Source organism: Amblyraja radiata, chromosome 20, assembly GCF_010909765.2.
Source record: "Amblyraja radiata isolate CabotCenter1 chromosome 20, sAmbRad1.1.pri, whole genome shotgun sequence".
In the NCBI taxonomy this organism is placed as follows: Eukaryota; Metazoa; Chordata; class Chondrichthyes; order Rajiformes; family Rajidae; genus Amblyraja; species Amblyraja radiata.
In genome coordinates this window covers 17,154,529-17,226,617 of record NC_045975.1, presented here as the reverse complement: position 1 = coordinate 17,226,617, position 72,089 = coordinate 17,154,529, and positions in this window count along the sequence as shown.

Below are 72,089 nucleotides of genomic sequence, written 5' to 3'. Positions count from 1 at the left end.
ACACTCCTAATTTCTTATTTAAGTTAATTCCTGTTTCCTTCAAGGTCCTTGTTTGATTTTAGCTTCTTAAACCATAAATGTGGTTCTTTTCCCTTTAATGCTAAACTTATGATATCTCTTGCCATCTTATCTTTCATTCTCATAGGAACAAATCACCTTCATCTCCCAAGCTAACATCACCAGCATCGAGGCTGAGCTACACTCATTCGCCTATATTGGGTTTGCTTGCCTGACACTAGATTACTGAATACTCTGTTCTGAGTTCTGTCATTGGAGGCCAGAGAAAAAGATTCAGGGATGCGATGAAAGCTTCCTCGAGGAAGTGCAACATTCTGACTGCTCGTCCTGTGAAACTCTGGCTCATGACCACTCAAAGGTGGGAAGATACAATGGGATTACACAGGGAACTGCGAGACCATGCATCAGGAATATATGGAAGACCTGCCTAAGTAGTGGAAGGAGTGCACCATCTCACAATCTACCCACCACCTGATCCTTCTGCGGATCATCTCTCCGCTGCCATCAGGTAGAAGGTACAGAAGCCTGAAATCTGCAACATCCAGGTTCAGGAACAGCTACTGCCCCACAGCCATCAGACTATTAAACACAACCTCAAACAAACTATGAACTATAACAGCCCATTGCACCTTATCTGTGTATTTATGTGTGTATATATATATATATATATATATTCTATGGTATATGGTCACACTGATCTGATCTGATCTGTATTTATGCCTAAAATATTCTGTCGTGCTCCAGCAAGCAAGAATTTCATTATCCTATCTGGGACATATGACAATAAACTCTCTTGACTTGACTTGACATGAAGAGTCTGCAGTTCCCATTATGGTTTGATTGTCTACCCCAGAATAAACCAAGCCAAAGTGGAAGCAAGTTTCCTCAATTCTGAACAACTGCTTAAGAGGAAGGATGATACCTTGGTGCTGGAATTGATAGGCTGTACATGTCAAACTAATATGATAACATATAGAATGTTTGCATACTCATTCTACTGTTGTCAGTCAGAGAATATACTGCAGGTTTAAAATTGCCTCTTACATAAATAACTCTGTAGGATTGCATAGATGACACTAGAGATGGCACAGAAACAGACCACTTGACAATTAATGGCAGTGCTTCACTCGAGCTCCTCTATTTTTATTTAATCTAAATCTGGCAGCATAACCCTCTGTTCTTTGTCCCTGACTTGTCAGCTTCCACTTGATGTATCTACGCTTTTCACTTCACCTATTCTCAACAATAGCAGATTCTGCTTTTCAACAGTGTTTGGGTAAAGGAGTTTCCTCCAAATATATTGGTTAATGGTACTGAATTTCTATGTTCAATTATTATAAAATCAATCTGTTGTTTTTATTGATTAGTAAAAAATTGCAATTCCCTACCACTTGAAACCAAATAACTAGGTGGATTGATTAAGATGTAATAGTAAACCGTAAAGTAATTAAAAGAAAATTGAAAGCAATAACACTATAGTTTTGCTAAGAATAGACATCAACATTTTAGCTGCAACCACAGAAATATTAAATTGTTACAAATGGCATTATTAGATGCTTCTTGGAACTTGGATAATATTTTTAGAATAGTTAACTTTGTAATTACTATTCTATATGAGCATAAGGATTCTGGCCAGTGAAAAGGGAAGATAGGCGAACGCTATCTCTCTAAAGAAGAGTTCACTTAATTAACAGATAATCAAAGCAATGAACTAGACATATAATTTGGAGATAGCATCTTTGACAAAGGTATACTGCTCCTAACACTGCAACTTTAATTTAATTTAGTAGTGTACCAGGTAAAGTAAATTGGCTGTTAAAACATTAAGAAAACTAATGGAGTAATTAAAAACTACAAACCATTATATCACTTGAAACTTTAAGTGGTTATTAAAGCACTCATAACCATACTTGGGTCTCCATATTTATGAAGACATCACATGACAGAAATTGGTTTCAGCAGTTTTGAACAGATTAATGGGAGGCCTGGGACTGGCCCAAAATTGGGCTCTGTGCCTCATTTGGATTATTTAACCTGCACCTTGACAGCTCGCCTGCTCACATTAAGATTTTACAATTACTGGCAATGCTCCAAGTTAAGCAGTAGGAGGGGGAGGATGGTGGAGCCATGGTGTGACTAGGGGGGTGGGGAAGTAACTAATATTTTGAAGATGAGGGAGTAATTGTGTTCCCCTAGCAGTCAATAACAGCTTATTTCAAAATGAGAACACTTCATGATGGTTTCTACTTAGGCCATATATCCAATAATTAATTTGAAGCGGAGTAGGATCCATGTCCTTTATCAGAATCCAGCTAAGCAAATAAGGACCTGAAGTAATTAATGTTGATCTGATTTATATTCATAATTAACGTTATGTCTACTTCAGGCAGTATCAATGGATGGCTGAATTTTGATTTCTATCAAGTGGCTGTCCAAGTGCCTCCTCCAAGATCCTGCATGGTCGGCTAGTCTGGAAAGTTAGATCACGTGGAATCCAAGGTGAGCCTTCTAATCACATTCAAAATTGGCTTGGAGAAAGGAGTCAAAAGGTAATTGTGGAGGTAGTTTTTTCCTGATTGGAGGCTTGTGACCATATCTATTAGTCTGTGTCTGAAGTTCTTTATTATCTACATTAGTGATTTAGATGACAATGTAGTCAGCATAATTAGTAAATTTGCATATCTAAGTTAACATCACAATCTCGACCAGTTGGGAAGATAGGGCAAGGTATGGGAAATGGCATTTAACTCTGTCCAGTGTTGCATTGTGTGTATAAAGGAACTGCAGATGCTGGTTTAAACCAAAGATAGACACAAAATGCTGGAGTAACTCAGCGGGACAGACAGCATCTCTGGAGAGAAGGAATGGGTGATTTTGGGTTGAGTCTGAAGAAGGGTCTCAACCCGAAACGTCACCCATTCCTTCTCTCCGGTGTTGCATTTCGCTATGTTAAACCTGGACAGGACTCACACGGTATATGGTAGAGTCCTGGAAAGTGGTGTCGAACAGATGCACCTGGGAGTACATATGCATGGATGTTTGAAAGTGGGTGTCTGGTGGACAGGGTGGTGAAGAAGGCATTTGGCAGACTTGCCTTCAATGGGAAGGGCATTGAGTACAAAATTGGGACATTGTGGTGCAGCTGTAAAAGTGGTTGGTCAGATTGTGTGAGGTTCTGGTCACCCAAGGAGTTTAGTTGGAAAGGATGCAGAAAAGATTTGCCAGCATTCTACCTGGATATGTGCTAAAGTTATAGGGAGAGGCTAATTTGGAGCATAGGAGGCTGAGATGTGACCTTACCGAAATAAACAAACTCATGAGGGATCCGAAGGCAAGCAGCAACTCTGGCACTATCTCATCTTGCCATGGACCCAGATCACCTCCTCCATCAGGCTAACGGCAGAGAGCAGAGGCCACCCCGACTGAAGTCCTGTCACCCCTTTGCTCCACATGGAAAACAACTCCTAGCATCCATTAAGCCAACTGAGCCAAAAGCACACTGGATAGCCACCAAGTGGTCACAGGTGGAAAGCAACCTCAACTCCATTACACAGCTACATCTCTTCACCAGATAAAAGCTGTCCAGGGTCTGACCTCCCGAGAGAAGCATGGGTGATGCTCAACACACCTCGTACTGGAGTTGGGCGTTTCAATGCCAGCATGTGGAGATGGGGACTCCGCCAGAGCCCAGCCTGTGAATGCAGAGCAAAACAACAGACAGCCAACCATGTCATCTCTGAGTGCCCGCTGTACCACCCACCAAATGGAGCTCAGGGCCTGGCAGACATTGACGCAGAGGCAACAACCTGGCTGCTCAACACCCGGCTTGAGATCTAACGATTCCTTTGGTTTATTTATGTTTCATTCGCAAGAAGAAGGTGAGGGGCACAGATAAAGTGAAACTAATAGTCTTATCCCAGGGTAGAGGATTCTAAAACTAGATGTCATAGGCTTAAGGCGAGAGGGGAGATATTTAAGAGTAACATCAGGGGCACATTTTCACTCAAAGGGTAGTCCACATCTGGATGAAGTTGCCAGAGGAAGCTGTAGAAGCAGATACTCTGCAACTCTCAGAAGACATTTGGACAGAGAAATGGATTGGAAAGGTTTGGAGGAACATCCGTGAAATACAGACAAATAGCACTATCCCAAAATGCTAACTTGCTTGGCATGAACAAGGTGGGCTGAAGGGCTTATTCAATGCTGTGTATCTCTAGGATATGGCCAGTAAGTTCCTTTTAAGTAAACCAGACCACCAACATTTAAAATGGTCCAGTCAAAATCATAACATTGCATCTAAAGGTTCCTGGTTGTTTATGTTAATGAAAAAGACTGTAATAATGTATCAAATCTTTTCTTTGACTAGATAGCATGCAAACAAAAGTATTTTCACTGTACCTTGATACATGTGACAATAATAAACAACACTAAATTAATTCCTTTACATTTAGCAACATTTTCCTGGCTCTCACTCGTTGCCCAAGGCAAGCACCATTGGAAATTTCACCCAGAGTTTTGGTTATTTGTGCCTAGAATTTGGATTCCACCCTATTTAAATACACTAAAACAGCACGGTGTATAGCATTACAGCCATTCTGTTTCCATTCTGTAAAATTGGTCAGAAAGGTAATTGAAATTGTGTTATTATGGTTTATGCTCAATATGTGGACAGGAAGGTGATATATATGAAGGGTTTCGACCCAAACGTTGCCTATTTCCTTCGCTCCATAGATGCTGCCTCACCCGCTGAGTTTCTCCAGCATTTTTGTCTACCAGGGTGATATACACAGTTGCTGGCAGAATCTCTGTCGTGTTAGCAGAATAACAAGTACTTAGCTTCCCCCCATTCACTAGAGGTTGTTAGATCTGAAGGCACACCCCCAATGTCAGCCAAATAGGCAGCAACACACAATTAGCAGTACATTGAGGAGTACGTAGCCTCAGGCAAGGTGGAGAGAACTCCTGGATTCACAGCATGATGAAAGGTCTAAGCTTGCAATAGAAGCCAGGAAGTATGTCTTTTGTGCTGAGGGGACAGGAGCAATTCAAACAACTAAGGAAGTGAAAACAGTTAAAGTACAGGTCAAGGACAGGCAGACTTGACTCAGAACTGCTGTAGCTTTGGGAGCAACAACAGCAGCAGGAGCTTAGCAAGAGATATGACTGATTGGCTCTAGCCCAAGTGGGAGGAGAGAAGTGAAAACAGTTAAAGTACAGGTCAAGGACAGGCAGACTTGACTCCGAACTGCTGTAGCTTTGGGAGCAACAACAGCAGCAGGAGCTTAGCAAGAGATACGACTGATTGGCTCTAGCCCAAGTGGGAGGAGAGAAGTGAGTCAGTGCTGGGAAAACAGTTGAAAACTGAGGAATTTGGTTTGTAAATTGGTAAATCAGGCAATTTATCAGTCAATTTAAGCAAGACTGCTCTTAGCGAGCGGCAGTGAGTGAGCGGCCTTGTGAGGGAAGTGTGAGTCTTTGGCTCGAGAGTCTTCGGAGAGGAGACGAAAGAAGGAGATGTCAGGCAAGCTGATTCAGTGCGATGCTTGCAGTATGTGGGAGGTCAAGGACACCGCCGGTGCCTCTGGCTGCTACAAATGCGAGAGGTGCATCCAGGTAGAGCTCCTGAAGGGCCGTGTTGGGGAACTGGAGAAGCAAGTGGATGACCTCCGGTTCGTTCCTCGACAAGTCCTATAGTACGATTGTTACACCTAAGGTACTGGAAGAGAGAAGGTGGGAGACAGTGAGAACGGGAGGGAAGCATGGAATGCCAACGTCCCCGGGTGTTGTACCTCTTGTGAACAGGTTCACCCACTTAGAAGCTGTCGGGACAGAAGAGGTGTTTACACTGGGTGGCGGACTGGCTTGTGATGCGAATAGGGCTGTTGAGCCAAAACCAAAAAGGCCTAAGGCAGGCAACGCCATTGTAGTGGGAGACTCCATTGTGAGAGGTACGGACAGGGGTTTCTGCGGCAACAGACGGGATGCGAGGATGGTGTGCTGCCTTCCTGGTGCCAGGATCCAGGATGTCACGGACAGAGTTCAGAAAATCCTCAAGGGCGAAGGTGAACATCCGGAAGTGGTAGTGCATGTCGGCACAAACGATGTCGGAAAGAAGGGGATGAATATTCTGCAGCGTGACTTTAGAGAGCTCGGAAAAATGCTGAAAAGCAGGACCTCCAGGGTTGTTATCTCCGGTTTGCTTCCAGTTCCTCGTGCTGGCGAGAGCAGGAACAGGGAGATATGGGACCTGAACGTGTGGCTGAGGAACTGGTGCACGGGGCAGGGATTTAGATTCTTAGATCACTGGGATCTGTTTTGGGGTAAGGGGGAAGTGTACAAAAGGGACGGATTGCATCTTAACAGGTGTGGGACCAGCATTCTGGCAGGCCGGTTTGCCACTGCTACACGGGTGGTTTTAAACTGAATAAGGGGGGTGGGGTGTCGAATGGGCTAGTGGAGGATGGAGTTAAAGGGAAAGGTTTTCTTAAATGTGTGAGCGTAGAGACAGAGGGGTGTAAAATTAGGGTAGAAGCAATAGGTAGCAAGGTGAAAAGTAAAAGTGGCAGGCCGGAAAATCCAAGGCAAAAATCAAAAAGGGCCACTTTTCAACAAAATTGCATAAGGGGTAAGAGTGTTGTAAAAACAAGCCTGAAGGCTTTGTGTCTCAATGCAAGGAGCATTCGTAATAAGGTGGATGAGTTGAATGTGCAGATAGCTATTAATGACTATGATATAGTTGGGATCACGGAGACATGGCTCCAGGGTGACCAAGGCTGGGAGCTGAACATCCAGGGATATTCAATATTCAGGAGGGATAGAGAGAAAGGAAAAGGAGGTGGGGTAGCGTTGCTGATTAGAGAGGAGATTAACGCAATGGAAAGGAAGGACATTAGTTTGCAGGATGTGGAATCGGTATGGGTAGAGCTGCGAAACATTAAGGGGCAGAAAACGCTGGTGGGTGTTGTGTACAGGCCACCTAACAGTAGTAGTGAAGTTGGAGATGGTATCAAACAGGAAATTAGAAATGCGTGCGACAAAGGCAAAACCGTTATAATGGGTGACTTCAATCTACATATAGATTGGGTGAATCAAATTGGCAGGGGTGCTGAGGAAGAGGATTTTTTGGAATGTATGCGGGATAGTTATCTAAATCAACATGTAGAGGAACCAACGAGAGAGCAGGCTATTTTAGACTGGGTATTGAGTAATGAGGAAGGGTTGGTTAGCAGTCTTGTTGTACGTGCCCCCTTGGGCAAGAGTGACCATAATATGGTTGAGTTCTTCATTAGGATGGAGAGTGACATTGTTAATTCAGAAACAATGGTTCTGAACTTAAAGAAAGGTAACTTTGAGGGTATGAGACGTGAATTGGCCAAGATTGACTGGCAATTAATTTTAAAAGGGTTGACGGTGGATATGCAATGGAAGACATTTAAAGACTGCATGGATGAACTACAAAAATTGTTCATCCCAGTTTGGCAAAATAATAAATCAGGGAAGGTAGTGCATCCGTGGATAACAAGGGAAATCAGGGATAGTATCAAAGCGAAGGATGATGCGTACAAATTAGCCAGAAAAAGCAGCATACCGGAGGACTGGGAGAAATTCAGAGACCAGCAGAGGAGGACAAAGGGCTTAATTAGGAAAGGAAAAATAGATTATGAAAGAAAACTGGCAGGGAACATAAAAACTGACTGCAAAAGTTTTTATAGATATGTGAAAAGAAAGAGATTAGTTAAAACAAATGTAGGTCCCTTGCAGTCAGAAACAGGTGAGTTGATCATGGGGAACAAGGATATGGCGGACCAATTGAATAACTACTTTGGTTCCGTCTTCACTAAGGAAGACATAAATAATCTGCCGGAAATAGCAGGGGACCGCGGGTCAAAGGAGTTGGAGGAATTGAGTGAAATCCAGGTTAGCCGGGAAGTGGTGTTGGATAAATTGAATGGATTAAAGGCCGATAAATTCCCAGGGCCAGATAGGCTGCATCCCAGAGTACTTAAGGAAGTAGCTCCAGAAATAGTGGATGCATTAGTAATAATCTTTCAAAACTCTTTAGATTCTGGAGTAGTTCCTGAGGATTGGCGGGTAGCAAACGTAACCCCACTTTTTAAGAAGGGAGGGATAGAGAAAACGGGGAATTACAGACCAGTTAGTCTAACATCGGTAGTGGGGAAACTGCTAGAGTCAGTTATTAAAGATGGGATAGCAGCACATTTGGAAAGTGGTGAAATCATTGGACAAAGTCAGCATGGATTTACAAAAGGTAAATCATGTCTGACAAATCTTATAGAATTTTTCGAGGATGTAACTAGTAGCGTGGATAGGGGAGAACCAGTGGATGTGGTGTATCTGGACTTCCAGAAGGCTTTCGACAAGGTCCCACATAAGAGATTAGTTTACAAACTTAAAGCACACGGCATTGGGGGTTCAGTATTGATGTGGATAGAGAACTGGCTGGCAAACAGGAAGCAAAGAGTAGGAGTAAACGGGTCCTTTTCACAATGGCAGGCAGTGACTAGTGGGGTACCGCAAGGCTCAGTGCTGGGACCCCAGCTATTTACAATATATATTAATGATCTGGATGAGGGAATTGAAGGCAATATCTCCAAGTTTGCGGATGACACTAAGCTGGGGGGCAGTGTTAGCTGTGAGGAGGATGCTAGGAGACTGCAAGGTGACTTGGATAGGCTGGGTGAGTGGGCAAATGTTTGGCAGATGCAGTATAATGTGGATAAATGTGAGGTTATCCATTTTGGTGGCAAAAACAGGAAAGCAGACTATTATCTAAATGGTGGCCGACTAGGAAAAGGGGAGATGCAGCGAGACCTGGGTGTCATGGTACACCAGTCATTGAAAGTGGGCATGCAGGTGCAGCAGGCAGTGAAGAAAGCGAATGGTATGTTAGCTTTCATAGCAAAAGGATTTGAGTATAGGAGCAGGGAGGTTCTACTGCAGTTGTACAGGGTCTTGGTGAGACCACACCTGGAGTATTGCGTACAGTTTTGGTCTCCAAATCTGAGGAAGGACATTATTGCCATAGAGGGAGTGCAGAGAAGGTTCACCAGACTGATTCCTGGGATGTCAGGACTGTCTTATGAAGAAAGACTGGATAGACTTGGTTTATACTCTCTAGAATTTAGGAGATTGAGAGGGGATCTTATAGAAACTTACAAAATTCTTAAGGGGTTGGACAGGCTAGATGCAGGAAGATTGCTCCCGATGTTGGGGAAGTCCAGGACAAGGGGTCACAGCTTAAGGATAAGGGGGAAATCCTTTAAAACCGAGATGAGAAGAACTTTTTTCACAGAGAGTGGTGAATCTCTGGAACTCCCTGCCACAGAGGGTAGTCAAGGCCAGTTCATTGGCTATATTTAAGAGGGAGTTAGATGTGGCCCTTGTGGCTAAGGGGATCAGAGGTTATGGAGAGAAGGCAGGTACGGGATACTGAGTTGGATGATCAGCCATGATCATATTGAATGGCGGTGCAGGCTCGAAGGGCCGAATGGCCTACTCCTGCACCTAATTTCTATGTTTCTATGTTTCTATTCCATCAATTCCACTGAAAGTAAATGAATGTTAATGGAAATAAGTACTAATTTCTTTTTTTCTTTGCTTTAGGTTAAGGTAGCAAGGCGTAGGATGGAATCACTCTCAAATTCAGAGTCATAGAGTGATACAGCTTGTAAACTGGTCCTTTGGCCCAATTTGCCCACACCAGCCAACATTTCCCAGCTACACTAATCACACCTGCCCACATTTGGTCCATATCCCTCCAAACCTGTCCTATCCATGTACCTATCTAACGGTTTCTTAAATGTCGGGATATCTGCCTCAACTACCTCCTCTGGCAGCTTGTTCCATACACCTACCACTCTTTGTATGAAAAGGTTACCCCTCAGATTCCTATATATCTTTTTTCCTTCACCTTAAACCTATGTCCTCTGGACTTCGGTCTTCACATTTGTAGAAGATTGTCAATTTTACTGTAATAAGTTTTGATATCTATTAATGCATCATACTGTATCAGCGTGGCATTGTTATAAAGTATTCTCAAGTTTAAAAAAAAAAGCATTCTCATTTAGTTCCAATACATGCTTAATGGAGCAGAGATCAATCCCAGTTGTGCAGACGCTATTGGCATTGCCGCACACCCTGTGGTATCTCACCTAGATAGTTGACTAATGGATTGCTGCCAGCAATGTCACTGCCGAGGAAGTTATGCAATGAATTTGTCTGCAGCTAAAGAGCACTTAGTTTCAGCACATCCACTGAGCTTATGGAAAGGTTCCTGAGCTGCCTGCAGTGAGTTCTAAAGCTACCAAATTCACCAAAGGTTATCTCAGTGAACCTGTAAATAGACACTAAAGCATCAAGTAGCAAAATGTACTTCAAATTACTATTCAACAATATTCCACACACAACATTTCAATTTGTATTTGCATGAGAAAGAATGTGTAATGTCATACTAATGTCTAGATTTGAGTGTACTACTAAAATTGGATTGTTTTCTCTGGGGAGGCTGAGGGGCGATCTGTGGAAATATATGTTTAAGAAGGAAATGCAGATGCTGGAAAATCGAAGGTACACAAAACTGCTGGAGAAACTCAGCGGGTGCAGCAGCATCTATGGAGCGAAGGAAATAGGCAACGTTTCGGGCCAAAACCCTTCTTCAGACTGATAAGGGGTGGGGTGAGGGCGGGGAGAAGAAAGGAAAAAGGAGGAGGAGGAGCCCGAGGGCTGAGGGAGAACTGGAAAGGGGAGGAGACAGCAAGGGCTAACAGAATTGTGAGAATTCAATGTTCATGCCCCCAGGATGCAGACTCCCCAAGCGGAATATGAGGTGCTGTTCCTCCAATTTCCAGTGGTGCTCACTCCGGCCATGGAGGAGGCCCAGGACAGAGAGGTCGGATACGGAATGGGAGGGGGAGTTGAAGTGCTGGGCCACCGGGAGGTCAGGTTGGTTAACGCGGACCAAGCGGAGGTGTTCGGCGAAACGATCGCCCAGCCTACGTTTGGTCTCACCGATGTAGATCAGCTGACACTACAGCAGCGGATGCAATAGATGAGGTTGGAGGAGATGCAGTTGAACCTCTGTCGCACCTGGAACGACTGTTTGGGTCCTTGAATGGAGTCGAGGGGGAGGTAAAATGACAAGTGTAGCATCTCTTGCGGTTGCAAGGCAAAGTGCCCGGGGAGGGGGTGGTGCAGGAGGGAAGGGAAGAATTGACAAGGGAGTTACGGAGGATTGACTGAATATATTCAAAGTGGAGATTGATAAACATTTAGTTTAGTTTAGAGATACAGCGTGGAAACAGTCCCACCGAGTCCACGCTGACCAGTGATCACCCGCACACTAAACCACACACAATAGGGACAATTTACAATTTTATCAAAGCCTATTATCCTACAATCTGCACCTCTTTGGAGTGTGGGAGGAAATCAGAGCACCTGGAGAAATCCCATTCAGTCATGGGGAGAATGTACAAACTCCACACAGGCAGCACCCATAGTTAGGATCAAACCCGAGTGTCTGTCGCTGTAAGGCAGCAACTATAACGCTGCGCCACCTTGTCACCCTTGTAAACTACGTAATTCCGGGAATATAGGGAGAGAGAGGGAATGTGGTGTGAGGCCAACGTTTGATCAGTCATGATCTTATTGAATGTTGGAGCAGATTCCTGTAGCTGATCGCCCTATGTCAGCTTTTGCTTCTTATGTTCTTGTAATCTCCATTTCAGCTGTTAGGGTATGAAACAGAACAATTATGAGAGGATTAAGAAAGGTAGCAAAATTATTTACATTGTGGTTGTTTATATGAGATTTGAGAAGTATTTTCAAGGAAAGATATAAAGGCAAGATGGTGTTAGAAGCAAGAATATTTTTGTTGGTTCTGTACCAAGGGGCATAACTGGTATTTCCTAGTAGCAATGTTAGAACATTTTGAGATTTTAAAAATCAAGTCTGTAATTTATCCCATCAGATAAAGCATAAAAATACGTTTAATTTGTCACCTAATTCACTTTCATATCTTCAGTATTAAAAAAGTTATGGCTATTTTCATTCTCGGAAATTAGCATCTTGTTCTCTATTGCTTTTCCATTGACTTAACACAAAAGCTGTGATCGAGGACAGTCAAATGGCCATAGCTTTATTAAAAATTAAGAGAACTAAAAGAAAATTTCAGTTATTATAGATTGAAGCACTGAAACAAATATGAAACAGCCTTACTTAGATGACTACAATTAGTTAGTTACCTAATTGTAGCTAATTACAAAATTCAATTACTAGATCTAAACATCTATCAATTTCTTAAGAATAGATTAACATTTTTAAATAGCTTAAGTGTCCAAATAACATTCACACAATAATTCACAATATAACATAATTTTAAAATCTCATTGTCATGGATTTATAGGCCAAATGGAAGGAATTTAATGTTTAATACCTGTAAATTAATGGCCATTTAAATCAGCTTGCCTGGGGGTTTTTCTGGAACACGACCATTTGGAACGTTGCGGTTTGCACTGATTTAGATCCCCATATCTGTATGGAAAACATTGCCCGTTGGTATGGGGACTAAATCACCGTTTCGCAACATAAAATGTGAACTAAAGGTATCTTAAGGACCACTTTTATACATAAAAATAAACCGCTTTCTTTTACCTGTCACCTACATGAAATCCGTCCCCGTTGTCGGCATTGATGGCTTTAGAAGCTGATTTTAAAATTAATCCAGCGCTGAACAAGTCGGACGATTTAAAAAAAAAAAAAATAGACAGAACGCCCATCGGAACGATTCTTTAACAAAATCTTGCACTCCAACCAAATATAATCCAGGACAAGGTAAGAAAAAAAACGCGTTTTAACCCCGCCCCCCCTGAAAGGCGCCAAAATCGCGCACACGACCAGTGGCAGAATTGCAGCGCCGCTGAAGGTAAGTATTGTAACATACCTATTCCTAGATCTCCAAATACAACTCGGACTGTGTTGAGTGTACCAATGTCATAAATATTTTGTTGAAAATACAGTAATGTTTTCCCTAAATGGGCTGCACACAGGAAAGATTAGTACATTAGTAATATTGCTGAGAAAACCACGATTCTGCTGTTTACAACATTTTGTGGTTTGCTCACACAAATGGGTTTTATCAGTGAACCAGATGGCCGGCAATGCACTTGCTGATAATTATAAACATTTACACTCATTCCATTTACCTGCGCTACTTCCATTGCTTGCGCGCTTTGATAATTGAAGTGCTTGTCTAGATATTTCTTAAATGTTCTGAGAGTACGTGCCTCCATGGCCCATCCTGCCAGTGCTTTCCAGACTTCAACTCTCCTCCTTTATATCCCTCTTCCCCCTTACCCTAAACATAGGTCCTCTTGATTTTTGAAATTGTGGAAAAAATGTCTTACAATGAACCATGCATACTCATAATTTTGTATATCTCTTGAAAGGGTTCAGAAAAGATTTACGAGGATGTTGCCAGGACTAGAGGGTGTGAGCTATAGGGAGAGGTTGAGTAGGCTGGGTCTCTATTCCATGGAGCATAGGAGGATGAGGGGAGATCTTATATAGATATACAAAATCATGACAGGAACAGATTGGTTCCGTCTTTTACCCAGAGTAGGGGAATTGAGGACCAAAGGACATAGGTTCAAGGTGAAGGGGAAAAAGTTTAATAGGAAACCAAAGGTAACCTTTTCACACAGAGGGTGGTGGGTGTATGGAACAAGCTGCCAGAGGAGGTAGTTGAGGCTGGGACTATCCCATCGCTCAATGGATAGGCCAGGTTTGGAGGGTTATGGACCAAGCGCAGGCAAGTGGGACTAGGGTAGCTGGGACATTGTTGGCTGGTGTAGGCGAATTGGGCCGAAGGACCTGTTTCCACACTATATCACTCTATGACTCTTTAGTTTAAATCTTTTTATTTGAATTTTGAATTTAACAGCAATTTGCATACATACAATGATAACAGACAGTGATAATCAGGACATAATTGTACAACAGTATGTAAACGACCCTCAAAACCCTTACCCTTACCCTTACCCACCCTCGCCACCCAGGAACAAACAACACTCACATACGTACACATCCACACAAATACGATAAAAAAAATAAAAATTTAAATTAAAAAAAAAAAAAAAAAACGAAAAGAAAAAAGAAATAAAATAAAAAATAAATAAAAATAAAAAAAAGAAAAAAAAATTGTGGGGAGGGAGGGGGGGGGGGAGGGGTTGAGGGGATAGCAGCTGCAATAAGACAGAGCTGTGATAGAGGACACTCAGTCCTCTTCCGAGTCTGGATACAAGTTAAGAGAGTTAACAAGTTCCAGGAAAGGGTTCCATGTATCTAGGAATGTTTTGGTAGAGCCTTTGAGAGAGAACCTAAGTTTTTCAAGCTTTAAGTTGTAGAGCACCTCCTTGATCCAGCGGGCGTGTGTCGGGGGACAGGTAAGTCTCCAGTTAAGCAAAATCAGTCTCCGGGCTAACAGGGTTGTAAAAGCCAGGACCCGCTTCAACGCAACAGAGAGGTTGGTGTTGGGGGGTCACTCTATGACTCTTTGACTCTATCTCAATCTGGTCCCACTTTAGCCTCCTCTACTCCAAGAAAAACAAATAGCATTATTCAGTCTATTCTCGTGTGAAAGTTCCAATCCCAGACAATGTGGTGGTGAATCTTTTTTGCATCTTCTCCAGTGCTATGATGTCCTCCCTGTTGGGATCAGAACTGCACACAATATTCCAGTGGTGGCCCAAACAATATTTTTACAAAAAAAGATGTATAGTAGGCTTCCTACTCATATTCTCTACCCCGACTAATCAAGTTGGCATCCTATATGAGTTCTGCACAATCTTATCTGCCTATGCTACCACCTTCAGGGTTCTTTGGACATACAATGAGATTCCTTTGTTCCTCAATACTCTCTAAGCCCCTACTATTCATTGTTCCTCCTCCCAAAGTGCATCACTACACACTTACCCAGAGTTGCATAGATTGTGACTAGCCAGTCTTTTCCCCAGGGTAGGTAAACATAAAACCAGAGGGCAGAGGTTAAGGTGAGAGGGAAAAAAATTACAAAAGACCAGAGGAGCAACCTCTTCATACAGGCAATGGTGTGTATAAGGAACAAGTTGTCAGCAGAATTATTGGATATGAGTACAATTGTGACATAGAACACACTTGAACTGAGACATGGACAGGAAAGGTTCGAATGGAAATGGACCATCTGGAGGCAAGTGGGACTAACTTGGTTTGGTAATTTGGTTGGCAAGGAAAAATTAGGCTAAAGGGTCTGTTTCTCTGCTGCCCAGCACGATGACTTGAGACTTCCACCTGTCATACTTTCCCAACTGATCAATATTTTCTTGCAATGTACGATTATCCTTTTCACAATAAACACACCAAGATGTTGTCTCATGTGTAATCTTGCTAATCTTACCTTCTAAATTTGTATCCAAATCAGCATGGGTCCCAGCACCGATCCCTATGGTACACCACTGCTCGCAGACCTCCAAATATAAAAAAAACACTGCACCATTACCCTCCGTCTCCCATTAACAGAACAATTTTGGATCAATTCGACCAATTTGCTTCAGATCCCACAAGCTCAAACCTTTTGGATCAGTCTACCATGTGAGACCTTCTCCATGTGAACCACATCAAGCCTCATCAATACATTTTGTTGCCACTTTGAAATATTCCAACAAATTAGTTAGACAGGATCTCCCGGCAAAGCCATGTTCATTCTCGTTGATTAATCCCTGCCTTTCTGAGGGTATCTTATCCCACAAGACTATTTTTCCAATAACTTCCCTACTTTGAACTCAGAGTCACTCTTCTCCCTGCCTCTTTGAAGTAAACAGAAAAATATTTGAAAAACACAAAATGAAGCAACATTTTACTATTGTAAAGAAAGATGCTAGTTATGAAATGGACGTACCTAATGAAATAGATTTGAGAATTTGTAAAGCTGTACATCAGCATGTGGTCACTGAATGATTGGCAACCCATAACGTTGTTATTGTTCCACATCAGCTAAGTGGCATGTTTTCCTTCTGTTTATCATGTTTTTCAGTCTGTTTCTTTCACTGCAATGGCACTGAAAGGATTGCGATGAAGAATGCTTTCAAATTCTTTCTTGATGCACCAGAAATAATCTATCCAGGCAATTGAACACAACAACCAGCACTATAATAATAATTCATGTGATTCTTTTATGTTCCCAACTCTGGGAAAGCTATAGAAAGCTGTACATATTTTTTTAAAGCACATAGCAGTACAGGGTGTACTAATAAAAACTGGGACAATCAAAGAAAACAATATATCAATAGATAACTGCACAATGTTGCTGAAAGATCAGACTTTCACCACCAGGGGTGCCACACGATGGCAGCCTCGCCAACAGTCTGTCTGTCTTTTCCTCTTTTTTTGTAATTTTTAGTGTGTTTTAAAAGTATGTGTTAATGTTCTTTGGTTTGTTTTATGTGGGGGGTGGGGGAGGGATTCGTGGCAAACTTTTTTTCAATCTCTTACCTTGCCAGAGATGCAATTGTTTTCCGGATCGTATCTCCGGTCGCTCTGAGGCCTAACATCATGGAGCTGGAGGCCTTGCTCAGGACTGACTGTGTGCCCCACCGAGTTACCATCGGAGCCGATCCCTTGCCTGAGATTGACGCTCCAACCACGGCCTGCGGATTTCGCCATCGAGGAGCTTGCATTCTTGGGTAGAGACCGATGTCGGGAAGCTCCAAACGACGCAGAAGGTTTCGAGCAGCCCCGACCCAGGGTCAGATCGCGGGGGAGCTGAGATTCCCTCCAAAGCAGGAGCTTGATCGCCCGGCGCAAGGGCCCAAACGCTGCAGGCTACGGGAGACAAGATTGTCCCGTCAACGGAAGGCTCGAGGCCCCGACCGCAGGGGAACAAAGAAGAGAAGAATTGAACTTTTTTCGCCTTCCATCACAGTGAGGCATGTGGAGGAGTCACTGTGGTGGATGTTTATGTTAAAACATGTATTTTGTGTGTTCTGTTGCTTTTCATTGGTATGATTGTATGGCAAATGAAATTCCTGGTATGTTGCAAGACATACTTGGCTAATAAAGTATGATGATGATTATGATGACATGGCTGAATAATAAAATATGAATTAACTGGCAATTTCCCTATTCCCAGCAGACAAAATTTAACATACTAAGCAGGTCATCTGTTTATTCGGAAACCCACCCAGGTCTCACTGAGCTAACACTGCAATGATGATGATAATAGATCCATTCAAAATACAAGGGGTGCGCGGTGGCATAGCGGTGGAGCTGCTGCCTCGTAGCGCCAGAGACCCGGTCGGGTTCGACCGGGTCTATGGGTGCTTGCCTGTACGGAGTTTGCACGTTCTCCTCGTGTCCTGCGTGGGTTTTCTCCGAGATCTTCGGCTTTTCCCACACTCCAAAGATGTACAGGTTTGTAGGTTAACTGGCTTTCTCTAAATGTAAATGTAAATGTAAAATTGTCCCTAGTTTGTGTAGGGTTGTGTTAATATACGGGGATCGCTGGTTAGCGCAGACGGTGGGCCAAAGGGCCTGTTTCCACGCTGTATCTCCAAACTAAACAAGGCAAGTTGAATTAACCATTGCTACGTCATATGTGTAACTTCACCATCCAATGCTATAACCATTAAATTATTTGCTTATTTTCCAAAGAAAAATTATTAATTTTACATTGTATTGCATTTTGAAAGTTAAGAAAACAGTTTGACTCGGGGCATTTACTTTGTAAAGATGAAGTATGTACTGCATTGGGAAAACTATTCTGTGTATCCTTCTGATAAAAAATATGTCTAGCATTCACAGACTACACTGAAGAGTCAACAGCTCTTGGAACATTGCCAGCAATGAACCAATTGTTGCAGGTACCAGGAACACAGCTGGTGCACCAATTACCTACCCTAAACTCCAATTCAAATAAATTATCAGGTGCAATGTCCCATACACTTGCGTCTTCAATAGTAGAGAAAAATTGTCAAAGCTGCAACACCTGGTAAATAATGAAGAAATCACAACTTATTTGAGTAATAATTTCCTCTTATGGGAACTGAGTTCCTATGTGGACTTTCCATAAGGTTGATTTAAATGAAAATGAAAAAAAAAAACTGCTGATGCTGAAAATCTGAAATAAATCAGACGGAACTGGAATCCTCAGCATGACAAAGAGCAGTTGCAGAAAGAGAAACAGAGTTCATGTTTCAGGTTGATGATGTTCAATCAGACGTGTTAATTCTGTATTATTTTCAATTAATTGAAATAAATCTGTTGTGGAATAAATTTTAGAACCTAGTCCAAATATACCTTTTAATCTGTAACACACAAAAACAAAACCACAGAATAACTCCCCAAACATTTTTATTTTGTTGATTTGGCTGCTCTTGGATTTTCATCCCATTTTGTGAGAAAGTTCAATAGATTTTGCAAAGATCAGATGAAGCTCACAATTATGCAGAAAATTCAATTAATTGGCAACAGTAATTGTGCATTACCATATCTTTATCTTTCTGTCTCACCATTACCTTAGTTCTAACATTTCTTTAGCGTTGATTTCATTTTTTTTAATAGATAGATTAGACCAATTAAAGTTTAGTATCTCTAAACTAAACTTCTGATCGGGCTAAAACTATCATAGTTTATTTATCAAACAAAAATTTATGATATTCGGAATTTAAATGAGATAGATAAAAAGCTTCCAGCTTTTCTTTCCGCAGTTTGACAAAGATTACCCCGTTAACATACATTGCATGGGCTTTAATACATAATTAAGAGTAATTATGCCACTGCCTGTTCACAAAAGAGTGGTTTCAAATGTGCAAAATATTAAGGTTTATTTTCATAATTTTAATCAGATGTAACAGTTTTGGCAACAGCTGATAAACATTTTGATATTCTCAGACTGTGATGAGGTTATCCGCCAGTTGCTACTGAGATATTCCCCAGCATTTAAAACAACCTGTTGAATCTACACACAAAATAAACGGCTGTGCTCATTAGCCGGTGACAATTCAAACATGTGTTTACTATGGACATTAGACTTTAGCATTGCCCTGTGCCAACATAATCCTTGGTGTGCTTATTGTATAAATGCATGCAGTGTCATTCAACTCTGCTTGATTTGCTCTTAAATTATTGTCTCCAATGATGATGTCCGATTTTTTTTTTATTGCCCAAAGCTTTTCAGTTCTATTGTAGTTTTACTGATTCTCTGTTAAGAAAGTACCAGGTAAATAACTGTGACCTGATTCGTAGTCAATAGTTAGCATTTCATTGATATAGATAAAAATGTAATCAATGTGAAATGTTTGTGCTGTGGTTTCTGTCCAATTTCCAGCAAAGATTTTCCTGGCATTAGCCACCATTGTCAATTGGTTAAGTTGCAGGCACTTTATCAATCAGCTTAGTCTCCAGAACGATATGCAGAAGGATTGTGAATAAACACAACCTGAATTTTAATCTTTGGTCGGCTTCTCCAATATTTTAGATTTGAGTGCTTGCATGCATAGATCCAGTTGGGGGAAATACAATTGCTCTTTCGGAGGTTGGAAAATAAAATAATATAACACAATAGGGTCTGAGGAGAAGGAAAATAATCAATCTAGAGCTGATGGCTGAGGACAAAGGTCCTCTTCTTATATTATTTCTCGATTCCTTTAGAATATTTCAATCTTAGTTTGTCGGATCACGTTCACAAGTTATAGGAGTAGGATTAGGCCTTTCGGCTCATTGAGTCCACTCCGCCATTCAATCATGGCTCTGCCTCCTAATCCCATTTTCCTGCCTTCTCCCCAAAACCCTTGACACCTGTTCTAATCAAGAATAGGATGTTTGACATAACACAAATTAATGAATTTTAGCAGGTTTCTTTCTTACACATTGCTTGATGAGTTTAATTGAATGATCACGTTATCTCACCAGTGGAAAGGAAGGATTTAATTAATTCAATAGGTCCTTAAACGCCCTGCCTAATCTCGAGTGTGAGGAAGGGTCTCAACCCAAAACGTCTCAACCCATTCCTTTTCTCCAGATATGGTGCCTGTCCCAGTGCGTTACTCCAGCATTTTATGTCTATCTGTGATTTAAACCAGCATCTGCAATTCTTTCCTACACACGGAGTGTGGTCTTTCAGCAATAGGCTTTGGATATAGTTTGATCACAAAAACTTCACTTTTCATGAACGGGCATTCAACAATGGTAGATGGTGTGATGGTAAAGTCTTCTAAAGTAATCTGAAAAAAAAAGATTAACTCTTCAATTAGGGTTTCTTGTGTATGGTTTCTTATGTTAGGATGAAATATATGTTACGGTAAATAATATTTTCAGATCAAGACACAAAGTGCTGGTGTAACTCAACGGGTCAGGCAGCATCTCTGGAGCACAAGGACAGGTGATGATTTTTCAGACTGATTGTAGTAAGGGGAGAAAGCTGGAAGAGAGATGGACAGGACAAAACCAGCCAAGTGATAGGTGAATGTTATCCTTGACAAGGATTGCAATATAATTGTTTAGCTCGTCTTGTATTATGGTGGTGTTTTGTTTTATTGTATTGTCAATACTATTTTAATATGTGAATAAATATTTTTGATTTAAAAAAAAAAAAAAAAAAAAAAAAAAAAAAAGTGATAGGTGAATGTGGGTGAGGGGAGAGGGAGGGTTGATGAGCAGATGAGTGGACACAGAGATGAAAAGAAGACAATAGTCTGTGCGATAAGGGGAGAATAAAGGTGCAAAATGTGAAGCCAGAGGAAGGGAAATAGGTGGAGATGGGGAGGGGAATAGGGGTAGGATCATTGGAGAAATGGGTGCTCCTCCAGGTGGGCATAGTGAAGAAAGGGGGGGGGGGGGGGGGAGCTACCCAAATGGAATAGGGAGATAAAAATGCTGGAGAAACTCAGCGGGTGTGGCAGCATCTATGGAGTGAAGGAATGGGTGACCTTTCAGGTCAAGACCCTTCTTCAGACCACCTATTCTTTCACTCCATAGATGCTGCCTCACCCGTTGAGTTTCTCCAGCATTTTTATCTACCTTTGATTTTTCCAGCATCGGCAGTTCCTTCTTAAACAAATGGAATAGGTGGTGCTTTTTCTCCCATTTGCAATCAGAATGACACTGGAGGGGGCCCAGGATGGAAAGGTCAGTATGGGAATGTGGGGGAGTTAAGATGGTTAGCAATTGAGAGATCCAGCAGGCCTCTGTGGACTGAGCACAAGTATTTGGTGAAACGGTCACCTAGGCTACACTTGGTCTCTCAAATATAAAGGAGTCCACATACATACAGATACATATATATAGTACATTATTGATGCAATTGAGGAATATTATTAATTGGAAATTATTTATTCAAAGGGATTCAGGACTAGCCAGAAGCCTGAAAGATAGTTCATGTTGACCCTGTGACAGGAAATCTTAATTCAGCCTTCCCACGATCAACTTTATTTATACTTCACGCTGCCTTGGCAAAACAGCCAGCATAACAAGAACCTTTTTCACCATGCTTATTCCCTTATCTCCCTTCTTGCATTGCGCCTGAAAGTGTGTACCACGTGATTCAGGAACAGCTTCTTCCCCGCTATAATCATACTGCCAAATGGTCCTCCCACAAGCTAGAATGCAGCCAAATCTTCCTGTAGACTTTGCCTTTTTCTCTGTAACTGCTAAAATGTTATTATAACACTATATTCTGCACTCCAGTACTTTTCTCTTTGAATTATCTGTTGCATTTGCATACAGTTTGATTGTACTCGTGTATAGTGTGATTTGACTATATCGCACGATATACAGCTTGGAAACAGGCCCTCTGGCCCACCGAGTCCACGCTGACCAGTGACCCTCATACATTAATACTACCCTCCTACACCAGGAACAAATTTTCATTTACACCAAGCCAATTAACCTACAAACCTATACGTCTTTCGAGTGTGGGAGGAAACCAAAGATCTTGGAGAAAAGCCATGAAGGTCACGGGGAGAGCGTCCAAGCACCCGTGATCAGGATTGAATCTGGGTCTTTGGTGTTGTAAGGAGGTATCTCCATTGCTATGCCACCGTGCTGCCCTTTATTAACAATTCCTATCTGACTCAGACCTAACAATCAAGAAGTCCAGAAGCAAGTTGCAGATGGGGGTCTTAATATCAAGCTTCGGAAATTTAAGAATAAGTTTATTTTTATATTACGATGTTGAAGGCTGAGCTGTAAATCAACAAATAACATCCTGTCATAGGCATTATTGTCATGCTGATCCAGGGCTGAATGGAGTGCAAGAGAGGTGACGTACTTTGTAGGCTTATTTTTCCTGTGCGTGAATTGCAGGGGTCTAAAACCTCATCTCTGGACTTTAGCAGAGAGCGGGTCTCCCTGTTCATTCTAGTTAGGATAGAACCTAATTTTGTTGGGAGATAGTCGTCAACACATTTTATGTTGTAACTGGTGATTACTGAGATATGCTCATTCAGGCTAGATGAAGTGGTGTTGATAATTATATGATCAGATTTAAACTTTGCCAATTGCTGCCAATAGCTTCCATGCTGTATCTCTCTAAACTCTATACTTATAATTTATAGTTTCTGTCAGTGGGAGGGTGATGACAGTGTAGTACTGGGGTTGGGTCAGTGGCCAGTGATGGTTTGAGAGACTGGGTACAAATCTTAAATAATTAAAAACATATTCTGGATCAGGGAGTGTTTGGATAGATGGTTTTTTTCCTGAATGGGTAGAATAGTTTTTAGACTGATGGCAGCGCTTTGTTTGCAGAAGGAATACTCTTCGTCAGCCTTTCTTATTTCATGCTTTCTTACCTTCCTTCGTTTTCCTTCAAAATTGTTGCATTTATAAAGATCCATCTCATTAATCAAGAGCTCAGCTGAGAACAGCATTTTGCAAGGGCGATTGTAAATACAATCATTGTGAATTAGTTGTTAATTAAACAAAACAGAAACACAATTAATTCCTTATTAATAGAAACTACTAATTACTTATGTAACTGCTTTCAAACAAAACATTGCATCAATGTTGTGTGGTATCATCCAGTGCAGCTGTTGTTGAACACAAAACTCAACTAACCATGGCTACAGAAAAGCTTTGAAGATGGTGACTTCTAAATGAGCTTGAAGAAGGAGGTTTCATTTCAATGACAGTTAAATTAGTTTTCTTTTATCCTCAATTTGTTTCTCTTCCCCTTGTCCTATGCTGTAATGCAATACAGTGGGCTGAATTCAATGTTGGCGTCCTTGTTGGATTTATTGATAAGTGACTTGTGGGTCATGAGCAATGACCATAATTATAGGAGGCATAATGCACAGAGGAAAGAGGGAAACACAAAAGACAACCTTCAAATGACTGGATCTTTATTTTAATTCCTTTTTAAAGAGCAGTTATTGAAGCCACTTGGGTAGAACAGGCACTTCAATGTTATACATATTCAACAAGACTTAAAGAGACAAATTATCAAGACATTTACCTCTATTATCTATCTACATTGTGAAGCCAGCTCAAAGAAATTATAACAGTAAAAAAAGGTAAAAAATGAGAGTAGCATTTGGTGCTTTAGCTCAGATCCAGAGAGTTTTAAGCTTGCATGTTGTTACTTAATAATGGCATTTTCTTAAAATTTACATTCAGAAATTCTAAACTTGTTAGTGTGCCACATTCAAGTTACTTTAATGTCTCTAAAACAATTCCCTAGGTCAGACATTTAGAAGATTTTTGGTAATGTGCGTGGATGGTTTGTAGAGCCAGGATGTTTCGGTGCTAAAAAACTCTGAAAAAGGCAGGCAAAAAGGCATAATAAAATTACAAAAAAAGGCATAAAAAAGGCATGTTTTTCCACCACCAAAATATGGTTAAAAATGATAATTTTTACATTATTCTACATTTAAGGTATTCTACATTAAATGACCAAAGTTGCCTGGTTGCACATAATTACTAGCATTTTTTTCCAAATTATCTGGTGTTAAACTATGCCGTCTGTCAGACAGAATATGCTTCAGTTGTGATAAACTTCTTTCTACCTCAGTTGAGGTCACTGGTGCATACCCGAAACAAGCTACTGATTATATTCATGTCGATATCTTGTGCATTACAACTACCTTTGAAAAGTTTAATTATGTTTTGTATTTCTTCAAGATCTTTGTTAGCTAAAATCACTCACATTTACCTTGTATATCTTTACCTACGTCGCCAGGAATTTTACGGGTATCGTCAGTTGCTATGTTGAAAACCTGCAAGTTATTCACTAATGTTTCACCACATTTCTCAAGGGAAGTGATAGCTTGTGGGAAGTTTGCAAAATTGGAAGCAATAAACACAAGATTGCGGTGGAGGGACTTTTTCTGCATGATTTCACTGACGATCCTGACTGTAGTAGATTCTTCTTCTTCAAAACAGTTGACGATTTATTTTATCTTTTCAAAATTTGCAGCATAGTAGAGTACAGCAGAGAGCCATGTACCCCACCTAGTCAAAACGGGCTGAGGAAGTAGCGGAATCTCGGATGCCATTTCCTGGAACAACTGCACACGTGATGGTGCATTGAGAAAGATTTTCTTGTCATTGGAAACTAGGCGATCAACATTTGGAAACAAGCTACGTATGTGCTTGACAATTCTATGAAGTCCTTGAGCTAAGCATGTCAAATGCAATATTTTGGGGAATAAAACTTTAAGAGCACGAACAGCTTTTTTCCATGTACGGAGTCACATATAGAAGAACATTCTCGTGTTTTATACCTTCTGGCCAAAGTACAGCAAGTGAAGATGCAAACAACTGAGCAATAGTTGAGCTGTTTGACTGCTCCAATACTTCCGATGTCAACAAATACTGCTTTGATGGTTGACGTGCCTCCAGTGTACCGATGACCACATTGGCAACATATCTCCCCACAGCTTCGGTTGTCTCGTCTATTGTGATCCATATGTTGTTGCATGCAACTTCATCTCTAATTTTCTGCACAACAATGTTGAAGTTGCTGTCAACATAATTTTTCTGTAATGATGACTCACTTGGTATATGTTCCTCTGTGTATTTCTCTAAAAAAAACCTCAGAGATTTGTTTTCCAATTTCCACAGTGGAATTCCAGCATCAATGAATGCCTTGCACCGATCACTTGAAAACTCAGATTTTCGACTAGAGCCAGCAATAAATTTAGTGAGGAGGCAAGCTTGGGTATTTTGCTTGTGTAGTCTATTCCCCAGCGGCATCAACATTGACTTCTCTAATTTTAGATAGCCCTTGTCTTCTCCCTCCTCCCCCTCACCATTCCCAGCTCTCCTTCTAGTCCTACTGTCTCTGCCTCATCCATTCTTTTTCCCACCCCCCCCCCACATCAGTCTGAAGAAGGGTCTCAACCTGAAACGTCGCCTATTCCTTCTCTCCATAGATGCTGCCTCACCCGTTGAGTTTCTCCAGCATTTTTTGTCTACTTACGATTTTCCAGCATCTGCAGTTGTTTTTTAAATAGATCTTGGAGAAGGCTGAGCCAGCGGTCAGCGGCACGAACGAATGAACGACCGGCGGACGGTTTTGTCCCGGTGGTGGAAATTTTCTTGTAAGTTATACTATGTTAACACGTTAGTAATAACATTAATATTAACGTGTTAACATAGAAAACGTCATTGTAATCACAGTACAACTAGAGAAAATAGCAGGACCTTTTAACAAAATGGCGAATAAAGGTTGACTTAGGCATTCGATCGTGAAAAAAGCTTTATCTTGGTGAAATCATCAAGAAAGGCATGAAAAGGCTCATGGCATTTCATAGAATCATAGAAAGTAGGTGCGAGAGTAGACCACCAGGTCCGTCGAGCCCGCACCGCCATTCACTCATGGCTGAACACCAAACAGACACACTTACCCACAAACAGTAGACACAAGACACAGAACACAAGACACTACCCTCCCCTTTATACCGCTATCACCCCTCTCCACCCCAAGAACCGCGTGATCTCCTGGGGGAGGCAAAAAAACGGATAAAAACCCAGGTCCAATTCGGGGAAAAAAATCCGGGAAATTCCTCTCCGACCCCAATCCAGGCGATCGACACTTGTCCAGGAGATCACTCAGGTCTACTATACTAACCATACCTAGGTCCATATCCCTGCCCTCTCCCCGTAGCCCCTTATCCCCTTGGCAGCTAAAAAACCATCTATTTTTGACTTAAATATATTTAACGTTTCTGCTTCCACTGCTCCCTGGGGCAGTGAATTCCACAAACTAACCACCCTCTGGGTGAAGAAGTTCTTCCTCATCTCAGTTTTAAAAGAGCCCCCCCTCACTCTGCAACTATGTCCCCTAGTTCTAGCCTCCCCGATCATTGGGAACAACCTCGGTGCATCCACCCGATCAAGGCCCCTCACGATCTTATACGTTTCAATGAGATCGCCTCTCATTCTTCTAAACTCCAAAGAGTAGAGTCCCAGCTTACTTAACCTTTCCTCATATGTCAATCCCCTCATTGCAGGAATTAATCCTGTAAACCTTCGCTGCACTGCCTCCAGGGCTAGTACATCCTTTCTCAAGTATGGACCCCAGAACTGTACACAGTATTCCAAATGTGGTCTCACTAATACCGTGTACAGCTGCAGCAAGACCTCCGTGTTTTTATACTCAATCCCCCTAGCAATAAAGGCCAAAACTCCATTGGCCTTCCTGATTGCTTGCTGCACCTGCATACTGACTTTTAGTGATTCATGTACTAATACCCCTAGATCCCTTTGCGTTGCATTACAACGCAGCTCCTCCTCATTTAGAAAATAACTTGCCCTATCATTTTTTTCCCCAAAGTGAATGACTTCACATTTATTAGTATTAAACTTCATCTGCCAAGTTGTTGCCCACTCACCTAGCTTATCTATATCCTTTTGCAGACTCTTCCTATCCTCCTCATCCCCTACTTTCCCTCCCATTCTCGTATCGTCCGCAAATTTTGATATATTACACTTGGTTCCCTCCTCCAAATCATTTATATAAATTGTGAACAACTGGGGTCCCAGCACCGACCCTTGCGGAACCCCGCTAGTTACCGGTTGCCATCCCGAGTATGAACCATTTATCCCCACTCTCTGCTTCCTATTCGTTAGCCAATCCTCTACCCATGCTAATATATTACCCCCAATCCCATAATTTTTTATTTTTAGCAATAGTCTCTTATGTGGCACCTTGTCAAAAGCCTTTTGGAAGTCCAAGTATACCACATCCACCGGTTCCCCTTTATCCACCCGAGTTGTTACTTCCTCAAAGAATTCGAGCAGATTCGTTAAACACGATTTCCCCTTCACAAAACCATGCTGGTTCTGTCTGATGAAGTCATGTTTATCCAAGTGGCCCGTTAGTGTTTCTTTAATAATTGTCTCCAACATTTTACCCACCACCGATGTTAGACTAACCGGTCTATAGTTACCCGCCTTCTGTTTACTTCCTTTTTTAAATATAGGTGTTACATTGGCCATTTTCCAATCCACTGGGACCGTTCCTGCCTCCAGGGAGTTTTGGAAAATTATCACCAATGCATCCACAATCCCCACTGCTATCTCCCTCAAGACCCTTGGATGTAATCCATCAGGCCCAGGGGATTTATCCTCCTTCAGTCTCATTAATTTCCCTAATACCACCTCCTTGGTGATCTTAATAGTATTTAGCTCCTCCATTCCTACCGCCTCCTGTTTATCCAGCGTTGGAATATTTTTTGTGTCTTCTATGGTGAAGACTGATACAAAATACTCGTTTAATGCCTTTGCCATTTCCATGTTCCCCACCAACAACTCTCCAGTCTCATCCTCCAATGGACCAACGTTCACCTTAGCCACCCTTTTTCTTCTTATATAGCTATAAAAACCTCTTACTATTAGTTCTTATGTTGTTCGCTAAATTCCTCTCATAGCCTATTTTCCCCGTCTTAATTAATCTCTTAGTTACTTTTTGCTGACCTTTAAATGCTTCCCAATCCTCTACCCTCCCACTACCTCTGGCTACCTTATATGCCCTTGCCTTCAGCCGAATACTATCCTTTATAGTTTTACTGAGCCATGGCTGACTGTTCTTACCCTTACCCTTTTTTTTCTTCATAGGAATAAATTTTTCTTGAAGGTTATACAGTAGATCCTTAAACGTACACCACTGCTCATGTACCGTCTTATTCTTGAGTCTGCTATCCCAGTCAACTTTGATCAGCTCAGTCCTCATACCTTCATAATCCCCCTTATTTAGACTAAGCACCCTAGTCTGAGTTTCAACCTGCTCCCCTTCTATTTGAATATGGAATTCGACCATATTGTGGTCACTTGTTCCCAACGAGTCCCTAACTATGACATTTTTAATTAATCCTGCTTCATTACACAGGACCAGATCTAAGATTGCCTCCCCCCTTGTCGGTTCCGTGACATACTGTTCTAGGAACCCGTCTCTAATACATTCTATAAACTCTTCCTCTAGTCTACCCTGCCCAGTTTGGTTTGCCCAATTAATATGAAAATTGAAGTCCCCCATGATTACAGCAGTTCCCTTTTTACATGCGTCAACTATTTGCAGATTTATGTTCTGACTAACAGCGTCACAGCTATTTGGAGGTCTATAAATTACACCCACTAGTGTTTTTTTCCCCTTGTTATTCTCTATCTGTACCCAAGCTGTTTCACTATCCTGATCCTTCAACGCAATATCCTTCCTCTCCATTGCCGTTATTCCCTCCCTTATTAAAAGGGCCACCCCTCCTCCCTTTCTTTCCTGTCTATCTTTTCTAATTGTCGAGTACCCCTCTATATTTAACTCCCAGTCCTGATCCCCTTGCAGCCATGTCTCCGTAATGGCCACGATATCATAACTATATATACTTAATTGCACCGTTAATTCATTTATCTTATTTCGAATACTCCGCGCATTTAGATAAAGCACTTTCAGATGATTATTACTACCCTTCCTTTCCGTTTTTGCCCCTTTTACATCTAGAGCTTTATCAAAATCCTGGCTCTAATGATTTGTTATACTTTACATGCACTAATGTGATCCACTTTGGGAAGTTAATCTGGACCATGAAAGATAGTGAATGGCAGAGTCCTGGGGAGTGACATTTGAACAGCAAGACTTTGGAATTGTGCATAGTTCCCTGAAAGAGCTACACAGATAGACAGAATGGTGAAGAAGGTATCTGGTATGCTTGTCCTCATCAGCCTAGACATTAAGTATAGGAGTCACACTCCAGTTGTACAAATCGTTGGTTAGCTACAGATGAAGTATAGTGTGCAGTTCTGGTCATCATGCTCTAGGAAGGAAATGAATAAGCTCGAGAGGGTTCAGAAAAGAATCACTGGAATATTACCTGGACTGGAGGGATTAAATTATAAACAGAGGTTAGATAAGCCAGAACTATTTTCTTGCAGTGATGGAGACTGAGGGGTGATTTTATAAACAATCACTATTGGACTCCCAGGATAGGAATGTTTAAAACTAGAGGGTATAGGTTTAAGTTGAGAGGGAAAACATTTAAAGGAGATCTGTGGGGCAGGTTGTTCCACACAGAATGGAGAGTGTGTGGAATGGGCTGTCAGAAGAGTTGGCTATGGCAGATAACAACTGCAATGTTTAGATGGCATTTGAACAGGTTCATCGATAAAGTATATTTAGAAGTATATGGGCCACACACAGATAAATAAGATTAATGTAGATAGGCATCTTTGTCAGCACGGACAAGTTAGGCAAGTTCTTGTTTCCGTGCTGCATAACTCTATGAATATGTTATTTTCCAAAACTCCCAATTAGCTTTGTTGTTTGGACCAAATCTTAAATGTCCATGGAGGCTCTTGTATAGATGTCCTCATGCATGGACTACGCTATTTTGCAATAAAATATTCACTAATAAGATAATTAAATATGAGTAAAAAAACCTAGATTTGCCTAAAATTCACATTTGTCACAGGTAACTGCCTATCTCAAACATATCAGCAATCAATTCTCTTTTTCATCATCAATTATAATAAAAACTACACAGAAGTTGATACACTTGTTAGTAACTTTGAAAGTGGTAATGTTCACTTTTACAAGTTGCCATCATCCCTTTCTAATGCTTTGAACTTGATTAGCTGTATAACATTAATTATCCCAATGTATTCTCGCAGAACGATCATCTGAGACTTTGACAAAAAGGACACACTTCATTATCTACAGATGAAGACTTTTAATTTTTTTAACATTTTTTCATATCCAAGGCACTGATGTTTGACTATTCACTTCTTACAAAGGAATAATTGGTTAATATTAATGTCCCTACTATAAGTGGTGGAGATAATGTTTTGAACAGCAGTAATTTGATTTTTCCAATCTAGTTTTTCATGAGTTTTACTGCCATCGGTAAGAAGGTATAGGAACCTGAAAACTGTAACGTCCAGGTTCAACTCTTCCCAACAACTGTCAGGCTATTGAACACTAAGAACTTCAACTAAATTCCAGACTATTAACTGACTTGGTTACACTGGGGTCTTCGTTTTGTTTTGCACTCTATAAGGTTTTTTATTTATTTAACTTTTTTTTGTTTGTTTATTATGTTATCTATCGAGTACTGTGTTTACAAGCCTGTTGTGCTGCTGAATTACATTGTTTGATTTTGGTACAAATGACAATAGAACACTCTTGACCCTTGAGAAAATAAGAAATAACTAGATTTGGGTATTTACGAATAATATAGATCAAAGTAATGTGGATTTGAATGTAGAAAATATAAATGCAGTTGGTTCATGTTCATAAAAGCAGCAATAAATTGTAATGGCTTATCTTGAAAACATTAACAATTTCTTACAATGTTCACAGATTGACAAGCAGTCGGTATTGTGATTCCACTTCACAAAGCAATTTTGTCCTTTCAAACAGCCTTTAATTTTGTAAATTGTCCAAAAGCAAGAACTCTATTTTTTCATTACAATATTGAGCAATACTATTCATTTGAGGAACAATAAAGAAGCTATAATAACAGAGCAAATCCATATCCACATTTAATTTACTTATCTCTTGAAGTATCTTTGGAAGCCTTAAAGATGTTTAATGGGAAGCATGAATAGTGTTTTAAAACAACAGCAATATTATCCCCAGTGAAATAAAATCAAGCTGGCAGTTCTCCAACTGTGCGAAGGACATCTTAAAACACTGAAAAATCTTCAATTGCTTCCATGTCAATTATGAGTAATATTTCTGTATCGCCAGAAAGTTGCATACATTTCTCACCTCTATTTTTCCCCAGCTTTACCTTCACCGTGTCTGATCTTAATATATTTATAATTTGTACTTTTCAGATTTTTGTTCGGCACCAGTGCCTTTAATCAGAAGTAAAGTAATTGTGTTTTGATTTGCACTTCATTTTGTCTAGTATAATATCCTTTCTTGAAGGTTGATGATGGATTTTTTTACATCCTTCTGCTCTCTCTGTTCTAGTTACTGGTGGCTTTTTTCTAATGGAAGAGATCAAGCATCTGTGTTTGTCAGAGCCATTTTTGTATATAACATAAAATATATATACATAGGTCATCATAGGACATAGGACATCATACCCCTTTGGAAGGGTGAACTGTATTGGGTTGTTACAGCTGCCCCTTTATATGATAAGTAACCATGCCTGCGATCCAAACAAATCTTTAGACTTTAGATCTGTTGGCCCACCGAGACTGCGCCAACCAACAATCCCCGTACACTAGTACTATCCCACCCACTAGAGACAATTTACAATTTTACTGAAACCAATTAACCTGCAAACCTGCAAGTCTTTGGAGGAAACTGGAGCACCTGGAGAAAACCCACATGGTCACAGGGAGAATGTACAAACTCCGTCCTAACAGCACTGTATACATTCTACGGCTGCGCCACTGTGCCCTCCCAACCTGAGGTATCTACTTTAGTCAAAAGCAAAGTCAGATATTGCTGGGATAGTGAGCTTCCAGAACTCAAATTCTATGACAATCTGTTTAAGAAGGAATTGCAGATGCTGGAAAATCGAAGGTAGACAAAAGTGCTGGAGAAACTCAGCGGGTGCAGGAGCATCTATGGGGCGAAGGAAATAGGCAACGTTTTGGGCCAAAACCTTTCTTCAGTCTGAACTGTTATATCCCGAAACGTTGCCTATTTCCTTCGCTCCATAGATGCTGCTGTACCCGCTAAGTTTCTCCAGCACTTTTGTCCACCTTCTATGACAATGTCTAAGGAAGAGAACATTGACTCGTGTATTCTCATTCCGCTATTCACATCTCAAGCAGGAATTTGCTTCATCATTTTAATGGAACAATAGTAGGTTCCAACAAAGCATTGGAACATTGCTGGATCATTATTGTGGTCGTAACATTTTATAATTAGCTATCTGCAAGCTCCAATAGCCTTTGTACTATAGGTCCACTGAAATATTAATGGGCATTCTGGCAAAACTAGCTACTTATTCCCATCAGCAGTGGAACAACTTATTTAATTATAGCCCTTAGTTACAGGTCTCAATTTTATTCAAGATCAGCAGCTGTTGTTACAATTCAGGTACTCTTTTGACATGCTTTTTCATGCCTAATGCAAAGGGTGGTTTTCCAAACCGTATAAATCAGATTGCGACTTGATGTGCAAACTGAACTGGGAGGGACTGTGCCCGTGAATAATAAGCCATAGTGATGCTGATGAGTTTAAAGGAAGGTTAATGCAATGTTGGCCTCTGTCCCTGGGGATCTGTATCCCCCGTAAGGAAATAATGCTTCATTTGTGCAGATAAATGCACAATCCTGCAGATCCCAGGCCAGATCTATCTGCAGCATAGGGACATGAGAATGAAGAACAGGAGGGCTGGAGTGCTGGAGTAACTCAATGGGTCAGACAGCATCTCTGAGACAAAGGATGGGTGACGGTTTGGATCGGGACCCTTCTTCAGCTGGGTTGGAGTTAAACATTGACTCATTTGACAAAGTATTACAGATAATAAAGCTGCCGTTCACAGCTTCAGTGACCTGAGTTCAATCTTGATCTCTGGTGGTGTCTTAGTCGATTTGCATCTTCTCCCATTGATCACCTGGGTTTCCTCTAAGTGCTCTGGTTTTGGCACACATCTTAAAGAGATGCAGGTTGGTAGGTTAATTGGCCACTATAAAGTGCCCCTAGTGTTTGCCCATGGAGCATAGAACACAGAACATAGAACAGTACAGCACAGGAACAGGCTTTGTGGCCCATAATGTCTGTGCCAAACCTAATGCCCAAACCAATTCTTATCTGCCTGCACATAATCCATATTCCTCCATTCCCTGCATATCTATATGCCTATCCAAAACCCTCTTAAATGCTACTATTGTATCTGCCTCCACTTTCTCCTCCAGCAGTAAATTCTCAGCACTCTCCACTGTGTAAAAAAACTGGCCTGTACATCTCTTTTAAACTTAGCCCTCTCACCTGAAAGCTGTGCATGGTAGGATCTGGGAGAAGTGGATGGAAATGTGACCGAATAAATTAATGGATTTTTGATGGTCAGCACAGATTTGGCAGGCCGAAGGGAATAATTCTACAAACTATGACTTTAAATAGTATGGCAGTGTTCATTAAGGTTAAAGCTGATCAGATCTTGACCCCAAATTTCATTGTCCTTCATATTACATGATTTCCCTGTGTTGCAAAAAATCCATCTACCTCGGCTTTGGCCAACTCCTTGCAATATCACTTATTTCTCCAATTTGTTTAGTTATTTCATTTACTTGTGAGTGCAGAATCTCAGACAATGGATATTGACAGGATGTAATGTCTGTTTATCACAGTTGTACTGAGGCTTGAAGTTTTACATTATGAGCACACAGTATGAGAAATGAGAAATCTCCCAGGTCTGATCAGATATATCCAAGGACACTGTGGGAAGCTGGAGCAGAAATTGCAAGAGCACTGGCTGAGATACATGAATCATTGCTGGGCATGGGCCAGATGCCAGATGACGGGATGGTGGCTAATGTTGTGCCTCTATTTAAGATTTGTTACAAGGAAAAGCCTATAGACTGGTGCTGGTTAAGGAAAGTCTGCATGGCATTTTATACGGGAGAATAGAAAACATAGAAACATAGAAAATAGGTGCAGGAGTAGGCCATTCGGCCCTTCGAGCCTGCCCCGCCATTCAATATAATCATGGCTGATCATCCAACTCAGTATCTTGTACCTGCCTTCTCTCCATACCCCCTGATACCTTTAGCCACAAGAGCCACAACTAACTCCCTCTTAAATATAGCCAATGAACTGGCCACAACTACTTTCTGTGGCAGAGAATTCCAGAGATTCACCACTCTCTGTGTGAAAAATGTTTTTCTCATCTCGGTCCTAAAAGATTTCCCCCTTATCCTTAGACTGTGACCCCTTGTTCTGGACTTCCCCAACATCGGGAACAACCTTCCTGCATCTAGCCTGTCCAACCCCTTAAGAATTTTGTAAGTTTCTATAATATCCCCCCTCAATCTTCTAAATTCTAGCGAGTACAAGCCGAGTCTATCCAATCTTTCTTCATATGAAAGTCCTGACATCCCAGGAATTAGTCTGGTGAACCTTCTCTGTACTCCCTCTATGGCAAGAATGTATTTCCTCAGATTAGGAGACCAAAACTGTACGCAATACTCCAGGTGTGGTCTCACCAAGACCCTGTACAACTTCAGTAGAACCTCCCTGCTCCTATACTCAAATCCTTTTGCTATGAATGCTAACATACCATTCGCTTTCTTCACTGCCTGCTGCACCTGCATGCCTACTTTCAATGACTGGTGTACCATGACACCCAGGTCTCGTTGCATCTCCCCTTTTCCTAATCGGCCACCATTCAGGTAATAGTCTACTTTCCTGTTTTTGCCACCAAAGTTTTGTCACCCAGCCTATCCAAGTCATCTTGCAGCCTCCCTAGCCTCCTCCTCACAGCTAACACTGCCCCCCAGCTTCGTGTCATCCGCAAACTTGGAGATGTTGCATTCAATTCCCTCTTGTGTCTGAATTTAATTGAGTTCTTTGTAGAGGTAACCTAGAAGGTTCACAAGGACAAAGCCATAGACATTGTCAATATGAACTTCAGCAAGGCCCTTGATAAGATTCTGCTTGGTTCTAGAGGTTGCTCTGGAGGTTAATTATCATCTCTGTGCATCTGCGTTCGTTTTGTCATGAAAACATCCCACTCACAGTTCTCACCTGAGTCTTCTGGGCTGGACAAATGCACGGCTCCCTCTCTGCCAAGTCACTACAGTGGGTAAGGTTCTGGATCTCAGCCCTGTTAGTGCCCGGTGTAGTTCCTGGTGAAAACCATCTCTCTGTCTGTCTCTGACATGGTGTTTTATGTTGCCAGGTGCAATCTTCATCATTGTCGCCGTCATCATCTGCCTCCCTCCAGTTTTCCCTGTTTGCTCTGAATGTGTTAGGGAAACGTGGACCTCTCCTAAAATCTGCAAGGACTAATTAGAAAATGGTTATACATGTAAATTGCACCCAAGTTATATTTATGGTGCAGCAACACAGATAGTCAGATTTTCCAGCAGCTGCAGATTTGATTGTCAGTTGGTCATGAGGGTGCAAATGGCTAATTAAAGTCAAAGGGGATGTAAGATTGTGAAACATTGCTTGTCTTGACACCCAGCAGTTTACTTTGAAAGATTTGAAGGCCTTCCTTTCATTGCAGATATAAGGACACAAGAAATTGAAATGCTGTTGAAAGCTTTAATGCTTTTGCTGTGGAATTTTGAAGAGGTCAGGGCATCTTAGACCCACATGGGAGGAAACAGAAACAAATGATTCTGAGTGAATAGTCTGGCAGCCTACGAATTGCACAGTAACCTGAATAGCTTTCAGATCTTTGTGATCTTTGCTGGAAGCTGAAGAAGGGGTGTAAAGCAATTAAGTTTGTGGCTGCAGACAGAAGTGGCAGTATGGTAGTTTGCATTCCATCAGACAGTAAGAATGTACACAAAATTGCTGGAGGAACTCAGCGGGTGCAGCAGCATCTATGGAGCGAAGGAAATAGGCGACGTTTCGGGCCGAAACCCTTCTTCAGACTGATGGGGGGTGGGGAAAGAAAGAAGGAAAAAGGGAGGAGGAGGAGCCCGAGGGCGGGCGGATGGGAGGGTGGGAGGAGACAGCTAGAGGGTGAAGGAAGGGGAGGGGACAGCACAGGCTAGCCAAATTGGGGGAATTCAATGTTGATGCCATAAGGGCGCAAGGACCCCAGACGGAATATGAGGTGCTGTTCCTCCAATTTCCTTTCAAAAGGGAACTGCAGATGCTGGAATATCGAAGGTACACAAAATTGCTGGAGGAACTCAGCGGGTGCAGCAGCATCTATGGAGCGAAGGAAGAATGGTTGGGCATGTAAAGCCATGATTATTGATTACAAGGCCATGAAAAAGTGGTGTAGGAAGGTGCTCTGTTTACCTATCAGTATAAGAGGGTCATGAACAATGGCAACAAGAGTCAATTAACGTACATGGACGTGACAGTAATGCACAAAAGGCTGAATGATCTTCCCAGGAAAGGGAAAAGTGCATGTGCAAATTTAGCACCATGTACTAATGGTACAGTGTCTTATCGAACTAAGATTGACTCACAGGTCACAAGTAACACCTGTTACAAGCAAACGGGTAAATATGGATGACCGTTTAATCAGAACTTTCATGGTAGCTGCAATTACCAGAGCGTGTAAAAAGGTAGTATGAAGTCATGATTATGTTACAGAAGTGTTTTAAGTCTCTACAGAAGTTAAACCATGGTTGCTGGATTAGTACAAAAGACACAAAGTTCTGGGTAGACAGCATCTCTGGATAACATGGATAGGCGATGCTTTGGGTCACTGAAGAAGAGTCCCAACCAGAAATAGTCAAGTTCTCCCAAGAGGCTGCCTGAGCCGCTAAGTTACTCCAGCATCTTGTGCCTTTTAAAAAAAAATTAACCAGCATCTGCAGTCTCTTGTGTCTACATGCTGCTAGATTAGTTCCTGCTCCCAAACACCAGCTGATTCATGGGGAAAGAAAATGCCAGCAATTAAATTCGAGGGACGTGGTAACATATTAAGGTTTGTGTGTCTTTCCTTTCTGAATCCAGCAATCTACCGGATAATGAAGATTCCTTAACACAATTCCGCCCTGCACCTCAAAATCCAAACACTTTCCTTACACTTTGAAACGTATTTATTACTCATCATTTCCTTCTTTTTATTTTAATTTTATTCTCTCATATAAAGACATTGGGAGAATTCTGCCAACAAACATAAGCTGAAATTAATTATGTCGCCGAAATGAAATGGTGTGGGATTTATGTTTATGGAACCAGTTATTTTGCTGTTTTTTTTGGTTCTGACATTCTGGAGTTAACATTAGCTAATATTTCCTGCAAATTAGTACACTCGGTTTTTCAGACGCTCGCGGAAGCTGCAATCAAATAATTTGGCAATGGTACAAATGGCAGCTCGGAATTCTGTGCATATGCTTCTGATCGATGACTAAATGCTGCATCGAGTCAATAAGCTGTTACAAGTGAATGTTTGCAATGATGACTGAAAAATAGGCTGATTTTAGATTCTGCTGCTTACTAAGTCCTTTAATCTTGTTATATTGCAGTCGGGTGACCTTGGTTCTTCCTGTAGTCACCACTACAATATGACGGCAAAAATTGATGTTATTTTCTTCAGCATAACAATGCAATAAGGATGCAAAATAACATGGTAAGTTGAGTCATAGGAAATGCTTTAAAATTGAAATTGATCCACTTGTTAACTTGAAGGTTTTTTTTCATTTCATAGAGTAGAATAGATATGGTTATGGAGGTCAAGTAAAGTGCCAAGTTTCATTGATGTGAAGCAAGCTGTATTGTTTAATTTGTCTATAAAAAAGAAGTGGGAAACATGACAGCCTCAATGGCAGCAGAACCAATGGGTTGTTTGACCTCCAAAAGGTATAGAATTGGAATGTGACTGGGATACGTGGTGGTTCCTCAATTATCAAACCAGGCCAAATTAAGTGAAAGCCTGTAGAAACAAGGACCTGCAGATGCTTGGTTTATACCAAAGAGAGACACAAAGTGCTGGAGCAACTTAGCGGGTCAGGCAGCATCTCTGGAGATAAAGGATGGGTGACGTTTCAGGATGGGACCCTCTTCAGACTGATTGCAAAGGAGAGGGAGGGATGAAAAGAAGCTGGAAGGGAGAGTGGTGTCAGATTGGTGCCAGACATGCTGCCTGACCCCGCTGACTTACTCCAGCACTTTATGTCTATCGCATAAAGTGAAAACCAGGTTTTTGACAATGAAAGTGTTGGAAGCAACACTTTAATGCATAATAAGATGTTAGCCTCAATCTACAATGTCTGTGCCATTAACCCAAGACCAACCCTTATCTACCTGGATGTAATCTATATTGCACCATTCCCTGCATATACACATGCTTACCCAAAAATCCTTTAAATGCCACGATTGTATCTGCCTCTACCACCACTGCTGCTAGCATGTTTCAGGCACTCACCACTCTCAGTGTAAAAAGCCTTGCCCCACACATCTCCTTTAAACTTTGCCCCTCTCACCTTATAGCTAGTATTTGATATTTCCATCCTGCGAAATAGGTTTTGACTGTCAACCCTATTTATGCCTCTCATAACTTTATATTCCGTTATCAGATCTCCCTACAACCTCTGGCATTCCAGAGAAAACAACCCAAATTTGTTCAACCACTCCCTGTAGCTAATACCCTTTAATCCAGGCATCATTCTGGTAAACCTTCTCACCACCCTTTCCAAAGCCTTCAGATCCTTCCTTTAGAATTTAGGCCTTGGACTTTAGAAATACAGTGCGCAAACGGGCCCTTCAGTCCTCTGGGTCCACGCATCCCATACACTAACACTGTCCTACACACTAGGGACAATTGTATCAAAGCCAATTAACCTACGAACCTGTATGGTTTTGGGGTATCGGAGGAAACCAGGGCATCCGGAGAAAATCCACCCGGTTACAGGGAGAACGTACAAACTCCATACAGGCAGTGCTTATAGTCAGGATCGAACCCAGGTATCTGGCACTGTAGCTGTGCCACATCTCTGTAACAGTAACAGTTGCTGCCTTACAGCAAAATGCAGCACCTGAGACCTGGGTTCGATCCCGACTACGGGTGCTGTCTGTACGGAGTTTGTACATTCTCCTCGTGACCTGCGTGGGTTTTCTCCGAGATCTTCGGTTTCCTTCCACATTCCAAAGACGTACAGGGCTGGCTTGATTAATTGGCTTCATAAATGTAACAATTGCCCAGTAAAAAACTGTCCAACTCCCAGTCCCTGGTGGACTCTTCGGAAGGTACAAGGATCCAAAGAGACTTGTGAATGTAGCCCAGTATATCTCGCACACCAACAATCCCACCATCGACTCCATCAATATTTCACACTGGCTTCGGAAAGCGGCCAATATAATCAATGACCAATTTCAGCCAGGCCATTCCCTCCCTCTCCTCTCCCATTAGGCAGAAGCTACAAAAGCTCAAAACCACGTACCACAAGATTCAGGAGCAGATTCTTTCCCACAGTTATCAGACTACTGAATGGTCCCTCCATAGGGTGCAGTCCTAATCTTCCAACCTAATTCATTGTGGACTTTGCACTTTTTTACCTGCATTCTCTTTGTAACCGTAACATTATAATACTGTAATATTCTCTTATCTTTCTATTTGCCCTACCTGTTACCATTTAATAAGCCATTTAGAACGGAGATGAGGAAACACTTTTTCTCACAGAGAGTGGTGAGTCTGTGAAATTCTCTGCCTCAGAGGGCGGTGGAGGCAGGTTCTCTGGATGCTTTCAAGAGAGAGCTAGATAGAGCTCTTAAAAATAGCAGAGTCAGGGGATATGGGGAGAAGGCAGGAACGGGGTACTGATTGTGGATGATCAGCCATGATCACATTGAATGGCTCGAAGGGCCAAATGGCCTACTCCTGCACCTATTGTTTATTGTTACACTTGTGTATGGCTTGATTGTACTCATGTATGGTGTGATTTGACAGGATAGCACACAAACAGAGCTTTTCACAATATGCCTCCTCCACTTTGAGCAATCAAGGGTCGAGGTTTTACAACAGTTAGTGAGGATGTTGCACTGTTTCAAGGAAGCTTGTGACCCAAAATACTTATGTACCAGTCACATTGGATAACTTCATTTCCCAAAATGTCTTTTGAAGCATTGCCGAGTAATGTGGACAGTGGTCTTGGAGTAACTAACATTGTGTATTCTTGGGATAATTTGAAATTTTTAGCACAGCTTCAGCCTGAAGACTGAAACATATGATATGAATTAAATATGCTGAATTTGAAGTTAACTTGAAAATCTACTTCAATTTTCTTGGTCCCTTTCTTTGTTTTCACATCTAGAGTGAGTTTAGATTGCAACCACATCAATAGATTTGTAGTCACCTATGTACTAATTCAGTTTAGGGACAATTCAGTTCAGTTCCCTGATATGCATTTATACCTTATATACTGTTGTGGAAGACAAAGTTGTTACTCTTCCTATAACTCTGGTGGCACAGCAGTAGAGTTGCAGCCTTACAAGCCAGAGACCCAGTTTGATCCTCACTGCGAGTGCTTGTCTGTACGGAGTTTGTACGTTCTCCCTGTGGCCTGCATGGGCTTTCTCCGGGATCTCCGGTTTCCTCCCACACTCCAAAGACGTACAGGTTTGTAGGTTAATTGGCATGGTATAATTGTAAATTGTCCCTCGTGTGAGCGGGATCGCTTGTCCGTGCAGACTCGGTGGGCTGAAGGGCCTGTTTCCGCGCTGTATCTCTAAACTAAACTAAACTACAATGTGCACAGTAGCAACAATATCTCTGGCCATTCCTGGTGTTGGCTTTGTTTATAATATCCCTTAAAATGGCACATTCAAGGCTTTCCCATTTCAACATGGATCATTCTGCAGCTAAACCTGATGTTGACTGGACTGTCGTGCATTTCAGAGACTATTTTGTAACCATGCCAACATCTGCAGCAGCCTCTACGATGTGTTCAAGATAATTTTTTTCTATTTTGTCTGTCCAAAGAAGGACTCTTTCAGTTACCTTTCCAAAGAAGAAAAATAGTAAGTGATAGTTGTGGGTGATTTTGGAACAAAATCGATAGATCCATTGACAAGACAGTACAAGGACAAGGACACTATTAATATCCCTGATCTTGCCACTTTCTGAAGCAGACACTTTTGTTTGCTAAAAGATTATAGCCTGGTGTCAAAATGATGTGCAATTTGGTTGTGTCTCTGATTAGAATGATGTTCTGCATATGCCTGGCTGTTAAATTATCATCCTATCTATGTCGACTTCCTCAGTGTCGTTGTAGAAATTATATGTCCATCATTCTGCATCACTTTGAAATGGAGCAAGTACATATTGCTTTTGTTTCAAACTTTCCAGCCTTCACTGAAGGCGTATCACTTCTGGAGACATCACTTAGCAAATAATCAGTTTTTTAATAAATAATCTGTTAGGTCCAGCAATGCTTTCTCTGCCCGATCCATGAGTTGCAGGCATCCTCTGAGTTACAATGTTCTGCAGGTTGTGAGGACCTTAATTCCCTCATCATTCGCTAGCACTCTCGGAGACTGATTCATTGTCGCGAGCTCAACATATTTGGTGCTTGCAGCCTCCATGTACCAACAGCTCTGCAGTCCTTTCTGTCACCTTCTTCTTGCCTTGCTGCATCCCTATTTGTGAATCACGCCATCCTTTCCCTCTAATTTGAAACATTAACATTAACCTAAACAAAAATATATCGACAATCTCATTGAGTCATAAAACCAAACAACATAAACACGATGAACTCAGTGCAAGGATAGGTACATGCAACTGGGATGTTGTAGCCATTACATAAACATTCATGTTAAGTGAGGGACAGGACTGGCAGCTTAATGCTCCAGGGTACAGATGTTACAAGAGAGATAGAGGTGGAGGTAAAAGAGGAAGGAGTGTTGCTTTATTGATTAAGGACAATGTCAAGGCTGTGATCAGAGATGTCATTACCGATGGTTTGTCCATTGAGGCTATATGGGTGGGGCTGAGAAATATGAAATGGATGATCACCTTGTTGGGAATGTACGACAGACCCCCAAATAGTCAATGGCTATTAGAACAGGCAAATATGACAAGAGGTTGCACTCAGATGCAGCACTAATAAGGCTGCCATACTATTCACACATTTACTCTTGACTCACTTGATGCTTGATATAGCTCATTTGGTAGTTCTCCCTCCTCCGAGTCAATAGGTTATTGATATGTCTCACTGCAGAAAGTTAAATACCTGAATAAAGCTGAAACCGTAGGTCACTGCTGAGGGAATGCAACATTATGGGAGGTGCCATCAACTGATGTAATTTTGAACATCCCAGACAGAAGCAAAGAGTATCCCATAGTACCATTTCAAAGAAGAACAGAATTATCTCTGGTATCTTGTATATATTTACCCTCCACTTGATATTGAAAAAGATCACATTGTCATTTGTGGGATCCAGGTGCCTGAATATTTGGATGCTACGTGTTTACATTAAAACAGTAATTACACTTCGGAAGTCTTTCTTTGGCAATAGTGCACATACCATAAAAATGAAAAGGCATCACATACAAGTCTACTTATTATAAATTTCCAGTGGAGAAAAATGAATTCTAGGCAGTGTTCAAATCTTTCTGAAAGAAATGTAGCATCCCCAATTACTTTTCTGGCCTATGATAGTTCAAAGTGGAGAAGGTGCATTTAGTTTAGTTTTAATTTAGAGAAAAAGCGCAGAAACAGGCCCTTCGGCCAACTGAGTCCTCACGGACCAGCGATCCCCACACATTAACACTATCTATGCACACTAGGGACAATTGTACCAAGTAGCCAATTAACCTACAAACCTGTACGCCTTTGGAGTGTGGGAGGAAACCGAAGATCTCGGACAAAATGCGCGTGGTCAAGGAGAGAATGTACAAACTCCATACAGACAGTTGGGATCAGACCCTTGTCTCTGGTGCTGCAAGCACTGTAATACAGCAACTCTACCGCTGAGTCACCATGCTCCCTGTAGGATTATACTGAGAACTTTGAGATCATGCATTGGAGTGCACTGCATACCCTGTTGGACACTTGCTGCCCTATCTGTGGTAGTTTCTGCACTTCTCACATTGATCTCACTGGCCACTTTAGAAATTGCAAAAACCAGAGCAATAACAGGTCATCCTTGATCCTGAGGGACCACCAAAGAAAAAAGACGGCAGCTCTAGTGAATATAAAATTACCATCTCAACTGATCTACAATGAGACTGAGATGGCCTTTCAGCTTAAACTTTTTATTTTAATTCCAATACTAATTGTAGCAATCTTACTCAAAAGAAGTGATAGAATGGCTTGTGTGGTAATTGAAAAGTTAAACTATTCTTCTGGAGGAGGGCATGCTGTGTTTGAATTGATGCTGTGTAGAAGGTTCTGTACTTTGTATATAATTTGTGTTCTGCCTCAAGCTGAAATAAAAAGAATGTCCCCTGCATTAACATCCTTCACACTGACAAGCACGATCATTTAACAGCTGGTTGAATAGCATTGAGAACTAATTGCGCAGTCTGTTACATTGACACTAACCTTTGTATTCTTCCTAATGCTGACTGAAAGATAGCTTTTATGATATTCCTAGTTTGTGCAGAGCCGCATTTATTTTTAATGTCATAGTCGTAATAGAAATTCCAAAAGAAGAATATCCAGAAGTGTATTTATTCATGGAGGTGTATTTGGGGTGTGTGGAAGTACTCAGGGAGGGGAAGCACCTCTGGTAGGTGACATGTCGTGCTCCTCTGAGGGTAGTTCATCCAACTTTGATCCCCACCCGGCACCCAGCTCTCACCTGGAGCTCCAAGAAGCTGTTAGCATGAGGCAGCGGCCACACCCTGGAAAATCACTTTGGCTGACAGGTGAGGGTAGCCGATGGTTCTCGAACCCTTGGTGAGTTTAGGGACTTGCTCAGCCCAGCATGTAAAATCTGTTCCAGAGGTAGACACAAAATGCTGGAGGAAATTGGCAGTATCTTTGGAGAGAAGGAATGGGTGACGTTTCGGGTCAATACCCTTCTTCAGACTGATGTCAGGGGAGTGGGCAGGACAGAGATAGAATGTAGTCGGAGACAGTAAGACTGGTGGGAGAGTTGGGAAGGGTGAGGGGATGGAGAAAGAGGGAAAGTGAGGGCTATTTGATGTTAGCGAAGTCAATGTTCATACTGCTAGGCTGTCAGCAACCCAAGCGAAATATGAGATGCTGTTCCTCCAATTTGAACTCTGACAATGGAGGAGGCCCAGGATAAAAAGGTCAGATTGGGAATGGGAGGGAGACTTAAAGAGCAACCGGGAGATCAGGTAGGTTAAGGCGTCCTGAGCGGAGGTATTCAACGAAACGATCGGCGAGCCTGCGCTTGGTGTTCTGGAGGAGTGTGCAGAGGAAATCCACTTGAGAGTTCAATGGCCAGGACGGCCGCTCAGCAGCACACTGAGGAATGCAGAGGGCATGACAAAGCACAATAGAAGACCTGGCCATCCAGTGCAGCTGAGAGAGTTTCCAGACGTAATGTCTATCTGTGCCACTGTAACCTAGCTCCTGTGGCCGAGAGGATGGGATTCTACACAGCAACAGCCTCTCCACCTTAATCTCTCCCACACACAGGCTTTTGTGCAAGCATGAGATTGCACAACCATGCTATCGTTGTCTACGATGGGCCACCACCATTTCTTCTTGACTTGGAATTTACTGTGAGATATGCTTCGTGTGTGGTAGGACTGAGCTAGAATTATACTGGAAAGGCTTCATACAACTGGGAATCTGGACAACTTGCTCACATTCAGATGGTTAAAAAGGGAGTTCTGATCTCAAAAAAAAATTTACATAAGTCTTGGTACTCAGAGCATTCATGTATCCACAAAAAAATGTAGGAATTAGGGAAGGCCTTTTCTTTAGCATCGGGAGTGGATCATTCATCTTGATCAATTTTTCTATTAAATTTTGGTAAACATTTGTTTTTTAAATTTTACCTAAAACGTCATCACCATCAGGGGTGGCATAATGGCACAGCGGTAGAGTTGCTGCCTTGCAGTGCCAGAGATCCGGGTTCAATCCTGACTATGGTTGCCGTCTGAATGGAGTTTGTACGGAGTTTGCACGCTCTCATTGCAACCTCGTGGGTTTTCATTGAGTGCTCCGGTTTCCTCCCACACTCCAAGGACATATAGGTTTGTAGGTTAATTTGACCAGTAAAAATTGTAAATGATCCCTAATATCTAGGACAGTGCTAGTGTACGGGATTGATTGCTGACTCGATGGGCCGAAGGGCGTTTCCGTACTGTATCTCTGAACTAAACTAAACTAAACTAAACTCTTACCTTACAAAAACCTTCTGTTTCGAAATGTTCATTTGGTTCAGTCTCCACAGCTTTTTCAGGAAAATAATTCAAGATTTCTATGAAAAAGTATTTTTCGAGCTTACTCTTTATCAGCCTACCTCTTAACTTTAAGCATGTGGCTTCTCATTCTGAATTAGTCCAACAGAAAAAAAATGTTCACATATGTACTGTCAAACTCCTTAATCATTTTGAGCATTTCAAGTTGATCATCCTTTTATCTTTGGGATTTTGAATCCTTGGAGAGTGTGCTGGGATATGGTACTTCAGCTATGCAGTTAGAAGATCACTGTTTTTCTTAGAACAAAAAAGACTGAAGGAAATTAAAATCGTGAAGTATTGCGTCAATTTGAATAAGAGAAGATTTCCGCTGGTTGGAGAGTCAGCAGCCTGAAGATACAGGATAAAGATAATTGACAGAAAAAACTGTGGAAGGATGAGAATTATGTTTTCTGGCGGTAAGTTGTTGTGCATCTGGAATACACTGGTTGAAAGGGGATGTAAACAAATTTGAAAGGGAAGCAGATATGCGCTTGAAAGAAAGAATGTCTGGGATATGGGTTAAGAGCAACAGTATGAAACTAATTGGATATATTTTACCAAGTGTCAGAACAGAAATGAAGGATAAATGGGTTCCTGCAATTTTGTCTGATTTTATTAAACTCAAACAGTTTTGTACATTAGCCTCAAGGACCTGTCCCACTGTACGAGGTAATTCAAGAGTTCTCCCGAGTTTTCCCCTGATTCGAACTCGGAGAATGTCCATTGCGGGTCCGTAGGAGTTCGTAGATGTCTCGTAGCGGCTCGTATGAGTAAAAAGTAACAATTATTTTCATCACGAGTATTTTTTTACTTGTGGACATTTTTCACAGTGTTGAAAAAATGACACGGGTTTACCGTATTTCCCGAGTACCTACCGTTACTCATACGAGCCGCTACGGGACAGTCACGAACACCTACGGACCCGCTACAGACATTCTCCGAGTTCGAATCAGGGGAAAACTCGGGAGAACTCTTGATTTACCTCGTACAGTGGGACAGGCCCTTCAAATTAAACCCAAATAATAGCTGGTGAATTTGCACATATGCCTGCTTTTATTAAAGTCATAAATTGTATAATATTTCAAGGGTTTAAGTATTCCATTATAGAAAGGGCATTTAAACCACAGACTATGCATGCAGTTTCATAAACTGTTAGGGGAACCCAATGATGCTGCCACAGATGTGGTCTGGTCAGGCAGAATCTATGGAGGGAAATGAACAGTCAACATTTTGGGTTGGGATCCTTCTTTGTCTTGACCTGAAACATCATTTTCCATTATCTCCGCAGATACTGCCTGACCTGCTGAGTTCCTCCATTAGTCTTATTTCTACTCAAAACTCCAGCATCTGCTGCCTCTTGTATCACTATATTCAGTTGCATCTTGACAGTATGCAATGGAAAACTGATTATGAACAGAGAGAAGAGGATTGAGATTGCATTTATTGGGGGACTAATTGTTTTGAGAAGAAGATTTGAAACAATGAAATAAAACCAGTAACTGTTAGAAACAGAAACATAGATAATAGGTGCAGGAGGAGGCCTTTTGGCCCTTCGAGCCTGCACCACCATTCATTGCGATCATGGCTGATCATCCACAATCAGTAATCCGTGCCCCTAGAGTTCTATCTAAATCTCTTTTGAATTCATCCAGTAAATTGGCCTCCACTGCCTTTTGTGGCAGAGAATTCCACAAATTCACAACTCTCTGGGAAAATGTTTTTCTCATCTCAGTTTTAAATGGCCTCCCCTTTATTCTCAAACTGTGGCCCCTGATTCTGGACTCACCCAACATTGGGAACATGTTTCCTGCATCTAGCTTGTCCAGTCCTTTTATAAGTTTATATGTTTTTATAAGATACCCTCCCATCCTTCTAAATTCCAGCGAATACAAGCCCAGTCTTTCCAATCTTTCCTCATATCACAGTCCTGCCATCCTGGGGATTAACCTTGTGAACCTACGCTGCACTAACTCAATAGCAAGGATGTGCTTCCTCAAATTAGGAGACCAAAACTGCACACTATACTCCAGATGTGGTCTCACCAGGGCCCTGTGCAACTGCAGAAGGGTCGCTTTACTCTTATACTCAAATCCTCTTGTTATGAAGGCCAACATGCCATTAGCTTTCTTCATTGCCTGCTGTATCTGCATGTTTACTTTCAGTAACTGGTGTACATGGACACCCTGGTCTCATTGCACTTCCCTTTTTCCTAATCTGACACCATTGAGATTGTTTGCGTCTTCCTTAGTGAAGATAGAACCAAAGTACCTGTTCAACACTTATGCCATTTTCTTGCTCCCCATAATAATTTCATCTGTTTCTGCCTTCAAGGGACCCACATTTGTCTTTTCTAATCTTTTTCTCTTAACATACCTAAATAATCTTTTACTATCCTTTATATTCTCAACACTCACCAGACCAGGCAGCATCAAAGGAAAGAGAAACATAGTTTTAAATGGAGTACTTACAGGGTCAGGAGAATGCGGGGTGATGTTATAAGAGGTGTATAAGATCATGAGAGGAATAGATTGAGTAGAAGCACAGTCTCTTGCCCAGAGTGGATGAATCGAGGACCAGAGGACATAGGTTTAAGGGGAAGGGGAAAAGATGGAACAAGCTGCCAGTGAAGGCAGTTGAGGCAAGGACGATCCCAACATTTAAGAAGCAGTTAGACAGGTACATGGATAGGACAGGTTAGGAGGGATATGAACCAAATGCTGCAGATGAGACCAGTTCTGCTGCGACATGTTGGCTGGTGTGGGCAAGTTGGGCCGAAGGGCCTTTTTCCATACTGTATCACTCTACGGCTATGACTCAATGACACCGTCAAACTTACTGAGGGTTCACGGAATTTTCTTATTTCACTCTAAATTTCCAGCCGTTTTGTGAGTTTTATTGAAATCCTGAATGCTTCGGAAATGATTCAAATATAATTGTCACCGGGGATGTGAGTAAAATATGTATGAGAAATTGCCTAATGCATGAAGTTAGAGGCAGTTGGAATTGTTTCCCAAACCTGGTACTTGAGTCAATGATTATTGTTGTTTGAATATTTAATTGCTGCATTTTACTCTGTTGCCAACTCATTTTCAAAATGTATGTTTTCTTTTGTGGCTTGCACTTTTGAGAAGAGGCTGATTTATGAGTTCGCAAACGGCAGCTGCAGCAGGTTGTCCCTCAGCCACACAAATTCTGCTTTAAATAAATCTCATTATGGTGGGCAAATGCATTGCCACGGAGATCAGGAAGATGGAGAAACATGAAGATAGACACAAAATGCTGGACTAATTCTGCGAGACAGGCAGCATCTCTGGATAGAAGGAATGGATGATATTTCGGGTCGAGACCCTTCTTCAGACCATGAAAGCAGGGAGGCAGGAGGATCGAAATCGAGGGTGAAGATAATTATTGATGATGATGGAAGGGGGGATCCTGTGAATGTGGCTTGGAATCACCAGTGCCAACCAATCTGAATGGGCATTGCCATACCTCTGCAGACTCACCATTAAATCCCTTCTCCGATCCAATTTTACCAATGCAAAACTGGGATATGGGATTTTTGAGCCAAGAGCGTAATTCCGACCAAGTTTGCATATCCCAGGAATGATGCCCTTCACTCGCCCCTCTGCAGGAACTATACATCAGGAGGTGCAACTCCAGAGCCAATAAGTTGATCTTCTCAGAGATAGATTTGTTTTTTCATCATCATCGGCGGTCACTCAAAACGAGTACGACTGTCCTCTTTTGGGAGGACACCTGTGCGTGATTTTGTTTAACGTCAAGTCAAGTCAAGTCAAGTTTATTCGTCACATACACATACGAGATGTGCAGTGAAATGAAAAGTGGCAATGCTCGCGGACTTTGTGCAAAAAGAACAAACAAACAAACAACCAACCAACCAAACTACAAACAGAATGGAACAGAATCACATATTATTTTACATATTAAATATTGTGGGCAGAAGGAAGAGAAGGAAGAAGGGAAAAAAACCCCCAAATAAAACCCCAGCAATTTTTTTGAAAAGCAGTAGAGTGGTACAGTAAAGCTAGTCCCTGGTGAGATAGAAGTTTACAGTCCTAATGGCCTCTGGGAAGAAACTCCTTCTCAACTTCTCCGTTCTCACAGCATGGCAACGGAGGCGTTTGCCTGAACGTAGCAGCTGGAACAATCCGTTGCAGGGGTGGAAGGGGTCTCCCATGATCTTATTGGCTCTGGAGTTGCACCTCCTGATGTATAGTTCCTGCAGAGGGGAGAGTAAAGTTCCCATAGTGCGTTCGGCCGAACGCACTACTCTCTGCAGAGCCTTCTTGTCCTGGGCAGAGCAATTCCCAAACCAGATTGTAACGTGGGGAGACAATTCAATAATACTCCCACCTTTCATTTTAGCTGAAATTGCAACCAATCTAGTCAGGATTAAATTTAATGAAAAATACACATGGTTATACTTCTGTGCTAGATCCACATGCTAAATGAATGTCTATTTTGGGACGTGTTGCACATTGCAGCTTAGATGAAAGGTAGTCACGCTATTGAAGCTGTTGAAAAGATCAAACTAAGAATATTATGGGATGTGCTAAATTCATCACAACTATGTTCTCATCTCACAAATCCCATATTTTGTAGATTTTCACATTGCTAGGATAGCTACCCAAGATCATATCATTTATTACCATTACCAATACTTACCTCTTAATAAAATGATACTCCGTGTGGTAATTTGATAATGCTGTCTACGTATAAAACTGCCATCTGCCTGTCAAGTAAATGCTGATCAGCTTTGACATTTCCCAGCATTTAAGTGACGCCAACAATATCTCTCTGCAGTTAAAAGGAATGACTGGAATTTGAAAATCCTTTTTCCCATTTATACCACCTTTCAGTCAAAGTAGGGCATGTAAGAGACTGAAAGGAGAGAAATACAGGCGTGAAAGAACCATGAAGAATTCATTAGTCAAATGACAATGTCTGCATTTAAATTTAAATTATTTTTCACCAGTTGCCGTCAGTGATTTATTTACAGAGGATTATTTCTAAATTGATGGAACTCAATGTAAATTAACTCTTAAGGACACATTAATATTTGGGAAATTGAGACGACATTTTTATGACATTGTATTGGGTGAATGCTACATGCATTTCAATATAGACAGCTACTTATTTTGTTTTCTTGCCAATCTTGCCAATCTCCGATCAAGATGTAACAACATTGCATGGACACTGTTAAACCTTACTGTTTTTTGAGTGTTTGATGGTTTGGGGATACAATTATGTTCCAGTCAGTTTATTAAATATCATGGTTAATGAATTCAAATTATTGATATAACACTATTGCAGAGAGTTTTCAGAGATTGAATCAAAAATGATCGCTTCAAGTGAACCAATTTATTCTCATGTTGGGGTTTGGTTATGTAAACATCACGATTTGACCAATGGAGATGACTGAATTTATGTATCATTTCAATTTTGGGGATGCTGACCTGGAAAACAAGGCTGTCATTGCCTTGCTTTTCCTATCGATGTTTTGGGAGGATTTTGCAGGTTGGTAACTCTTCTTAGCCTTCAGTTACTTTGATGTTCTGCTTCTTCTTCTTATCGAGTCCACATACAAGATTAGAAATTGTTCAGCCAGAGCTGAACGCGCTTCTCGGCATCTGCACAATGGTGTCTGTCTTGTCGCTTCTTGTGCTTCTTGTGCGTGGTGGTGGAAAGATTGGTTGAAACAGGGTCGCGACGTGAACGCTCTTTCCTTGACACCGATGTTCTGCTGTAGGTAGTTCATGTTTCTGAAACGTTCAGGAGGGGTGGGATCATGGCTAGCCAGTAGACTATGAGGTTTCTGACTGGTTTGAGATCTGGTCAACAAAGACTGTTGTTGCCTGACAACCAAAGTCTCTTAGTGCACTCAAAATTAAGTTGAAATGTCACCCTTGATATTTGCCTTGCTGATAGTTGGCTCCAAAGATATGGGAAATGCAGTGAGTAGCAGTCAATGTGATAATGTCTTACAAATGTGTTTGCACTTTACTACAGGGATAGTGGAGCATTCTCCTCTAATTTGGCTCCTCAGTAAAAGGTCATGCCCCTTTGGCTTCTTCTTCATGATATGCAAGTCACGATCATAAGTAATGTGTCCACAATAGACTTGATCTCAAACGGATTGTTTGCTGTTGAGCAAGGTAATCATCCTGACGTGATTCTTAAATGTGCAAACTGCAATGTTGCACTCGATCTCTAATAACCTTCACGCTGGAGTGAAGCTAATCTTCAGGACAAATGGGAAATTATTTCACCCTTGTTTGCTCCACTCCAGAACTAATGTCACTCCAACTACAGTCATCAGCTGCAGATCACGTGTGTGCTTGTTCAGAGGTCGAGCTACATGTTACTGTTAACTCATGCATTGAAGAATGTGAGAGGATTGACCTTACACTTTATGTCTGGAAAACAAAGGTTGTGTACACCACTGCCCTCTAAATAAGTAGAGTGGAGCGGTACATATAGAGCCTTCATGTATATACTCCTACTGAAATTTTGGAACGCTCTGGCTAATGAACAAAGGAATTTTCTGGATGGCTAGTCCATGAAGACTTCAATGAAGGAGGGATGTCCTGTACTCATGAACAAGGGGACATAAAGTTGTCGAATTTAACCTCCTGACCCTCTCGCCCAAATGTTGCATCTTTTCTTCATGCTTACCAAAGGAGGACGGGAACATGATGATTATGGACAGGCATTCCCCTTCTCCAATGATAACACGTATAAAGAGGTGTTATTATTGAGAAGAGAGAATGTTTGACAGCATACCCACTTTTCAAGTAACATCTTCAGAGAATGTCCAAAATAAGTCTTAATATGTTGTTGAAATATCCATAGAGTATCCCAGAATCTCCCCTGAAATATAGTTTTGGTCTTCTTCAAACCAGCAGATGAACAGTAAAAGTTAAGTATTAGCTTAATAAAAATACAACTTTTGCTGGTGGAACCCAGGGCATCAGGCAGCATCTGTTGAGGGAAATGGACAGGTAATGTTTTGGGTCGGTACATTTTTAAGTTGCAGGCAAAATCCCAAAATAAAACTCTTAAGATGTAAACTTTATCTACTCTGAGGAATACATAAAAGGTACTTTGCAACCAACAGAAAGTGAAAGGGATAACAATGGCATAAAGGTGACATTCAACTGCTGACTGGTTATCTCACTACTGTAAATTCAATTCGCGCAAAATAACTGCTGGTTCTGCCTGCAAAATAAATAGATTATATTCCTATTGCATTTTACATTATTAACCATACATATTACAAATGGTAGCATTATGATAGATAAAACCATAGAATCAATAAATAATGATTAAAAAAACTGCAAGTGACACTATAGGGTCAAATTGCATCTGGTGGAAAATGGATTGACAAAATGTTTTAGGTCAAGAACTTATATCAGGACTAAGAATGGATGAGGAAAGTATAAGTAGGAAAGGGGAAATGTGAGACTGGACCAGGAGGCATAAGTGGGTCAAGAAAAAGTGAAGGATGATGGGCAATGGAGCCAGGTGGGGGAGGGGTGGGGTTTGGAGACATGGGCATGTGGGTGATAGGTGGAAGCAAACAAGAAAATAAAAAGGCAGGTGGAGCCAGTTTGAGGGGGAGGAGGATGAAGGTGGAAAAGCTACATTCCTGAAAAAATAGGACATTTCAGATATCCTGCAATGGAAGGCCTCATCTTGAAAGCAAATGAGAGGGAGATGTAAAAACCTCCTCAGAGGAGTTTCTCTCAGGAGTGGCAATCATTTAAGTGACAGAGTGGGGAGAACTGGAATCAAGGTTGCTATGGTAGTTAGTTATATAGTAAATGCCAATGGATAGTTTGTGTCCTGAGGTGGAGTCAGTGAAATTCAGAATAGGGAGAGCAATGGTAGAAATGGTCCAAATGAATTTGACAGCGGGGTGGAAGTTAACAGCAATGGTGATAAAAAATAACATGAGTGAAAATAACATGAGTTCCACATGAGTGCAGGAAGCAGCACCAATGCAGTTGTTGGTGTAACAGAGGTAGAGAGAATGTTTGGTATAGCAACATAGCCACAAAAAGACATGTATAGCTAAGACCCATGTGAGTGCAAAATGATGACATCTTTGATTTGTAGGATATGAGGAGTAAAAATAAAAGTTATTCAAGGTAAGAGTAAATTGTACCTAGTGGTTGAGAGTGTTGGTGGAAAGGAACTGGTTGGAACATTGTTGAGCAAATAGGTGGAGAGCTCAAAGACCCTCTGGTGGTGGATGGAGGTGTTTAAGATGAACACTATGGTGAAGATTTGGCAGTGGGAACCCGAGAATCGGCAGTTATCAAGTCATGCAAGGTTTCGGTAGGATGGGAGTGGACAGGATATGGTCAGTGTCTGAGGAGATACGTTCAGAGTCAAGGTCCAAGGGATAAGTTCAGCATGACAGAGCAGGCAGAAACAATGGGCCTACAGGGACAGTAATATTGTGGATCTCAGTAAAGAGATACATGTGGAATGTTAGGACATTACCAAGTTAATCAAGCTCCCATGCAGACCTTTGCGTTAATTGTTCAAGGCTGGTCCTGGGCGGCCTTTATAAAGTTCCTGCACCTAAATGCACCTGGGATTCCCTTCTTCCAGCCAGTACACTCGGTCTCTGCTCAAACTGCTGCTCCTCTGCAGACATTCATATTAACTTGGGGGGAGAAATCTGATTCCTAATTAACTCCTAGTGGTGCTCGAACGTAGTGGTCCTGGCAAGATCCTGCTCCCCGGATCTGGAATATCCTATGGTGAACTGTTGTCACCACTCCCTGCCATGGGAATTCACTTTGGCTATCTAACCAGCAGTCTACACCCCACCCCGGGCAGATTCTAAGCTTTCACAAGGAACTGCACACTGTTACCAATAGCCTTGAGACGCCATATCCCGAGGTCTTGACCATAATAGCCAGGGACATCAATCAGGCCATCCTCAAGGATGTGCTAGCAAAAAACACGTCTCATGTTGAACCAGAGGCCCACTGCCCTGTCAGCCTTGGGTGCGCCTGTATCAACGGTCAACGGTCAACCCGAGAGCGAATCCACAGAAAGGAACTGGCCCTGATGGAGTCCCTGGCTGCTTCCTCAGGACCATTGTGGACCAGCTGGCAGGACTATTCACAGCCACCTTTTACTTCTCACTACTTTCTGAGTCTCCACCTGTTTAAGAATACCATTATTGTCCCAGTGCCAAAGGGAAAAGGTAGTGTACATATATGTCTACCCTAATGACTACTGGCTCTTACATCGACCATTCAAGAGACTGGTGATGGAGCGCATTAATTCAGCCTCCCAGACACTGCAGTTTACCTACAATATCACCAGGTCCTCAGCAGGTGCAATCTCGCCGGCCCTACATTAATCTGTGGAATATCTAGATAACAAGACGCGTATGTCAGAATCCTATTTTATGACTCATCCACTGCGGAGCCCGGAAGCCTGTCGTTGAGAGGGAAGCTGCCCAGCCCAGCCCCGGCTAATTCCCAAGCATCAGGAACCCGGGGAGGAGAGTAGAGAGAGATGGCAAGTTGGCAGTGGGACTCATTGTGTACTATGCTTTCCTCAGAGAAACATAAATGTATGGTCTGTGGAGCTTAGACTGGGGGAATGAGCCTTCAGAAAACTAGCCTGAATGACAGAAGTTCTCTCAAGGATCTAAATCCACTATCATTCATCCATCAACGCTAATACTCCATTCCGCAATATTCATCACTTTCCATCCCAATCCCCACATGACCGAATATCTTCTTTCAGCTTGGAGACTAAGCATGTTGCTTCAAAATCAGGTTAAAATCTAAGTGGCCATCTGAGGCCCCCGATGGCCCAATGCATGTTTGACTCAAAGATAATTTCATGAATATCTAACTCCAAAAATGCAGGACAAGACTTTGTATCAGGACTGAAGTCTTGACCAAATAACCTTTCGCCACAAACAGCCAAAGGCTTTACTGACACATTTAAGGCAGTGGTAAATTCAAACCATCAATGTTTGACTACCGAGATATACATCCTCTAATTATGGCTCTTTACACCTTAACATTCATTTCTGAAACAGTGCCTTAAACCATTTATAACTATCTCTGAGAACAGAAAGGGGATCAGCTTACATTGGATTACCCACTGTATTGAATAATAATTTTTTAATGCTTAGCACATAGAATCTGCTTTTATACTATATTCGCTGAATGTAAACATGCAGGTACAGCTGGCAGTGAAGAAAGCTAATGTCATGTTGACCTTCATAACAAGAGGATTTGAGTATAAGTGTAAAGAAGTCCTTCTGCAGTTGTACAGGGCCCTGGTGAGACCACATCTGGAGTATTGTTTTGTTCTCCTACTTTGAGGAAGCACATCCTTGCTTTTGAGGCAATGTAGCGTGGGTTCACGAGGTTAATCCCCGGGGTGGCGGGACTGTCATATGAGGAAAGATTGGAAAGACTGAGCTTATATTCAACTGAATTTAGAAGGATGATAGGAAATCTTATAGAAACATATAATATTATAAAAGGACTGGTCAAGCTAGATGCAGTAAAAATGTTCCCAATGTTGGGTGTGTCAAGAACCAGGGGCCACAGTCTGAGAATATAGGGGAGGCCATTTAAAACGGAGATGAGAACAAACTTTTTCACCCAGAGAGTTATGAATTTGTAGAATTCTCTGCCACAGAAGGCAGTGGAGGCCAATTCACTGGATGAATTTAAAAGATAGTTAGATAAAGCTCCAGAGGCTAGTGGAATCAAAAGATACGGGGAGAAGGCAGGCACGGGTTACGGATTGTGGATGATCAGCCATGATCACAATAAATGCTGGTGCTTGCTCGTAGGGCCAAATGGCCACCTCCTGCACCTATTTTCTATGTTTCTATGTATCATGATGGTATTCTGTCAGTAATGATCTACTCTGCATATGCACAGACCCGCCAGGCTTGTCACTTTTCCCCCCCATCTCTTCTGCCAAGGTGTGAATTATAATTCAAACAGACATTTTGAAGTTAATATGCCAACTGCCTCAACAAATGATTCTGGAACAAGCCCAAGACCAATACAAATAATACTGTTGTGATATCTTGTAAAATAATTAGGCAAAATGAAGGAATGCCATGCTAAATCCGTTAGGTCTGAATGAACGAATACTTTGAATGAACACGTTATTGTCACATGTGACAAGTCACAGTGGAATTCTTTGTTTTGCATACCCAAGGTATGCAAAGTGTTACCACATAAAGGGCGGCAACTAAGTTCCGAAGTATCCGTGCCAGGACCACCTTTGTTCTCGCCCCATCCACTGCCCCCTCCCTCCCGCTTGTTCCCCCCATGCTGGGTCCTCGTTTGTTCTCCCCCCCCCCCACCTCCTAGCGGTCCCCTTACGCCGGATCCTCCTTTTTTCTAATATGTCCAACCATATTAAAAATAGTTAAATAGACCTTAAGATATTGGCCTCTGCCTTTGAGTGTCAAGCATAACCACAACTGTAAGATTTCCAATAACTTTGAAAGCAATGAAAAACAGATTTGAGATATGCTTTTAACAGTTTGTCATAAGGTTTACATGTCAACATGCATTCCAAGCTCAGTAGTGGAACAGCAAAGAAAAGTTGAGTGTTGTAACTAAGCCACTTAATACTCTTTGAATTCTACACAGAAATAAAGCTTTGGATGTTGATTGTTATTAATCATTGCTTTTACTTTCCTGGAGAGAAATTATATGTATCCTTGTGCTGAGTATGCTAATTAGGAAGTAATGAATAACAAAACATGCACGCATTAAACAAAATTAACAGACCATTAGTTGTTTTGCCACAAGGTGCTTGAATGCTTAAAAAAAATTACCTATATGGAAGAATTCACGTTATCTGCACCAATTGGAATTTATTATTCCCATTGACGTTGTAATCTGTTCAAACCTTTAACAAAATTGATGACATTAATTTGCACTTGAACAAGAATGATGAAGTTCAGAATTCATTAGTGTAAGCTGTTTTTTGCTTGCTTGATTGCTACAGTGAAGTTATTTTTGCTTGGTATCTATTTTCCTTTGGCTACATTGAGTTATTTACCACCTCCCACTTGCTGTTGTAGCCCATCTCAGGATTATTTTGAAGATTTTTCAAATGACCTTTTCTGCTTCTTGCCACAGGGCTAAGAAGTTGCTGAAGTTGTTGATTAATTACTTGACACAATGCACACAGTCAGATTGATATCTTAACAAACCCTATGCTATATAAAGTGGCTGTGTATAAAATGAGTTTAACTGAGTTCTGGTGCACCAAACCATGCTGCGTTTAACGGTAACTAGACTAAGTGGGACCTGGTGGGCTGGTCCCCTGATGCAATATTCCACCTCTCAACCAATTCCAATATTAGTGGCCAGTGGGGGGGGGGGGGTGGGGGGGGGGGGGGGGGGCTTTCTGGAGCGCTAGTATGGGTGTTGTGGGCTGAAGGGACTGGTTTCCAGAGGGCTAGTATGTACATTGTTATATGCACATAGTATGCTGGCAGCTCGGTCACTCAGGCATGGTGGGCTGGCAGCTCAGTCACTTAGGCCTGGTGGGCTGGCAGCTCAGTCAACCAGGCATGGTGGGCTGGCAGCTCAGAAACTGCCAGAAATTCTGCCTAAAACAGGTGAGAGACTCTGTGAGAGAGAACGGGGAAGACGGTGGAGAATCAATTTTAGACATTTTTCATCTTTTTCTGCAGATCACACTAATGAAGGAGGAAAGTCTATCCTGGCCTGAATCTCACGGGGAGTCAATGAAGGGAGGGAGAAAAATGCTGGGGTGAGGTTTAATACTTGCAGGAGGAATACTTACTGATGGGTCGAAAGGACTCCTCCTGAGCTAGTACAGGCCTGATGGGCCGAATGGGCTCTTAAAAAAAAAAAAAGAGTGAAATCTCAGTGAAAGGCACTTTTACTGAACTTTTCCTGGCTTGGCACGGACCTTTTGGGCCAAATGCTCCTCCTGGGCTAATACGGGCATTTTGGGCAAAGGGGACTGATTTTTTGGCTAATAGGGGCCTTGTGGGCCAAAATTAGTGGTTTGAGGCAGGCCAAACAACTCATTTCATTTCCATTTCAATTTCAAGCACAGTGCAGGCCAAACAGCTCATTGCATTTTCATTTCATTTCCATTTCCATTGCAGTTTCAAGCACAGGGTTGGCCAAACAGCTCATTGCATTTTCATTTCATTTCCATTTCCACTGCAGTTTCAAGCATAGGGCAGGCCGAACAACTCATTGCATGTTCATTTCATTTCAATTGCCATTGTAGTTTCAAGCACAGAGTAGGCCGAACAGCTCATTGCATTTTCATTTCCTTTCCATTGCCATTGCAGTTTCAAGCACAGGGCAGGCCGAACAGCTCATCACATTTTCATTTCCATTTCATTTCATTTCCATTGCCATTGCAGTTTCAAGCACAGGGCAGGCCAAACAGCTCATTGCATTTTCATTTCATTTCCATTGCCATTGCAGTTTCAAGCACAGGGCAGGCCAAAAAGCTCATTTCATTTTCATTAAGAGCTAACAAATAATTTATTGCAAGTACATTGCAGACTCACAGTTCAGTTGATTCACAGCTTAGAATGAGAGTTGTGGGCTCTCCCTCACAATCTTGCAGAGTGACTGAGTCATGTCCATGTATCCGGGGTTTTACAGTCCTCCTCCCCCTCCCCGGAAGGGGCGTTACCTTCATCGCGGTGATTGACAGGCGAGAGGATCTCAAGGTTTTTTAAACACTCATAACTTTTTTATTTTTCATCGATGGGATAAATCCTCAGTGCTTGCTCAGCGGAGGAAGACTGTGATTAAGATGGCCAAAAATCATAGCGATATACGGTAGCGTTTTTTCTAAAATCAATACACAGGATTGATTTTAGCGGACAGGAAGTGGAACAAAGGAGGAACCACCGTAAGGGAACCACCAGGAGGGGGTGGGGGGGGGGAGAAGAATAAATGAGGACCCAACATGGGGGAACCAGTGGGAGGGAGGGGGCAGGGTGACAATAACGTACTCATTCAAAGTATTCATTCATTCAGACCTAACAGATGGCATTCCTTCATTTTACCTAATTATTTTACAAGATTTCACAACAGTGTTATTTGTATTGGTCTTGGGCTTGTTCCAGAATCATTTGTTTAGGCAGTTCGCATATTAACTTCAAACTGTCTGTTTGAATTATAATTCACACCTTGACAGAAGAGATGGGGGAAAAGTGACAACCCTGGCAGGAGTGTGGTAGGAAAACCAGATGTTGATTTGATGGGTATGGAAGAGAGAAAAGGGTAAAGGGCAACATAGAGATATAAGATTGCTCTGGGACACCCAATAAAGTCTTCTGTGATAAAGGCTAATGATATTTTCCGCAACATTCCTGTTACTTTCATACTTTTTGCACCTGTAGTTTAGTTTAGAGATACAGCGCAGATACAACCCTGTCAGCCCATCGAATCTGCGCCGACCAGCACACTAACACTATCCTACACACACTAAGGACAATTTGCAATTATTCCAAGGCAATTAATTTCCAAATCTGTATGTCTTTGGAGTGTGGGAGGGAACCAGAGATCCTGGAGAAAACCCACACAGGTCACGGGGAGAATGTACAAACAGGTAGCACCCGTCAAACCCGGGTCTCTAGCGCAGTAAGGCAGCAACTCTACTGCTGCGCACCACGTCGTAGTTGAAGAGCATACTAGTGAGAGGAACCCAAGGCTCATTGCGATCCATCCTCCGGGCAGTCTGTATTTCATCAAATACCTGGCAGTGCAGTTTGTATGGGTTGAAGGAGTCGGGTTGCTTCGTGAAAGCGAGGCATTCACCATGAGGAAATTATCATAATTTACAAACTTTATACTGAGGAAGTTGAAACATTTTCTGCTGGCAGAAGGATCCAAGTTCTTCACTGAAATCCTTATTGGGACTTGGACTGTCAATGGTTCCCTGCATTCAGGGGAATCCAGCAATGTTAGCGATTCCCTGTGGGTGTTGGTCTCCCTGCAGAAAGTCACAATGATGGCACCCTTAGAAGATCCAAGACTGTGTACCCGAGACCTGAGAACTGAGACACTAATAGGTATTGAAAGAAACATGTATCTATGGAGGTAGGCTCTTTGTAGTTGATCCTGTCCTTACCTCATGCCCCAGGTGAATGGACAGTCATCCCGTAATTGATTGCTGTAATGAATTGCTGCCAGCAACATTGGTAATTATGTATCCATTACAAGATCATCCCTGCAGCTACATGCGTGTTAGTGTTACACCGGCGGCATGATGGTGCAGCGGCAGAGTTGCTGCCTTACAGCGCCAGAGATCCAGGTTCGATCCTGACCATGGGTGCTGTCTGTACGCAGTTTGTACGTTCTCCTTGTGACTTGTGTTGGTCATCTTTGGATGCTCCGGTATTCTCCCACACTCCAAAGATGTGCAGGTTTGTTGGTTAATTGGCTTTGCTAACATTTTAAATGTTCCCTAGTGTGTAGGATAGTGAAAGTGGGCGGGGATCGTCAGTGGGCATGGACTCGGTAGGCAAAGGGCCTGTTTCCACGCTGTATGTCGAAACTAAACAAAATATTCATTTCTAAAGTTTCCCAGTTAGGACTTGAAAAATCCCATAGAAAACAAGATGATCAATAAGCCAGCATGAAAATGTCCTTGGTCTACTGAGACTGATTTACAATAGTTGTGGAGAGTTTAGATTTTGTTTAGTGATACAGCGTGGAAACCGGCCCCTCGGCCCACCGAGTCCGCACCGACTACCAATACCTGCACAGTGACGCTATCCTCCACACACGAGGGACAATTCACAATGATACCAAGCCAATTAGCCCACCAACCTGTACGTCATTGGAATGTGGGAGGAAACTGGAGATGCCGGAGAGAACCCATGGAATTTACGGGGAGAACGTACAAATTCCGTATAGAGAGCACCCATAGTCAGGATCGAACCCAGGTCACTGGCGGTGTAAGGCAGCGTGAGCAAATTTCGTGAGTAATTTGTGAGCAAATTTCCTTAGTACCTATTTTGTGATAAAAAAATGTCATAATGTATCATGATAGCAGGAAATGATCAGGCATGCTGTCATGGACTGCACACTGAAGTGCCTGGTCCAATTTCACAATTGGTATAATTTCATTTGGAAAAGATTGCTATAGCCATCTGCTCTGGGTGTAATGGAATTTTACATATTACACCCTAAAAAGAGCAGCTACACAAATCAATTTCTAGGCAGGCTTTATTTATCATGTCTGGCATTTCTGGGCATCATTACTTTAGTAAGAAGGCATGGAAAATATGGCACAAAGTAATATAGATAGAGTGCAACACCTAAACTTCCAGTAACATGGATGGATTTTTCATATAATTTATAAGTCTCTTTCATTTTTATACGAACAGGCTAAGATGGAACTGCACAAATACAGCCATCATTGCATTAAAAAAAAAAAAAATAGAACCATAGAATGAAATAAGAGCAAGAATCTATGGTTGAGTTTTCGGAAAAAATATTAGATAACTTGTTTAAGAAGGAACTGCAGATGCTGGAAAATCGAAGGTACACAAAAAAGCTGGAGAAACTCAGCGGGTGCAGCAGCATCTATGGAGCGAAGGAAATAGGCAACGTTTCGGGCCGAAACCCTTCTTCAGACTTATCGCGGGGGGGGGGGGGGGACGGGACAAGAAAGGAAAAAGGAGGAGGAGCCCGAAGGCTGGGGGATGGGAGGAGACAGCAGGGGGACTGAGGAAGGGGAGGAGATAGCAAGGACTAACAAAATTGGGAGAATTCGATGTTCATGCCCCCAGGATGCAGACTCCCCAAGCGGAATATGAGGTGCTGTTCCTCCAATTTCCGGTGCTGCTCGCTGTGGCCATGGAGGAGACCCAGGACAGAGAGGTCGGAGACGGAGGGGGAGGGGGAGTTGAAGTGCTGAGCCACCGGGAGGTCAGCTTGGTTATTGCGGACTGAGCGGAGGTGTTCGGCGAAACGATCGCCCAACCTCCGCTTGGTCTCACCGATATAGATCTGCTGACATCTAGAGCAGTGGATGCAATAGATGAGGTTGGAGGAGATGCAGGTAAACCTCTGTCGCACCTGGAACGACTGCTTGGGTCCTTGAACGGAGTCGAGGGGGGAGGTAAAGGGACAAGTGTTGCATCTCTTGCGGTTGCAAGGGAAAGTGCCCGGGGAGGGGGTGGTACGAGAGGGAAGGGAAGAATTGACAAGGGAGTTATGGAGGGAGCTGTCTTTGCGGAAGGCAGATATGGGGAGAGATGGGAAGATGTGGCGAGTGGTGGGGTCACGTTGGAGGTGGCGAAACTGACGGAGGATTACTTTTTGTATGTGACGGCTGGTGGGGTGAAAGGTGAGGACTAGATATTAGATAACTTTATGCTCAAGAAGCAAAACACAAAAAAAAGGATGTATTTCTGACAAATAATTAATGTAGAATGTGAGCACAGCTTTGGTTTTTAATGCATATCCATGGCAAAACATACTGAAACTCCTAAAGCTTAATTAGAACCATTAGAAACTGTCATTTAGTGAGAGTTTGAGTTTGAGTTTTAGAGATACAAGTGCAGAAACCGCCCCTTCGTTCCACCGAGTTCGCACCGACCAGTGATCCCCGCACATTAACACTATCCTACACACACTAGGGCAATGTTACATTTATACCAAGCCAATTAACCAACAAACATGTATGTCTTTGGAGTGTGGGAGGAAACTGAAGATCTCGGAGAAAACCCACGCAGACATGGGGAGAACGTACAAGCACCTGTAGTCGGGATTAAACTAGGTCTCTGGCGCTGTAAGGACTGCACCACCATTGCTATGTGAAGTGTCACAAGTGAAGAAACATTGCCATTATTGTAACCAATTCTCTAATCTTCCATCATTTTTTAAATGTTAAGATTGAAACTTATTGAACTCCTTTCTTTCAAGTCTTTGTGCATCAATGCTCCCATTACAAAACTGCATATGTGTTGAATGACATTAACTCACCAAAATCAGGCTAAAATTTAATATGCATGGTATCATATCCCACAACACTTATGCCTGTGATAACTGCTCCAATTATAATCATTAGCCCATTAAGATCTAGTTTTTGGCATTCATCTTGTGTAGGTGTGCCTCATTGGAACTGAGTGTAGAGAGCAAAGAACACTGTGACATCTGGTGAGACACATGCCTTGTTGGCAAAGGAACCTTATTAACTTGAATGGCTGCCAGCTGGTATGCTAAACCAGATGGGCATATTCCTCATCAAGTAAAACTGATTGAAAGATTCCATCGAAGTAGGTAATGCCTGGATGGTGGTTAGTGGCTGCACTGTCTCACTGGGTGACAGTCTCATGATGTTAACTTAGCATGCTTCACTGACCATCGTGATTAATAAGCAAATAATTCTCAAAAGTACAAGGTCAGTGCCTGCTGTTTGCTGCATGCCAATAAACCATCGTGTAATAAAAAGCTGTTAATTAGCCACAAGAAAAATATACTGAATACACATCCCTTGTGTTCACTTTTGCCAAATGTATTATCCATTCCTCATAGATACCTGATGTTACACTGAGCTGTGTGGTGATGGGCCTCAGTAAATTGGCAGTTTACTAGAAATTAGAAAGAATGTGACATGCAGAAAAATTGAAAGAAACAGCACAAAATGCCTGACACACACAGAACATTCAACAAAATGACAAAGAACACCTTGTTTTTGTTGCAATGAGGAGTTCTGCTACAAGATTACATGGTTGTCTTTTAGCTGCTGACAGCTTTAATTTCTATTATTGGCATTTGGCTTTTTAATACTTAATGGACTTTTGGATGTAGAACAGAATGTGATACTACTGGAAAATATCTAATTTGACAAGGCTCAAAAACAAAGCCATGCGAATGTTTGATTTAAATAGAGTTTTTCCATGTCAAAATATCTCAAAAAAAGTTACAGAAAATATACTTGCAAGAACCTGTTATTTCTTTTTGCGGTTTCTCAAAAATTGCAATGAGAAAAATTACTAATTTATATTATTCATGAATAATGATAGGTGGACTGAAGAATCCTTGGACAGTTGGTTACTCTCTTTTGAATTGTAATGATTTTTTTAAGTATGCCCAAAAATTTTAAATATTTATCAAAAATCAAAATATAATCTGAAATGAGCAGAAAATGTTGGGGATTCTCGTCAGTTCAGGCAGATATGTGGCGAGATAAATAAAGTTAACATTAAATGTTAGATAGACACAAAATGCTGGAGTAACTCAGCGGGTCAGGCAGCATCTCTGGAGAAAAGGAATAGGTGACGTTTTGAGACGCTGTTGATGGCTTTCATCTGAGCTAGAGCAAGTTAGAAATCAAACTTAGTTTAAGTTGCAGAGAAGGACAGATGAAAAAAGCAAAGGAAATGGCTGTTGTAGGCAGCGACCAAAAGACCGAGTGAAATGGTGAAAGGCCTGAACAGAGCTGATGTGGAGGGGATGATTCCACTGGTGAATCTAGGATCAGAGGCCATAGCCTCAGAATAAAAGGATGTACCTTTAGAAAGGAGATGTGCAGGAATTTCTTTAGTCAGAGGGTGGTGAATCAGTGGTCCATTGCCACAGAAGCCTGTGGAGGCTAAGCCAATGGATATTTTAAAGGCAGAGATTGATAGATTCTTGATTAGTACATGTTTCAGAGGTTATGGGGAGAAGGCAAGGAGAATGGGGTTGAAACTTGGGAGGAAACTGGAGCACCCGGAGAAAGCCCACTTGGTCACAGGGAGAACATAAAACTCAAAACAGACAGCACCCATAGTCAGGATCAAACCCAGGGTCTCTAGTGCTGTAAGGCAGCAATTCCATCGCTGTGCCACTGTGGTGCCCAGCTTCTTGATGGGTTACAATATCATCTGCCATTTACTTAGCTCAGGGTGAAAGTTGAAAGGTGAGTTGGCCAATATCCCATCCTCCCTCTTCCAGAACGTTGCAGCAGAGACTAGGTGCATTCACATGGGACCTGATCCTGTTAGAACTCGAAATGCAAACATTAGAAAGGTGCTATTTCAGATTGAAGCTGAAGATTTGAACCTTCAAACCAAATAGAATTTTATCTCAGTACCGTATACCATTTATGAGAATGTTTGCAAAAATCTCCTCCCAAGTATGTCATTATAAATTGCAAAACATGGAAGCAAAGATCTAGAATAATGATCTTTCTAAGATTTTGGATCCGTGGTACAGACATTCATAGAGTTATACAGTACAGAAACAACCCATTCAGCCCACCATCTCCAAGCTGACATTTTTGCCAATCTGCATTGGTCTCATTTGCCCACATGTGGCCAAATTTTATAACCCTTGCTTATTCAAGTGCTTGTCTAATTGTGCCTTGAATGTAGTGATTGTAACCATCTACACTAGTCCCACCTGCCTGCGTTTAGCTCATATCCTGCTAAACCTGTCCCATCCATGCACCTGTCCAAATATTTCTTATACATAGTACCTGCTTCATCTACCTCTTCCAGCAGCTCACTCATACACCCACCACTTTTTGTGTGAAAAAGTTACTGCTCAGGTTCCTGTTAAATCTCCCCCCCCTCACTTTAAACCTATGTACTCTGAATCTTGATTTTCCTAATCTGGGCAAGAAACTCTGTGCATCTACCTGATCTATTCCTCTCATGATTATGTATCTATATTACTAAAAGCCTGATCTTGACCACTTCCTGTTGTTCTGTATATTGAATTTAGAAAAAACGCTGCCACTTACGGCTGTGATTTTTGGCCATCTTACCCAGAGTCCCCCTCTGCTGCGCGGGACAAGAGGATTTTTCCTATCGATGAAAAATAAAAGAGTTATTAGTGTTTAGAAAATGTCGAGACTCTCTCTCCTGAAGGCCACGCCCCTTCCGGAGGGACTATAAAACCCTGAAGTTTTGAGTGCCTCAGTCAGTCTCTGCAAGGTGGGGGAGCGAGAGGACACGTCTCTTAGTCTGAGCTGTGAATAGCACTGAACACATGTCCACTAAACTGTGAGTGCCCTTAATGTGGTTTGAAAATGCTTGCTAAAAGTGTTTTTTGGTTTGAAAATGCATGCTAAAAGTGTGTTTTGGTTTGAGAATGCTAGTTGCCTTGCCTAATTGAAAAGTTGGTTTGAGAATGCGAAAGTTGCCTTGCCTAATTAATGCTGCCTTGCCTAATTAAAGTTGCCTTGCCTCATTAAAGTTACCTTGCTTAATTAAAGTTGCCTTGCTTAATTAAAGGTGCCTTGCCTAATTAAAGTTGCCTTGCCAAATGTTTGTTTTGTAAATGCGCCTTTTAACTGTGCCATTGAAAAGTGTGCAACAGTTTTTGGAAGGAAAAACCGTGAATAAATGTTTTATTAGATCAGGACTGTGTTTATTGCAAGATTTCCGCTCATTCCGTGACTTCCGCTTAATGGAGAGGTGGCGCTGAGTGCATAATTTCCGCTTAGTGGAGAGGTGGCGCTGAGTGCGTAATTTCCGTCTAGTGGAGAGGTGGTGCTGAGTGCGGAAAGCCCAAAGTGAAGACGCCACCCTGAACCATTTGAGTAATTGAAGAGAGCTTACTGCCATGTATATGGTGAGTGTGTTTGTTGAAAGTTATTTAAAGCAGATATGGTTAGTAACAGGATTCAGTATGCTTACCACGTTCTGAAGTTACTTGACATTTGAGTATTGGTGCTGTGTGTATGTGAGTGTGTGTGTGTGTGTGTGTGTGTGTGTGTGTGTGTGTGTGTGTGTGTGTGTGTGTGTGTGTGTGTGTGTGTGTGTGTGTGTGTGTGTGTGTGTGTGTGTGTGTGTGTGTGTGTGTGTGTGTGTGTGTGTGTGCGTGCGCGTGCGCGCATGTGCGTGTGTGCGTGAAGGGAGGAGGGGTGACTGAGTGAATTGCCAGTGTACCAGCCATGAGTCCAAGAATCGATTCGGCCCACAATGTCCATACTAGCGCTACAGAAAGCCCCCCCCTCCCCCCCCACCCCACACTGGCCAGCAATAATGGAATTGGTGGAGAGGTGGAATATTGCGTTGGGTGACCAGCCCTCCCGTGTGATGCTGGAACCCACTTAGTCTAGTACCTCTATAAAATCACCTCTCTGTCATCTGCATTCCAAGGAATAGAGTCCTAGCCTGCTCATCCTCCCCCCCTATAGCTCAGGCCCTCGAGTCCTGGCAACATCCTTGTAAATCTTCACTGCACTCTTTCCGGCTTGATAACATATTTCCTACAACATGGAGCCCAGAATTGAACACAATACTCTGGAAGCAGTCTCACCATCATCTTTTCTAACTGCAACATAGCCTCCCAACTTCTACACTCATGTTCTACTAGTGTCAATGCATCGGTATGCCTGTTGATCAGCTGACTTCTGTGACATAATACAGAATATATAAACTAGTAATGAACAGGAGGCAGAGCTTTTATGTAGATTTTTTATTTTGTGTCCATTTCAAGAGGCTCCGAGGTTCCCCAGTGGATTTGGTGAAGTCTTCACTCAACGTTCAACAATAACTCAAGGTGCGAGATCATATTCAACTCACAGGCACTACACAAGGGGTTAATTTACAAGAACACTATTTCTAGATAAATGCACTGCTTTAATGCCATGACTTTGCGATTAGTTAAAGATTTTGTGCTGCTTCACTGTTTTACATATCACATCGAGTAAAAGTTGTGTTGCAGAATAAAACTATACTCCCATAGCAAAGGCATTTCATCATATTGATTTGGAGTTAATGTGCAAAACTGTCAACACCTTGGTAGATATTTTCATTTGGACCCTCGAGAATCTTTTCATCAACCAACTGCAGAAAACCACTTAACATTCATTGTTTAACCTGTTCAACACATGGCACTAATGCATCAACACTGCATACTCTTCCCAAACTAAGTTGATAATAGGTGTCCATCAATAGACACCATGAAATATCAAATACACATATATAGATCCCACTTGTGTGATCAAAGCAGGAGCAGTACCACTATTGAATGGACCATTCCGTTCCCATTTGCAGCTGGTGAAGAAATTTTAAATTGGTTACAATGAACCTCATTTAGAAATGATTGGGAACTATTATCATTCCCCTTTATTTTACAAGATAGAATTAAAAATGATGAGGTAAGGGAATGGATTAGCATATTCATCATTTATATCTGGGGCTTAGGTTTGATTGCCGTCTGGCAAATGAGATGAAGGTTATCACTCTTAATTTGTTATAATGGTCTTACAAGAAGTGTGTTTCTATGGACTTAATTCGGTTTCTAATATTGTGATCCAATAATGCAATACCGCTAATTATTTAGCATAACTGGTTGTAAATTGACTCATAGCTAGGAAAGGATGAAAGAAAAGTAAAATACGTACTGTTCTAGTGATTGAGGTACATTAATGAACTGTTGTCACAGAGTTTCATGTGGATCCAGCCATGATATCTGACAATGTGTCAAGACCAGGACGTCATTTAGCAGCATCGGCATCTTTAACTTACATCAAAACAAAAATTTACTGGAGTTGAAATAAAATAAATCTCCAGAAACAGTAACTTGATCTGAGCGAAACATCTGATCTGCACTGAAGGAATTCAGAGACATACAGTAAGTGGAAATATAATTTAGATTTTTCACAATTTGTCATTTAACGTTATTAAGATTTTACACATCCTCACTGTTGGTCTGTTAAGTTAAAAGGAAACAAAAAGTGATGTGGTTAACCCTCCGATGTATTAAGTCATTTTCTTCTGAGATCAAAGGTCAAATTTCAGCATTTCAGAGATGTAAACACATAATCCTTGTGAACACAGTGACACAAGAAATTAGGGATCGTTGCAATATTTTGGGTCGGGATCTTTCTTCAGATTGATCGGTAGGGTAGAGAAAGCTGAAAAAGTGAGATAGGGGCAGGGAAGGATTACAAGAAAGAGAGGAAGGCTATTACTTGAAATGGAGGAATTCAATGTTCATACAATTGGGTTGTAAGCTAGCCAAGCTGAATATGAGATGCTGTTCCTTCATTTTGCACATTGCCCCACTAAGGCAATGGAGGCGGGCAAGGAAAGAATGATTGCTATAGGAATGGATAGGGAAGTTAAAATGGTTAGTAACCAAGAGATCCAGCAAGATGGACAGTGTGCAAGCATTCGGTGAAATGGTCGCTTAGTCTACACTGAAGCAACCTTATCTCCATTTGCTTGTTGATAGTTTAGTGACCACTCCATTTGTCCTTTCAACAATTTATCCCTAGCCTGGATCAGGTGAATTTTAACCCCATGGTGTAGATATTTCCTGTCTCAGAACTTGTGGAATCCCCTTTCTCCAAATTTCTCCTTCATTTTTATAACACTTACCCCATTCCTATTTGTACAGGGTTCACATAATACACCCAAGATTCTTTTCATCCACCTTATTATCCTTCGACATTTCCACCAGTGCAACGGAATACCAACACCAATCCCATCACCTCCTCCCCCTCACCTCATTCTGCTGCCTCAAGGTAGTGCTCTCTCCATGACTCCGTGGTTCTCTCTGTCCTACCCACCCACACCTCCCCTCCCATAGCTGTAGGAGATGCAACACTTGCCCCTAGCCCTTCTCCCTCACATCCATCGAGGGATACAAACAACCCATCCAGGTCATGATTCACATGATTCTCGTCCAACTTCATTAAACTAATCTGGCACTCAATCTGGCCTGGACTATGGACGCATCTCAATTTTATCTGGATTATGAACATCCATATTAGATATTATAAATTCTGAATTTGCATGCCATTCACAACATGTAAAATAGGAATAAAGTTGTTTAATGCCTTTTGAACTTGCACTCTTAACAACCTTCGGAAAACAGATTCATGTTCATCCCTTCCCAGCTATCCCTTCCCATTTCCCCTGCATTTCCCCCACATTTCCCCTGCAACCACAGGAGATGTAATAACTATTCCTTCACCACCTGTTCTCACCCCCATCCAGGGACATAAACAACCCTTCCAAGTGAGGAGAAGTTCCCCCTTGTCTTTCAAACTAGTCTACTGTATTTAGTGTTCATGATGTGGCCTCCAGAGCACTGGCAAAACCAAGTGTGGATTGGGTGACTGTTTTACAGAGCAACTGGCCATCTTAATTTATGAGTAGCGTATAATTTTAACTCTCCTTTTCTCTTCTGCACAGACCTGACTGTTCCTAGCCTTATCTATGGCTACAGTTAGGCCAAATTCAATCTCAAAAAACAACTTGAAACCTAATACATGAACACTGAATTTTCCAATTTCAGGTAACCCACACCTCCATTGTACTCCCTCACACACTCATCTGTTTCTCACATACTCTCCTAGGTTTCTTCTCCCTTTGTTCACTTTTCCAATCCTCTCCACATCCTCCCACTGGTTTCATCTGCTCCTCATCTATCTTCAACCACAGCCGTCGCATCCCTCCTTCATACTGCTATCTCCTGGCAATCATTCCCATTCCCTGTGCAGAGTTTCAGCCCCAAACATCGACATGCATCTTTTACTTCCAGAGTTGCTGCCTGACCTGCAGAGTTCTTCTCGTCTCCTTCTTTTTTGCTGTTCATGGGACATTTGTTTGCATCTCTCATCATCCCTCTATCCAACCATATCTTGTGCATTGACCCCCAATATAATGTCTCACAAGTCATAAATCATGCTATAAAGTTCACTCACCCAGTCTTATTGTGTCGCTTTTCAAATGGAGATACATTTACGTTAGTGAATTCAGGTGATGTTGACGGTGGCAGGTCTTTTATGAGATCATAGACTTTTGCCTTTAATGTGTTTCAGCTTTGCACATGTTGTCACTTATTTCTGTTTTGTAATCTGATACATTTCAGAGCAATGATGCTATTTTACTTTTATCTTGGCATCAACTTCTCTCCCTGGTATTTATGTTATCTAATGAGGATAACAGATTGCTCTTTCAAGGTAGCTTTCCCATCTGTTTTAAATCTGCCATCATCCCACCTTTCTTTGAAATACAACACCTAATAATACATGCTGGTCTGGGAATTACACAGAGATAGATGTCAACTTTCACATGTCGAGGAGAAAATCATTATATTTGTCTGAAATCTTTGTTATCTATTTGACGAGAATCTAAGTATGTCAAAATTTATTACCAATTTTTCCAGAAATAAAAGTGCCCTGGATGCTGGATGTCTGAAATAAAATTAGAATATGTCCCCAGAATTCAAGACCTGAAAATCTGAAATTAAAAAAGCAACTGCTGGAAATATTTAACAGATCACGTAGCATATGTGGAGGTAGAAACAGAGATTTTAATGTTTCAGGGTAATGACCCTTGATTGGAACTCCAAGACCTAAACCATGGAGAGCTGACAAAACGGGTGCAGTAATGAGACGAGGAATGGAACAAAATAAATGATCCAGAGACTTTGTAATTAGCAAAAGCAGAATCCTTTACAACTGTTCTGGAAAATGGAATTCTGATATTAATCTGTACTTATTGAGTTAATTAACTAGAAAGCTGCAAGTGATCTAATTGGAAGTCGAAATGCTGTTTTCCTGAACCTCTGCTGACCATTAATGAAATAATATATGCAGCTGGAGTCAAGGAGGTTA